The following is a 72,089-nucleotide window of genomic DNA, read 5'->3' as shown; positions in this document are numbered from 1 at the left end:
GCTGATGTAACTCAAACCAGATAGCATTTGCTAAACTTCAGAGGCTGTTTTGGTTTAAAGTATTATTAAGATTTGAACTATACAAGGTCCCTGAGAGGGCGATTATCCTTGATATAGAAGATCTACCAGTTAATCCACCAGTCTTAACAGCATACCTATGCAATGAAACCAAATGGCAAAGTTGTTTTCAAGTGTTGCTGTTTTAAAGCCAGTTCTGCACTCGTCACCTGCAGTGAATTTATTAGACTCCTCCATGGATGAGGTCAGTGTGTTTAAGGCAAGGGATATGCTGGGTATTTTACAAACTGAAATAAACACACACACACATGCAAGCACACACACTCTTACACTGACATTTTGGTCTTTGATAGAGTCTCATTAATCCGAGGTATTCATCTGACCCTCTAACCTCAAACCTAAAATGAAGTGTTAACCCTTAAACTGTCCTCTTTATCCAAACATACCTAAAACTCACACTGGATCTCACAAAGATAGAAATACACAGCGCACACACAGTATGACTAAGGCCAGCCAAATGTGTTTGCTGCCTTCTCAGCTCTCATCTGGAAACTCCAGACATGAGATAACGGGGATCCTATGCTGACTGTCTGTCTGACCAAAGGAAAATGACCCCCTGGGCTGAATCCTCTTTCCTACTTCACAGTGCACACACATGTGCGCACATGCAACTGACACAAAAACAGATGCATACAAACAACCCCCAGCCAGATCCATGGCATTGTCCAATCCCTAATCCCCAACAATTACATCAGGCGGTGTGCGGGTGATCTGTTGCATATGGTAGACAGGAAATTTACACACTCTATCCATTCATTTACTTAGCTGTTTATCAATGATTAATCAGGATACTACATCCTGTCACCCAACTGCAAAACAAGTCATACATCTGCAGGCTAATGGGTAGCCCTGTGTTGTGCAATGTTTAATGTCTGCTCCAACAGATGCATAGATAAAGGTTTTAAAACTGAAAGGCATAAGAAGCACACAGGAACCTTAGGCTATGAGTGCAGGAATAAAAGCCTTTCACTGTACAGCACTTAATAAAAAGCTATTTTTAATCAATGCACAAGAGAAAAAGCATGTAGGTATCCAGATAGAACTGCCTTAATTCTCCATGGCATAGCTTTAACAGCATGCTGCAAAAATTCCTCAAAGATTTTGGTGCTTGTTGACATGACAGCATCACACAGTTGTTGAAGATTTGTCAGCTGCGCATCAATGATGCAAAATCTGTCATCCACAAACCAGTTTGAGAGGACTTGAGCTTTGTGGCATGGTACGTTATCCATAGGAAGATGGATATCCAACAGTACTGATACGAGTTACGCTGCATACTTGCTTTCATGTCATTTATACCAAATTCTGCTGCTGCCATCTTCAAAGCATTTTTATAATCTTTTGCTGTCCAATTCTGGTGGGCCTGTGCAAAATTACTGCCTCAGTTTCCTGTTCTTAGCTGACAGGAGGTCCACCATGTGTGGTCATCTGCTGCTGTAACCCATCTGCTTTAAGGTTTGATAGAGATGCTCTTCTGCGTAGCTTCATTGAAATGTTGCTATTCTGTCAACTGAACATTTTTGCCCAGAGAACTACCGCTTACTGGATTTAATTTTTTTTTTGCTTTTTTTGTTTGGTTTCTTCTTTTCATTCCATTGTCTGTAAACCCCAGAAATGGTTTAGTAAGAAAATCAGCAAACTATGTTATGTTTAAAGTCACTTAATAACCTTTTTTTCTGGTTGATTTTCCATTAACTGCCTGCATGAGATCAATGGTAAATTAGGATTCAAATGTAAATAAGTATACATCATGCAGTTTATCCCATTTCAGCTACTCTGATAACCTCCCCCATCAAATACGTTCTTAAAGTTTTTTTCCGTTTTGCAGGAAATCACAATACAATTTTGTTGTTTGCAAATTTGTTCGTGCAGAGTAGGAAAATACCTGGAACTTTGCTAGAAAAGCTGTAAAAGCAATAAGGGGACATTTGACCAAGCTTTACACATCCAGTGACAGAGCAGTCAAGCCATTCTCTGATGGAGAGTTTTTGGTGGAGTCTCTGCACTAATGTGCCCTGAGATAAAGAAACATTTGAGAATGCGGCCTTTCCGAGTGAACTGTAATAAAACAGATTGATGACATTGAAGAAAATCTGGAACACAGCAGCCAATTTTGACTTTCTTCCCTTGGCTTGGAAGAGACCTGTGATGTCCATGACACCGCCCGGTTGCTCATCTTTGTATGTGGGATACAAAAAGCACTTGAGATCACAGAGATGCTGGCGGCAATGCGCTGAATGAAAAGGAGTGTGAATGATTTGTTGACAGAGGTAACTGCATGCTTGGATAATTGTATCATCTTCTCTTAACAGCAGAAGAGATCAAATTAAAACTGAGTGAGTTCAGCTTATTGATGCAGCCCTCCACAATAGTCCCAGTTTCTTCATGCGCCCCCTTGGGAAGATTAATTGCACGACCCATGATATGATGTAAGGCTCACGTTTTCCACCAATCACGCACTTACTATATAAATCCCACCTATAAGTATCCCATAACCGATATAGTGTATTCATGTTATTTTACTCCTGTGCTTCTTTCCAAATGCAACACAGTTTGGAAACTCAACATGGATCGTTTCCCATCATTGCTATAGTTGCCATTTTCATAGCATTACATTTTTCCAGAGTGGAGAACTTCTGTTTGTTTTTACTGCTACTGTCACACACACAGCTGCCCTGCAACCTGATTCATAGTGCTGAACCTGACAGAGCTCTTTGTATCATAAAATTGGCACACACACTTTACATTGCACACGCGTCGTGCCCGCGCACACACACACACACACATACCTTCAGCTGCCAGTTATGATAATGTATATTGCCATGCACTAATTACAGATAGCAAACACATCTATTCACAGACATGTGCGCGCGCAAACACACACCCAATTAAAGAGCACACGCTGCTGACAGTAAGTAGGTAAGTACGTTCCTTTACATCAGAGTTTCCCCCAGCCTGCCTTGTTGGGAAATAATAAGTAGCATTTAACAGTAAAAGAGAAACAGAGAGAAAGAGAGAGTGAAAAGGGAGAAGGAGAGAGGGAGAGCAGCCACCGTGTCCACTCACACAAAGAGTGTGTTTGAGTGCCAGCATTGCAGATGGAGCAAGTGAGTGCGCAATAACAAGGCTGATGACTGATATTTCTTTAACACTGGAGCCTATTCCTCCACATGGAAAAGAGCAGAAGAACAGGAGGGGTGGTGTCTGGCTAGCTAGAAAGGGAGAAAAAAAAAAAACAACAAAAAAACGTTGTATTCACCTGATGCCAGACCATAACATTATGACCCAATCCCTGTTATGTTTACTGGTGGGGAACACTCAGTGGTGCAGGAAGCAGCTATAACATTGTTTTTCCCTCCTGTTAAAAAGTCTGTGTTCTAGTAAAACTTTGGGGGGTTCAAACCCACAGCTCCCCTCATTCTGCTTCCAGGGGGAAAGCTGAGTCACCTGAGCCCTCCTCTGCCCTTTAAATCTCTCAATATATCTTTTCATCTTTCTTTCCTTTTTCCTCCGTTCTCCCCATCTCTTCTTTTTGCCGTTGGACTTACCATAAAGTAGAAGAAAGTCGTCCAAGAAGGAATGAGAACATTTTACTCCAAATGTACTAACTGTAAGAATCTGATTTCACGCACTGCACTGCATTAAGTGGGGATGGGATGTGTGTAGTAGATATATATTTATTGAAATACAGTCCAGCTCCTAATGTAATTTTGCCTGTTTGGTGGTATATGGTAGATGTTTTAAAGGTTTGGAGACTGGCGGAGAGTGGGTTAAAAAATAAACATAATAAAGTCCCTCTTTTGTGAGTCATTTAGTGGGTCATGGGTTGCCTTCTCAAGATGTCACCAACACAACAGAGAGATCTTTCACAGATACACACAAGCATAAACAAATATTATGTTACAGGAACAACAACTGAGAACAGAAGGGGAAAGGAGAACAAGAAAAAAAAACAGGCCATGATCATAACAAGGCCAAGGCAAGATGGATATGTTGTTGTCTGGGTGAGGACATTGCAGAGCGAACTTTTTAATTACAAATAGATTAGACCGCTGTGATGCTGTTGTGTGGTCTCTGTGTAAACTCCCTACTATTTGGACATGGATTCCTTCTCTTTCGTTTGTCTTCAGGAGACCTAGGAATCTCTCTCTATACCAATGTGTGTACAGGAAAGAGGGAAGGGGGTGGGCTAGCACTAAGGCCTGGGCTCACATGTATTCTAAACAGCTGCACGTTTGAGTCCTAAAACTGTTTCACTAACTGTACATTTGAGCTGCCAACAGCAGTTCCAGTCGCTTCAGAAGTGCATTATGTGTTGGACGGTACCAGCGGCCCGCAACATTAGCAGCATATCAGTTCTCCCTGGGCCTGCCTCTGCCTGAGGTCCAGATCTCGGGGTTGTGTGCTGATGTTGTTATTATTGTTTTTCGTGCTGAGAATTGGAGCCCCGGCCAAAATGTACTCTCGTTACAATAAAAAGACCTAGAGGGCCCCTGCTCTGCTCTACACTAGGCTTTATTGGTACAGGAGAGCACCATCAACAATGTCTGTACACAATCAACAAGCAATTTGCTAAGAGGTGGGATGAGAGATCAGCCAGAGAGTGTTCCTTTTCTTTGTCTCCTCAAATGGTGAATTTCTGTCACTGACAGCCAGCTTTTGTTCACTTCCTTTTGCGTGTCACCTATAACCACAAAAGGTCATTTGAAGATGTTTTAGATTATCTAACATGAACACAAGAACACTGTGGAGCACCTCAGATCCAACAATGAAAATGTGCAAGGGGCAAAACACAATGAGCAGACTAAACAGATGAGACAGACACACAAACACCATATGTGCATACTAAAAGTGCCCATGTATTTTACAGACTGTGGAGAGCTCATTTTCAGGCTTTACCATCTCAGGCTACATAGGCAGCATTAACCTTACATGATTGGCAGATTTTCTGGAGACAACCTCGTGCAGGTATGAGGAGAACACGCAAACTCACTTTTCCTTATAAATGGTTATTAATGGTGCGGTGTTCATTTGCCTAAAAAGCTCTCTTGTTCAATCCCAGGAGAAGACTCAAAGCCCTTCTGGAACCGCATCAGAAAGGGAATCAAATGCAAAAGTCTATCATAATCTGAATCCAACGTCAAATCAGACATGTGGAGTTACCAGCAGTGGTGAATAAGGTTAATACTTTATACGTATACAACTTAAAGTACGTTCATATGGAAGAACATATGAGTTCAACCATTTTTCTGTTTTTTATAAGATAACAGCAACACCAGTGGAATACCCAGTTAATAAGAGAATTATTTTCCGAATTTTTAACCTGCATCTGGATATCCAAACTATAACGTGGCTGCTAGCTATCACCATAAAGTGATATATATTAAATGGCGCAATGCTATATGTATTTTGCACTTTAGGATCAAAGCTATTTGGAGACCTTCAAAAGTTGTATAAAATTTCCAGTGCTGTAAAGGAAACACAGATATCAAGAGGTTCTTGAAGACACTTACCGGTCCTTGACACATGTATTTGTTGGCTGTGTACTGCTGGCTGGTATTTCATGAATGGATAACGCTTAGATAACTAGAAGAATACAACTGGGATACTGAAGCAGAGGGTGGGGACCAGGATGGCAGTGGAACCCCAGAGATACTCGGCCACCACATACTGGGGAAAGCCCAGTCATTCTATCAAAACTATTTTCATAACTTCGTGGAGAAAATTGGCCTCTAGGAGTTTTCCATGCACACCACACAGTAGAAACTCTGTTACAGTAATTGTCCTCTTACAAAAGCGGAGTGCATATACGGTACGGTATTTACAGAAAGAAAATAAAGACTGGTGGGATGGCGGGCAGGAGAGAGGAAAAAGGTAGAGAGAGGGAACGTGAAAGAGAGAGACGAGAGAAAGAAAACTGCTGATCAGGAAAGAGAGTGGGGTTCTACGGATATTCCCCCAACACAAACACATTCAGTGTTGATTTCTGGCATTTTCTTGGCTCTGTGAAGTACAGTAGTTGGCAGAACAGTAAGCGCTCTGATGGTTTGTATGACTCCTTATGGTCTTAGAGGTGGCTTCCTGCTGCCATGGTGTAAGCCCCTTCCCTCTCTTTTTGGTAATGTCTGTCAAAATGAGACAAATACAAACATGAACTCAGAGCGCTGGGTCAGAGACCCAGCCTGTGACAGAGCCCCCCCCCTCAAGGGCGGATTCCAGACGCCCAAAACCTCGAAAAACAAAACCAAAAACAACCCACCAAGGGCGGGCGGTGGGGGTCCAGGACGGAGGGCCAGAAACAAGGCCAAAAAAACCAAAATGTCCATCAAAATCACAGGAGCGCAGGGAACAGTTCATGACTCCTCAGGGGGCCGACCCGGAGGGTGACGGTCCAGAAAATCATAGTTCATGTGATCAGGGGGCCGGCCCGGAGGCCGACGGCACAGAAGTCCATGGTCGAACAGTTCCGGGGGCCGTCCGTGCGGACGGCAATGGTGGCGACATGGAAACCGTTCAGGGGGCCGACCGTGCGGACGGCAACGGCGTAGAAACAGTTCAGGTGGCCGACCTCGACGGCGGTGACGTCCAGCAGGTGGCCGAAGATTCCCAGGTGCAGAGCGAGGCTTGGGCGGCGGCATAACAGCCGTAGGACCAGGCAACGCTGAAGCAGAGGCTGGACCAGGCGTAGCAGAGGCCGGACCAGGCGAGGCAGAAGCAGAAGCCGAGGAAGACTCGGATGAGGCCAGACCAGGCGAGGCAGAAGCAGAAGCCGAGGAAGACTCGGATGAGGCCGAACCAGGCGAGGCAGAAGCTGAGGCCGGACCAGGTGAGGCAGAAGCAGGAGCAGAGGCCGAAGCCGGACCAGGCGTAGATGAAGACTCTGACGAAGCCGGACCAGGCGAAGATGAAGACTCTGACGAAGCCGGACCAGGCGAAGTTGAAGACTCTGACGAAGCCGGACCAGGCGAAGCACAGGCTGAAGCTGGACCAGGCGAAGCAGAAGCAGAAGGTGGCTGGACGAGCTCGGCTGAACCTCCAGCTGGCGCAATGGGGCGATCGTGGCTCAAGAGTTGGGAGTTCGCCTTGTAATCGGAAGGTTGCCGGTTCGAGCCCCGGCTTGGACAGTCTTGGTCATTGTGTCCTTGGGCAAGACACTTCACCCGTTGCCTACTGGTGGTGGTCAGAGGGCCCGGTGGCGCCAGTGTCCGGCAGCCTCGCCTCTGTCAGTGCGCCCCAGGGTGGCTGTGGCTACATTGTAGCTTGCCATCACCAGTGTGTGAATGTGTGGATGACAGGTTGTGTAAAGCGCTTTGGGGTCCTTAGGGACTAGAAAAGCGCTATATAAATACAGGCCATTTACCATCTCTTTTTGGTGACCCTTGCCTCTATTCTATCTACAAACTTTATCTTCTGGGGGGTGTTTTTTGCCCCATTTGACTGTATTTTTTCTCGTTCTTTCTCCTCAAAGCTAGTTTAAAAAGAATAAACCTGGACCCATTTGTACTGCTTGCACCTACTGCCCAGCTGGCATCCATTGTTTGCAATTAGTTCCAAAGTATGTGTTTGACAGCTTGCGCAGTTTACGTGCAAACTGGCTTGTACATTTTTGCAGGCATGCATTTGTGTCAGGGAGCAAATGTGTCCACACATCTAAATAATACACTTTTTTTTGTTCACAAATGTTAAGATCAGCAGAAAATCAGGCAGCCTGGGAAAACCAGGGAAAGACACAGGTCTGAGCAGGTCCAATTATTAAGAACAATCCATCAATATGCAGGCTAAGTCCTGAAGCAGGCTCAGCAAAAAAACATGGCGAAAAAAGTAAAAGCAGAAAAAATGTGGTTCGTACGAAGAGGGAAAGAAAAATCTGTCTTTACAATCCCCCTGTTTCGGCTTGCCAACTTTCTGCTGGCTGTTGGTAGTGCGGAAATGAGAGCGTGCTAGATTCTCCCCTCCCGAGAATAACACAAACCCCTCAAAGCTCAAATCAAACACACAATCCACGTCACAGGAAACCATTTTGAAGCGTAAAACCTCCCAATGGGAGCTCCATTTGAATGCTGCGGGTATGCGCTGCCTTGCTCGCCCCCTGCGCCTCCCACTCTCTCCCCTCCCGCTCTCTCAAGGCTTAAACCACAACCTAACCCGAACCACACAGCCTCTCAGACGACAAGTCTCCCTTTCTCTCACTCCCTGTCCATTACCCCCTTTATTCCTTCCTTTAACTTTTGTTGTTCTTCATCACTTCTCTCTATGGACTATTAACTGTAAAATCATCATTTGGTCAATAGATAGATAGATAGATAGATAGATAGATAGATAGATAGATAGATAGATAGATAGATAGATAGATAGATAGATAGATAGATAGATAGAAGAGGGGGAGCAGAGATTGTAATTGATGCCTACTTTATGCACATACACAAAATAATATTGTTTATAGATCTAAATTAAGGGTCCTGAACCAGAATTCTGCTGAATACTCAAGTGACCTCTCCCACTACCAAGAGCCACCTCAGCTCTAACCTCAATAACAACCTCTCAAAAACCACCTCTTTCCTTTCCCTTCACCCTGTTCCTCTTCTTTGCCTGGCAATTGAAACACTGAGGTCAGGAGGGCATATGGGAGGCAATCACAGTAGTTTGTTTTGGCTCCCTCTCCCCCACACCAAGTTCTCAGCTGTGCAGAAGCAATGCCGCCACCTTGCCTGCTCGCTGCCTGGGAAACAAACACATCCTCAATCACCGCGAGGCTCTGTATCCGCCAAGGCCACACCAGTTGAGCCCTGTCTGACAAGCTCAAGCCAGAAAAGTTGGACTCCATCTGATGAACTCAGGCCATGCAAGTCAAGCTCTGTCTACTGAACCCAGACCACATCAGTGGCAGCCAGACAGTCAAATTCAGGTCGCAATAGTTGAGTACCCCTTGTTGAAACAGTGCCAGCGAGGTCATCAAACTCATTGTCTGCTGAGCCCAAGCAACCGTAATCAGCTCCTGGTGGACAAACCTGGTAAGTCATACCCTGCTGTATGAATCCAGGCCACAAAAGTGCAAGCCATGCTGGCTGAAATCAAGCCAGAGGTCGCTGAGCCGTCTTTGGCTGCGGGAGCAGTTCTGTCATTATGTTGGCTAACGTAATAGCTAACAGTGGCATTTTCTGACGTAAGACCGACGCAGCTGGAAATGAAACAGTAGTGTAAGAAAGTGAAGATGTTGTAAATAAGAGCAAGTAGCCAACAGCCATTTAGACCAGAGATGTCTGACACAAATTCTCTTACGCCATGCATCCCTTCTAATCCCCCAAACCAAGACCAATAGCTTCTAAACCTCACTCTGTTTTTCTTCTTGTCCATCTGTCTCTCGACAGTTCACCTTCACAAATATTTTCCTAACCGCTCGTTGTAACCACACTTTTCACCCTCCTCTCATGTGTCTCTTCTACAATAGTTTCTGATCATTCTCAGACATATACATGGGTGCTGCAAGGAGTTTTTTGACTGCAGTCTAATTGTGCATCATGGGAAGATACCCCTGCTAATATGCATAGGATCTTATTGTCAGTAGAAACAAATCAATCCAATCTCCATGGCTCAATGTTCCTATGGTTTGTCCTCTCCTCTGCTCTCCTCTAAACTGGTGTTTCAGAATGACCTGCAGGCAGGCGCAAAGGAGTGATAGACTCCCTGATCTCCATTCAGCCCACTGTGCAGCCAAGCAGCAGCTGGAGCCGTGAGCAGGTATGAAGTGCTGAGACGAGTCGGGACTTCCAGGAAGTTCAGCATCAGGGATCAGGCTGTGTTATTGACTTGGCAAAGCCTCCAGCCAATATGATTCCACCAGCTAGGGGTTCACTGACCAGTGCACATGTGGGTATGTGTGCAAACCAGAGCTCAGTGCTCTGTACTCCAGATGGGTGGCCAGACCCCAGTTGATTTCTGTTGAACTGAACCTATTTGAACCCTTCTTTTTCTCATTGTTATGATTTTTGAAACACACGCATACCAGATGCATTGAACCAACTCCCTTATCTTCCATGGCTCTTCATATTTAGGCATCGCTATTTTTGCAAAGTTTAAAATCTAAATAAATGTGTTGAACAGTGGGCAGGAGCATGGACCATCCAGTCCAACTATCTTTACTATATAAGGCAATATTGCATATAATCAAAATATTAAAAAAAAAATCATAATCAAATATAATTGTAAATAAACAACAAAAAGGAGTTTCTTTTCGTGTACTTTTAACAAACCGCAAGTCTAAACTACCTAAAAGTATGGTACCAAACAACAAAAATTAAGCAGATATAAATAAATATTAATATGCATAATATAAATATGCATAAGCCTAGCAGATATGCTGCTAAGCTAACAATATCCAGTAAATAAATAAATCAAATTACTGTTAAACAAGGTCATTATCGTTAACGAAAACGAAATAACGAAAACTAGAAGTGAAAAAACATTTTCGTTAACGGAAATAAAAATAAAAACAAGACTTTGCAAAAACAGGAAAACTAACTAAAACTGTAATGAGTGTTCACAAAACTAACTAAAATTAACTGAATTCATTGAGTTTTCATTGACGTGTGTGTGTCATACAATAGTCTGGGGTGAAAATGGAGTGTAGTTTCCAGGTTTTTTTCTTGCTGTGTCTCATTATGCCAGCGGGTGGCAAGTACGTTAGTCGAGTCATGTGTGTCGCCGCTCCATCCACGCGTAGTGTCATGTCAGCAAAAGTCGGGAGAAATCACCAGGGTCCAATTTCGGATTACTTTGAATATGATTGTGTTTTAGATAAAGCAAGTGTCTTGTAACTAACCTAGCTTACCTTGAGAAGGTAAGGGAGCACGCCCAACCCTCATCCCCAGAAACAGAAGCTAACCCCAGGCAAGGCAGCGTGATGCATCCCAAGACAACTCCACGAAAAACATTAATGCAGTGCTTCCAACAGCGACCTGATGGCTACTGGTTTGTCAATTCACAGGAACATCACAAGCGAAAGGAAGCGTTGGCGAATATGTTTATTGAGACTGGGATATCTACACAACTATGTGAGCCAATTGCCTTAAAAAGTTTAGCAATTCACTTGAACTAAAATTATGAACACCCGGTGCTGCAAGAGTTAATAGTCTCATTGGGGCCAAGATTTATCTTTTATAGGTACCTGGTATCAGTGGTTGATAGGTTTCATAGGTTCCCCATAGGTGGGAATGTGAGTTGTCTGTCTCTGCGTGTTAGCCCTGCGACAGACTGGCGACCTGTCCAGGGTGCAGGGTATGGTAGCTGGAATAGCAACATACCCAAGGATATTTTGTTACACATAATTATTGCAAACACAAGTAAAACTATAACTGAAACTAATCAAAACTAAACTGAAACTAAGGATTTTCAAAAAATAAAAATAAAAACTAAACTAAACTAGCAAACAAATGGTAAAAACTAATTAAAAATGATATAAAATTGAAAATCTGAAGTCAAAACTAAATAAAAATAAAAACTAATGAAAATTGCAAAACTATTAAAACCCTGCTATTAAACTGCATTTCGGCAGAAAGAACAGCCACTACCTCATCTTGCCTTGTAACTTTATATGACTTATCAAAGTGGGAGGAAAAGATGTATGGAGAAGCCTTGTAACGACTGTGGAGAGTACCACATCACTTGTAAAACACAGTGGCGGCAGTGTGATGCATAGGCACTCATGATTTCCACTGGTAATGGATCACTCTTGTTTACTGGTGATTTGACAGAAGACAAAACTAGCCTGATGAAGTTATATTTTCTGCTCAGATTCGTTCAGTTGACTGGCCAGCACCTCACGGTAGCGATGGACAATGACATGTGAAAGCGACCCAAAAGTTTTTGAAGGTAAAGAAGTGGAGAGTCAGTGAGTCATATGACTATCACCCCACCAAGCTGTATTTCAGCTCAAACTAATGGGAGGTAGAGAGACCCACAAACAACTAAAGACATCTACAGTAAAGACCCAGCTTTATGGCTTTAGTGATGCCCAGATTTCAAGTAACCATCACCTGCAAAGGATGCTTGAAAAAGTAATAAAAATTGCTTTATCTTCATTTTATCCATGTCTATATTAATTATCTAGTGACATTTACATATGGGTAGAAACGGTACTCACCGTCATCTCATTTATCATCTCGTGGCAAATTTAGATTGTGAGTTCAAAGGAATTATAAGACGAATGATGGGAAAACACTACAAATCACTATTTTTTAGTATAACCAATATTTTGACAATGTGCTATTTTCAATTTTTAACTTGGTAAAAAAAATTGAGACTTTTCATTTAGGGTTTCCTAAACAAGCCCATCAACCAAAACCTCCTGATATTAGAAAATGTTATTAGAATATATGAGTTTAATGTTTTATACTTACTAAAAAGCAATCTAAACAACAATGAAGAGCCTGTTCTTTCTCCAGTGTATTCCTTAAATTGTTACTCATGGCACTAAGCCAACACGTGTATCAATGTGACTACAGTATGACTGTATATATACAGCGAGGGGCCATATCAGGGTACGTTTTCTGCATGTGAGGAGTTCACGAGGAGCCATGAACACAAGCATTAGGCGCCTATATTGACTGTGTGTGTCCTACATTCAAACGGAAGATGTTTTTTTATGTAAGCGTCTTATGGTTCATGGACTCGCACTGAAACAGACACACACACACACATAAGCCCACACTTATGGGGTGACAGAGTGCACTGGCTGAGCTCAGATGAACCAATGGCAACCTGGGGAAGGAGGAATGTGCATGGCGCTGGTCCAAGAGAGGCCGTCAGAATCCTCAGCAGGCAACCCCGGTTGTCTTAGCGAACACAAGTGTGAGTGTGTGAAAGTCTGTGCATCTGCACAAGAAGGTGGTAGGTGTAGTAACTGTAGAACTATATGAGTATGTATAATTTTACAGACAGTTTGGAATGGATTGCCTTTACATATGTATGGGAAAACACTTTCAGCTCAAAGTTTGTATTGTTTTTGTCAGTTTTGTCACATTACAGTATATGAGAAGTTCTTACTCACTGTCAATCAGCGCACGCAGTCAGGCACAGGCTCTCCTCACAAGACAACCCCAGTGACAACACACTGATGAGATAAAGTTATCTGCAGTGTTATTGTGGGATGCTTCATCTAAATTCCTTAGCATTTACAGGATGCAGTGAAGCATCTGCAGGCAAAGATTTCACTTGCAAATGGGCAGTTACTACAACCAGCAAGAAGGAGATCTAGGTCCCTAGAGAGGCTACAGAGTCAGAGAGGACACTCACTATACCACCACTCATGCCAAAAATACAGCATGATGTCATGCAGATTCCAATTGTGGACTGCAGTAGAAGAAACAGGGTCATGTGTGCACTTGACTAATGCACAACCGCACAAGAAAAAAGGAGAGAGGGGTAAGGAGGGAAAGGAAGAGAGTGATGTGCTGCTTAAAATATTCAATCCTCCTTCCATTAACTAACCGTGTAGGGATGGCAACACGACCTGCACTGTACATCTCGAGAGAGAGAGAGAGAGAGAGAGTGGAAGAGAGAGGGGAAAAAGAAGGAAGAGAGATGGTGCAATGTGGGATCAGACCTCTTTTATCCAGTTGCCTTTAAATCCAGCTCAGCATTTTCTTGATGATGTCATCTCTTTTTCACTCTCACTTTGCTTTCTCCTTCACCTCCATCTGCTCTCTCCCTCCACCCTTACTGAACTTTCCGTGTCTTGCGCACACATGTTCATCTTCCCTTCCTCCGCAATTACACAACGTGAGGTGCATTACAATACATAAAGCATCATGTTTAAGCACACCAAGATCCTTATAAATCTGGAGCTGCTTATAGTCATCCCAAGTTCAGCTGCACCCAAGTGCAGAGCTAGCTTGCCTGCACACTTCCATATTCCCCTTTCCTTACACCACAGCCACCTTGCGGCAGCTGACACACAACGAGAACACCAAACAAACAAACAAACAAGGGATAGCATAGACACAACCAGATGGGGGAACGCGTGTAGGTTTTTATTGCATGTGAAGTAGAAGGGTGAAAGGAGGGAGGTGGTGGTGGTAGGGTTATATACACACTGTATCTCAGGCACCAAAAGGTGAAGGAAGTGTCTATTTACAATACAGATGTATGTAGCTATGAATTTTTTTTTTTATAGATACTCTGTGGTGTCTGTAATGCAGCAATGTGGGTGCCATACAGATATTCATTTTCAATTGTAGTGTGCTTGCATTGTAGTGCTAAATACATTACCAACCTAGGGTACATATTTACTCAGCAGCAATAGTGAAGCTGCAACTGCACAAATTGTGCATATGAGACCAGGTGAGCAAAGGTTTTATGCACGTGTTTCTGTCTCTCCGCTGACTGAGAATCTATGTCTTTGATGTAACGGAAAACTCTTAAATGCTAGTTAGAAATTGCTGGCAACCATGTGGACAAATGTTTGCAATCCCCAAACGTGTCAGCTCAGGGGAACCATGCAGAAGAGACCTGCTTTATATCAAACTATTCAACCGTAGAACCTGAAATCTAACAGCTGACCTGCAGGACGTGCGGAAGAACAAAAATCATCATTTACCATCAGATCCTGATCCGACCGTGCGTGAGTGGATTTGCTGTCACTGTGCCATGCACGTAAATGCACTCATCAATTTTATTTTCTAAATCCCATTTCAGTTTGAACCACTCTTTATATTGTGGACCACTATAAACATTTTGCTCACTTCTAAAATTTAATTGTGATACCCAATAAAAGAGGCATCCTTATATGTATATCTGTCTCTGTTGCTCCACCTGGATATCAATTCAGGTCTGCTCTCTTTCATCAAAGCATTATTGAGAAGTAGAAATATGTGGAGCTCGGCTCTAAACGTGCGGTGTGAGGTGACGAGCCACAGGAGAGGGCTACAGCTTTGGCACTATGCTTACACCTTTGAGCGATCCATGCACACTAATTATGCATTTGTTTCAAACGAAGGAACACTCTTAGTGTCACAGAATCACAAATTGAAGCGTGCTTCTTTCAGTGTTAAATATAGTGGAATTTTGCATTAAACTGCCTGCAGAAAAATGTGTGCACTCTGAAACGTAAACTACAAACAGGCCCACATATGCAATAAGCCCAGTATAAAAAAATAACTGTCAGTGTTTTCAGTTACAAAATTGACAGACCTCTTTAGGAAATATGACATAGGGTTTTGCCCTCAGGAAATCTGGCCCTAAAAATGTAAGTCATGGTGGAACTGTTCAGAGGACGCTACATCAATAACCCACTCCTTCTAGCATATGACTTTGTCTTTTTCTGTTTATCAGTTAATGAGTTGTTCCTGTTTACTTGTCTTTTTTAAAGAGCTGAAATGACTCAGAGACATTTAAGTGTGTGAGCAAGAGATGAGCTCATTAACCGAGTGTGTCTCAATGTCCACAAGGCTGCAGGCCCTGATGGCATCCCCGGGCGTGTTCTCAGAGCGTGTTCTGGGGAGCTTGCAGGAGTGCTCACAGACATATTCAATCTGTCCTTGGCCCACGCTGTGGTACCGGCCTGCTTCAAATCCACCTCCATCGTCCCGATACCCAAAAACTCCAACCCATCTTGCCTCAATGATTACCGCCCAGTAGCACTCACCCCCATCATCACTAAGTGCTTAGAGCGACTGGTCCTAGCACACTTCAAATCCTGTCTCCCCCCCACCCTGGACCCCCACCAATTCGCATACCGCCGGAACAGGAGCACAGAGGATGCAGTCTCCATCGCAATGCACTCTGTCCTCTCACACCTGGACAACAACAACACCTACGCCAGAATGCTGTTTATAGACTTCAGTTCAGCATTCAATACAATCCACCCCTCACAACTCATCAGGAAACTGACAGACCTGGGTATCAGTTCCCTCATCTGCAAATGGTTACTGGACTTCCTGACCAACCGCCCCCAACATGTCCGGCTGGATAACCGCTGCTCATCTACCATTTCTGTAATATACTCACATATCTATATTATTGCTAATATATATTGTAATATATCTATATCACTAAAGCACTTCTGGATGGATGCAAACTGCATTTCGTTGCCCTGTACCTGTGCATGTGCAATGACAATAAAGTTGAATTCTATTCTATTCTATTCTATTCTAATGTGCAATGTCTCTGCAGTTAAAAAAATAAAAATGTATCCCCAACACTACATAACCACCACTGTCAGCAGGCCTTAAACAGAGATTTAATGTTAGCGGCTCACTGTCAGATTATTGTTGACAGTTGCTGTTAATGTACCAATGCATGTATGTGACTTTAGAACAAACAGGGCTTCCCCGTGACAAAGAACAAGAGGACAACAGGAACAGATAATTACTTGGAAAACACCACAACTTGATTTCCCAACTTTCATGTGGGGTCTGTTCAGGCCAGGGGGAGAGCGAGAAAAGGAATTTGGACTCTCTCTCAGTTGGTTAAGCAGCTGTTTCTCTGGAGGTTCAGGTTGGGCAACAAGAGAGCAGAGTAAAGAAAGAAGAAAATAAAGTGAAAAAGTGAGAACAAGGGAAAGAGTGAGAAACGGAGGGGCTGTGTAACTGGAGGCTTGTTTCATTCCAAATCAGATTGCTTTATAGTAACACAGGGGGTGAGTGGTTCCAGGCAGCAGACAAAGGGCCAACAGGATCAATATTGACATTCTCCTTAGTGATAGATGAGTTGGCTGGGTGAGGTCAGGGACTGGACCTTTGTATTAGCCAGAGAGCATTAGTGGTCACGGCTGGGGGACACTTACAGTAACCTTGGCCTTTCAGTATAATGGAGGGTCTGAGGGTGCCCAGGAGAAGTCCCTCCCTTTTATGGGCTTTATTACCGTAACGGAGCTCCATCCTCCACTGGCCCGATTCAAACACAGATCATTACTTTGTCAAAACAGCTACCAGACCACATTGGCACTTGCGCAGGCAAACTTGTGCAGCAAACAGAATCTCAAGGTGGCTGTTTTTCAACACAGCAGTCGTGGGAGATGAAGAAAGGACAACACAAGACAAAGCAGAGCAAGTGACTGTTTATTAGGTCTTATTCCAACAGCATGTACAATAGGACAGATTCACTGGTAAGTCTTGCGCGGTAGGCAAAGATACACACACAGAGTACAATCTTTTTCCAGAGTTACGGCAAGATGGGCTACCACAAAATGCTGCAATATAACCCTCCTGTAATTTCCATGTGCTCGCTTTGCTCAAACATTTTAATTGTTGTTTACCTTAAGTGGTCAATTAATCCAAGGCAAACTCATAAAAGAGAGAAGGCTGTGGGCTGCCCAGATAGTCAGATCCAACTAGCCTAAGAATAATGGCTACTAGGGACATCACAGTCATTGGTGGGAAAGAAGAAGATCATAGTGGAGGGATGAGCATAATAGGAAAAACACAGTAGGGGTGCAGGGAGAAAACCTCTGAAACAAAAAAAAAGAGAGAGAGAAACAAAGCGAGGAGGTGCAATTACACTGTTGCCAAAGAGATGGTGGTAAAAAGGAGAGGAGGTGGGAAAAGTAGAGTGTGAGGAGGAAGAGAAGAGGTCATCTGAGGTGATAGAAATTTGGTGAGTTGGGTTCATCAAAGATGGAGCTTGGCCACTCTCCTCCTCCTCGGATTCTGTTCTAGCTCGGGTTACTCAGTTGACGCCTCGCAAACACAAACACAAACACACACACACGAAACACATGGCTGCAGTCTCCCACGCACATGCTCGTTCTTCTTTCATGCACACTTATAAGTGTTTCTTACAGAAACAGAAGTATCATCAAAATATTGTAAGTCAATGCATGTTGATCCCTATGAAATGCACACATACACGCATAGTCTGTCAGTCTGTCTCAGAGTCCAAACCACTCGGTGACCCCTCCTCTCCTGGGGTCGAGTTTCTGCCTCTGCTTTTCGTCCTCCATGAACTTCTCCTGCATCTCCTCCATAGAGCCCTCAGCCGGTGCCCGCTCTTTTTCTGGGAAGATGTCAGGAAAAGTAAATGTCTGGCCCAGCGCCTGATGAGGAGGCAAAGACAGAAAGCACAGAGAAAATTTTTAGCTTAAAAAACACTGTGTTCTTACTTAATGAGAGAAATCTGTTGTTTGTTAAGACTCAAAAACCATCAATCTTGTAAATCACTTTCTGTGTAACAAATATGTCAAACTGCACCTTCCTAAAATAAATCACAGTTCTTTGCAAAAATGAAGGCGAGTGTGTCACCATTCTTGCTCTGTTACTCTTCATATGACACAGATGCTCACTCACTCTCTTGTCTTTAGTTTTTTTAGCTCTCCTCTCCTGTCCATTTCTCTGGTCTTGATTTATTCAGAGGGAAAAGATGGTATCCATTATTTATTCCATACTAACCCATTTCTAGCCATAACTAATGCATCTCTGGCAAAATGTAGCCTGTGTCATGTTGACATAGAGTACAGTACAGACAGCACACATATGCATGCATGCACACTCACTTGCACACAAGTGCGTTCACACACAGAGACAGGTCATGCATGCAGACATGCAAACATATCTACAGCCTGTCTCTCTGAGCGTCCCTCGTGGACACCTGGCAACAAGAATTCAGTTGAGACTGATAACAATAGAGTCAAAGGATCAAATGAGGGGAAAATGCAAGAACATGTCATTTTTATCACAGGGCATTTACATGTTAAGCAAAGTGCTATAACTTAGTAGTTTCCCCAACAACAGTAGAACATCTACCAGAGAAATATAAAAACCCAATCCTCAATATATTTGTCAATACATCTAAAACACTAAAAGAACCTACATGATCAATTCTCTCATAGAATCAAATTACAGTGAATCACAGAGAAAATAACCTTCACCCACAAGAGTTATACATCTGTGCTTAGTTACATCTGAAACCCATTCTTAACTCTTCTTAGTTGAACCCAGACACCTCGGGCTAAGGCCACACCACTACAGTCGACCCCCGGAATTCGCGGGGATTAGGGACCACAACTGCCCACGAATTGCTGAAATCTGCAAATACCTCTAAAAATGCCTATTTTAATTTTCCCGTGAGCTTTGTGTTAGGAATCTGCGCGTTGTTTGGCAAATCTTTTTTAAGAAAAAAAACAAAACAAAACAATTTACTGATATTTTGGTGTTTTTACATTAATGTTAATATTTGAAAATTAGTCAATTTTTTTTAATCATAAGAAATGTATTTAGTCACTAAAATAAAATGAAAATAAAAAATATTTTAGCGCTATAGAAATCCGCGAATCCACAAATACTGAACCGCGAATAGGCAGGTGGTTGACTGTATTGCCACTGCTGTAACTACAATTGATAAAAAAATAATTAAAATCTACCGAAAAGGTGCTTTTCACTAACCTCAAACAGTGCATACAAACCTAAATTATAGGTTAGAACATGACTACAGTACATACCAGGGCTGCCACGATTAGTCGACTAGTCATGATTACATCGACTATCAAAATCGTCGACGACTAATTTAATAGTCGACGCAGGAATAAGTAGTAGGATTTAAGAGTGTAATAACGGACTGAAACAGAAGATGGCAGCACTGCATGTACAAGGATGCCAGCTGCCGTTAAACCCCGAAGAAGAAGAAGAAGCTGTGTCCCAGAATTCATAGCGCAGCCCAGCTCAGTTGCCAACAATGGCGGCAGCTAGTTAGTTTTAATGTTACTCTTATTATTCTTTCTGGGTCACAAAATAAACGTTTAACATATTTTCAGGCGAGAATGTAGCTGTGTAAACCTCAAATATCTGCTCAGTTTATCAAGACACCACATATTTTCAAAAGCGCTCCGACATTTTCGGAGACGTCTGTTACCCACTAGCTCGATAGCTAGCCGGGGGCAAGGCTCACTAGAGCCCGTGAGAACACCGGACTCCCGGCAAATTGTTTTCAAACCCACCGCCGTCTTTCGCTACTCAGGTTAAATATATATAAGTCACTTAGATAACTTAAAAATTTTATTTTTGGCTTTTTTTAGTATTTTATTTGTTCCTGAGTAAATCGGTTTGGCTGAGATTAAAGTTATAGTTTTCACATTTCTGATTATCAGAAGTGTGAGATGCTCGAGAATATACTCGAGTGTCCTGTTATATTTTAGATAGCAAGGAGTTTATTAAATTTCACCGAAACAATCGGCAAATTTCATAAACTATCATCTTGTCTCTATTTTTAGTTAGCACATACCTTAAACACTTAAAGCTGTAAGCTAATGATAGTTATATAAGAGCAGATGCATGCTTGTGCAATAAGCTGTACGTTTTATGTCCAATGGATGCATGATCTGATTAGTTGACTAATCGCAAAAATAATCGGTGACTAGTCGACTATCAAAATAATCGTTTGTGGCAGCCCTAGTACATACAGATCAAACTAAATGTTTGATCTGGGAGCACTGTGACAGTTCTGTTTTAAAGCTAGCCAGAAACAGCAGAAAACCATGGTGGTAGAGATGATGCCGTCTGGGTGAAGCAGGAGCATTTCTTCATAAAGACAATTTCCCAGGAAAGGCATTTCTACTCTACCTGAGCCCTCAAAGCTTTAAACAACTTACCTCATTCACCCATTCATACAAGCACTTTTTTGTGCTTTTTCTAAGCAAGTGCCTTTCTATCTAACATTCACAGACATTCATACGGCAATATTGAAGCAGCAACCTGTGTAAATGACCTGCTCTACCTCCTGAGCTACAGCCAGCACTGTACCCACCCCTGCATCCGGGCAAGAAGACACGATACCTGGATGCAGCTCGTCTGTGCCAATTACTCAAATTCTTGTTTTGTCTGAAACTCACTCATCCATTTCTTAATAACCGTTCGACATTATATACGTTTTAAAACTTTAAAAACGTAGTAGAACTTAGAGCTGCACGTCATCGGCATAGCAGTGGAATGTAATATTGTCTCCCTGTCTAATGTGACACAGCGGCCACACACACAAAAAGACAGGTCCCAGTATAGACCCCTGGGGGATTCCACAGTTCAGTGCACAGTATTGAGAGCTGTGGTCACCAATGAAAACAAAAAATGTGTTTGGCACAACGATACATTCAGACAATGGTTCTGCTTGCCAAAACTGCTGCAGAGGAGTGATAAAACAAAACACTGTATCAACTGCTGCACTGAGTAGTACTAGAACAGAACATTCACTACTATCAGCAGTTAAGATATCATTTGTAATCCTAATAAGCACGACATCACTTCTTTGATGCTACATAAAACCTAACCTTTTCAAAGATACTGTTATGATGTAATGCTTCAACAAGCTGTAGACAGACGATCTTAAAGTGTTTTGCTATAAAAGGTCATTTGTTATCCAACTACTCTGTGGTAGCCCAAACCTGTGGATAGCTTTGAGGGAGCTAGGAGGTGGCTGAGAAATCAAGTTTTTGGTTGTGGCTCCAGAGGAAGGATAGCAGTTTGGGTAAAAACCAAAAGGCAGCTATAGGGGATGGCAAGGAAACATCACCTATATGTCCTCCTGCCTCCAGCTGATGACCCTGCAACTGACATTCTAGGAGTGGCGGAGGTGTGACAGGATTAGTGCCAAAGCAGGAGAAACATCTCAGCCATACAAGAATTTACTACTCCTGCCACCACTGCTATTACTGTGTTTACTACTTTAATTACTGGTACTATCCATCACTATTGCTACTGTGACTGCAGCTGCTGTTGTCATCAAATTAACCAAATCTACTTGCACATAAAAGCTGAGCAAGTGTGACAGTAAAACAGTGAAACAAACTGTTTAATTGGATCCAGTTAAAAAAAATTTTGCAGAAATCTACATTACCACTTGCCGTCTACCTTTTTTCCCCACCTGATGTATATTATTCTTCCATATTTGCTCTTTTAACACCATGAAATTATGAAGAAAATCATGTAATTATACAGATAACATTGTTGTCCCATCTTTACAAGTGCTTATTTCTAGATGACCACAGAGCACGCACACCAAACCCAGGCAGAGTTTATGCACACTTGTAAATATTTATACTAATAGATTATTCTGTAAGTCTCATGTATCTTTATGATATGCTGTTTGGGGTTTCCAAAAAAATGAAAATAAGGATCATTAAAACTGTAGTTTACACTATCAGCTTCCTCTTCATAATAAAATCCACTTAAATGACTCCGATTGATCAATTATTATGTGTAGAGGCCTGCTACAATAAAAATAAATTGTTTCAATGAACACAATTGTCAATCAACTAAATATGTGAAACATTCTGTATGGGGTCAGTGTGTAGGCGTTAAGGAATGGTCTGGCTCTGATGTGAATGTTACTTTGTCTGTCTCCAACCCCCAAAATACCAAGAGAAACATGCATATAATTGCTGCAAAGTAGGGCTGCTCAATTAATCGAATTTTAATCACGATTACGATCTGGGCTTTCAACGATCATTAAAAATGACTGAGCCGATTATTAGCCCCTCCCTCATGCTTTACTCTCGCGCTGCTCCGTGTGGCAAATCAAGCGCACTGCTCTGCATTTCGAACACGCGTCACAACAATTAAGAGGACCCGAGGGAAGCTCGGAAAGCTAAGCAGAAGTTATTTGGAGAGGAGTGGACTGCCGTTGGTTGAAAAGAGAGGTAAAAAAAAAACAAAAAACTTCAGTGGTGTGGAAACATTATGGCTTCGCGGAGTCAGACGTGGATCAAGTAGACACAGTGTGTAAACTTTGCTATGGTGTCGTAGCTGCACCACAGAGCAACACTGCAAAGTTTACATTTTTCATTTATTTCTTTTATTGCAAACATTTGCACTGTTATCAGTATTTGCACACTATTTTATATTATTTTTTAAAGTCATTATTCAATACATTGTTATTGTTAACCCTTTAAAGCCGGTCAGAGCAGCATGCTCGTTTTGTATAACTATTTTTAAATCCCTGTAGAACCTGAACCGCTAAGCTAGCACAATAAATTTTTTTCCATATGAAACCAGAGGAGTTGTACTTACATCTTATGCCATCAGCTTGTCCTAGGTCACGGTTTCCTTCCACATATAGCTTTGCAAAAATTGCATAAAAAGCGCTTGCAGGAACAAAAACATAATATTCCAGAAACACGCTTTGCCGATCCGATCAGCTGTTCTTAACACTTCCCACATTGAAAAAGACGTCAACGCGAACTATCGCAAGTGACGTCATTTTCGCGGAAAATGTAGTTTTTTACTTGTAGGCCTTAGAACTCGAATTGCACTGCTGGAAATAGTTTATTTTGATGCACATGCACATTCTTTGCAAATTTGCATCATAGGATTGTTTTTTTGTTTTTCCTGCAGTGTATATAAAAATTGCTGTATCTCCAAAAATAAAACTATGAAGACACTCAAAATAAATTTCCTGTTGTTGTAAACTATTTTTTGCAACTTTTTTGTATTTAAAGTTTTGAGGGATAAACCTCTTAAATTTCTCCAAGTAGAAATATATGTAAAAAAAACAAAAACGATTTTCAATTTTTTTGTAGTTTATTGCACTTTTTTGCAATTAATGTAGTTACTATGGACTTAATACATACACATTTTTAAAATATGGGCTATAACAGTTGTATTGATGTATAGCAACTTGAAATGCTCCCACAAATGGCACTACAGCATGTAAAAAAAATATTATAAGCTCTGGCGGACTTGGTTCTATGGTAGATCTTAAAGGGTTAAATAAATATCGTCAAATAATCGTGATCTCAATTTCAGTGAAAATAATCGTGATTATCATTTTTGCCATAATCGAGCAGCCCTACTGCAAAGCATAGTTTAATTCCCAGAGGGAGAGGCAACATGAAGCTAAAGATGCAGAATGAATCAGACTGTGTCTACTGTAAAAATAGCTGCGAATAAGGACAGCCTATAGCATTTTGGGCAATATGCTAAAATTTGACATAGTCCAGCAACTGGTAACTGCTGATAGATCTCAGAGTCTGCACAGTGGTGTGAAAAACTAGCAACAAACAACAAGCTTACCAAGTACAAGCTCCAGTAAGTTTATTAGTTCATAATACTGTTGGACATGAGAATAGACCCTCCACAATGGTCTTTGTTCTGCTGCACTCGACTTGGACTGTATCAGTGGTTCCCAAACTTTTTTCGTTAGGCCCCCTTCTGTTTTACAAGAAAAATCTTCGCACCCCCCCAACCGCACAAACACATCCTCCAACCACACACACACACCCATATTTTGTTTTCAAACTCTATTGTGGTTTATTTCACACCTCAAACATTTAGTAGACAACTACATGAATAAACTGCAATAAATTTACAGGTAGCAATGAAATAAACGACTAACTCTTTTACGCTACGTCCACACCTACGCGGGTATATTTGAAAATGCAACTGTTTCTATGCGTTTGGGCCTTTCATCCACACATAAACGGCGTTTCGAAACACCGAAAAGGGAGGATTTTTTAAAACTCCGTATTTGCGTTTACGTGTGGACGAGGAATACAGAGTTCGTCACGCAACGTCAAAGCTATGTGCCTTTTTTCACGTCACGCTGTGCGCCACGTTATTGTCAAAGTCAAAGTCAAAGTCAACTTTATTTGTCGATTCTGCCACATGTACAGGACATACAGAGAATAGAAATTGCGTTACTCTCAATCCCTAGATAAATAGCAAATGAACATTTAAATATATTTAAATATAAAAGTGATTAAAAATGCAAGTAAAATAATTAAAAAGTAAAAATTTAAATAAATACAATTTTACATATAACAAGAAAGCTATACAATATACAATATAATGGGTAAGTGACATTGAGTGTAAACCAGGCAGAGTAGTGCAAATAGGCAAATAGTGCAAATGGAGAGTTAGTAATGTACGGTAAGAGAAAGTGTAACAACAAAGTCTTATGAGGTAATGGCAGTCCAATGCTCCACAAAGTGACTGGTAACTGGTGCAGGCCAGTGAGTGAGTCAGAGAGTGTGTGTGTTTGTGTGTGTGTGACAGAGTTCAGTGAGACCGTGGAGGAGAGAGGGGAGAGGGGGCAGAATCGGGAGGGAGTTAAGCTTCCTGACAGCCTGATGGATGAAGCTGTCCTTCAGCCTGCTGGTCCTGGCCTGGAGACTCCGCAGTCTCCTCCCCGACGGCAGCAGCTTGGAGAAGCTTTGCATTGGGTGCGTGGGATCAGCCGCTATGCAAAGGGCTTTTTTAGTGAGACGGGTGCTGTAAATGTCCTGGAGGGAGGGGAGAGAGACACCAATGATCCTCTCTGCAGCTCTCACTATGCGTTGGAGGGTTCTATGACAGGACGCATTGCAGGCTCCAAACCACACAGTGATGCAGCTCGACAGGATGCTCTCGATGGTGCCTCTGTAGAAAGTGTACATGATGGGGGCTGGTGCTCCTGCTCTTCTTAGTTTGCGGAGAAAGAAGAGACGCTGCTGTGATTTCTTGGCCAGTGCTGTGGTGTTGTACGTCCAGGAGAGATCCTCTGTGATGTGCACACCCAAGAACTTGGTGCTGCTCACTCTCTCCACAGACGCTCCGTCAATGGTCAGAGGAGCATGTTGGGTGTGCATTCTCCTGAAGTCCACAACAATCTCCTTCGTCTTCTCCACATTCAGAGAGAGATTGTTGTCAGCACACCACGTGGCCAGGCGTCTCACCTCACTTCTGTAGTCGGTCTCATCCCTGTTGCTAATGAGACCCACCACCGTTGTGTCGTCCGCAAACTTGATGAAGAGGTTGGAGCTGTATGATGGAGTGCAGTCATGGGTCAGCAGAGTGAAGAGGAGGGGGCTCAGCACACATCCCTGCGGGGCCCCTGTGTTTAAAATGATGGTGCTGGATGTATTACTGCCAACCCGTACTGCTTGAGGTCTTCCGGTGAGGAAATCCAACAGCCAGTTGCACAGTGAGGTGTTGAGCCCCAGCTGGACCAGTTTTTGAATGAGCTGTTGGGGGATTATAGTGTTGAATGCTGAACTGAAATCTATGAACAGCATTCGAACATATGAGTCTTTTTTGTCCAGGTGTGTGAGTGCCGAGTGGAGTGCAGTGGAGATGGCATCATCGGTTGAGCGGTTGGGCCGATACGCAAACTGGAAGGGATCCAGGGAGGGGGGCAGGACAGTCTTGATGTGTTGCATGACTAGTCGTTCGAAGCACTTCATCAGGATGGGAGTAAGTGCAACAGGACGGTAGTCATTAAAGCAGGAGGGAGATGACTTTTTTGGAACCGGAATGATTGTGGTGGCTTTAAAACATGTGGGGACGACAGCCTGGATGAGTGATATGTTGAAGATGTCTGTGAAGACATCAGTGAGTTCCACTGCACAGTCTCTCAGTACACGACCAGGAATGTTGTCAGGACCCGGAGCTTTACGTGCATTGATCCTGCTGAGGGATCTCCTCACGCTGTCCGGTGACAGAGTCATCACCTGGTCACCAGGAGGGGGTGGGGTCTTCTGTGCAGTGGTGCTGTTTTGGACTTCAAAGCGAGCAAAGAAAGTGTTCAGCTCGTTCAGCAGGGGGATAGTGCTATCACAGGTCTGTGGTGGGGGCTTGTAATCTGTGATGGTCTGAATGCCCCGCCACAGGCTCCGTGAGTCTCTGCTGTCTTTGAAGTGATGAGATATTTTCCTGGAGTACTGTCTCTTAGCCTCTCTGATGCCACGGGAAAGGTTGGCCCTAGCTGTCCTCAGGCTCGCCTCGTCTCCATCTCTGAAGGCAACATTCCGAGCTTACAGCAGCCTGTAGACCTCTCCTGTCATCCATGGTTTTTGATTGGCCCGGACAGTTATGGTTTTCGTGACTGTTACATCCTCAATACACTTGTTGATGTAGGCAGTAACAGTCTCTGCGTACTCCTGGAGGTCAGTGGTGTTGTTATAGGTGGCAGCCTGCTTAAACATGTTCCAGTCTGTAGTATTAAAGCAGTCCTGTAGAGCCTCTGAAGACCCCTCTGGCCACACTTGTATCCGCTTACGAACCGGTTTGGTCACTTTAACGAGCGGTCTGTAAGCAGGCATTAGCATGACAGTGATATGGTCTGAGGCGCCGAGGTAGGGGAGGGGAAAAGCTTTGTAAGCTCCTCTCTGGGTGGTGTAAACAAAGTCCAGTGTGTTATTTCCCCTTGTTGGAAAGTCTATGTGTTGTTGTATTTTTGGAAACACGCACTTTAAGTCTGCATGATTGAAATCCCCAGCCAGGATGAGAAAAGCATCAGGATGGGCTGTCTGCTGCTCACTGATGTGCTGGTACAGTTCATTCAGTGCCTCATTCCTGTTGTTGACATTGGAGGAGGGAGGGATGTACACAGCGCACAGGAGTATGGCTGTATATTCCCTCGGTAGATAGAATGGCCGGCACTTAATAACCATTAACTCCAGCACTGGTGAGCAGTGTTTGCAGACCGCAACAGCATCGCGACACCAGGCATCATTGATGTAAACACAAAGTCCTCCCCCGCGGGTCTTACCTCCCGCGACGATGACTCTGTCAGCACGGTAGCATGTTAGCTGGTCGAGCTGAATGGCGCGGTCCGGGACACTGTCGCTGAGCCATGTTTCCGTGAACACAAAAGCACAGCAGTCCTTTACATTCCTTTGAGATGAACGTAGCAGTCGGATGTGGTCCAGTTTATTTTCTAGCGAGCGTACGTTGGCCAGAACGATAGAGGGGATGGCGGGTTTGTGTGGGCTAGCCGCTAGCCTAGCTCGGATGCCACCGCGCTTACCCCTCTTCTGCTTCCTCTCACACCGCTTGAGGCGCATCCATTGTGGGCGAAGTGCGGGAGTGGGGGTCGGTGATTGAGTAGGCCTTCGGAGCAGACCCAGATCTTTCAGCTTCTCGGTGTCCACAGAGTTTAACTTAAAAAGTTTGTTTCTGCCGATGTCGAGAAGAAGTGTTCGGGCATATCCTCGCTTGCACACAGATAGACGCGACAAAGACTTACAAAAACACTGCAACTTACAGGACGAAAAACACGAAAAAGTAGTTTGTTTGGGAGAGAGAGAAGCCGCTGCGTGTGCACGCGCCGCCATGTTGGATCAACATTACATGAGATGAATTTCTATAATGGCAGATAGATTAACAGTATTTTGTCTCTATCTGCAGGGGAAAGTAATTCTGTCGCAGAGACCTACCTTGGCACTTGTGCAGGTGAAGCCAAAGGGAAGATATGCTTCACCATATTTTATAGTCTTTGGCTTGGAAGGAAGTTGGTTTGGAAACATATTTGGCGATGCTTCATCTCCTGCTTTGCGTTTGTGTGGGAATCCCGCCAAAAACCTGTCAATTATGCTAGCAGTGTCCAAGCATTCTTTTTTTTTTCCTTTTCATATGTGCCCCCCAGCAATGGTTCTGCGCCCCCCCTAGGGGGCGGGCCCCACACTTTGGGAACCTGTGGAGTTCTCCGTGGCATTACCTGACAAAACCCTGGATTTCCAAGTGTCCGTGTACAACTCCTTACACTGCTTAATTCAATTCAATTTTATTTAGATAGTGCCAAATCACAATAACAGTCGCCTCAAGGTGCTTTATAATGTACAGTAGATCGTACAATAATAGATACAAACTTATGATGCTTAACGCAACAAAAAGTAAAGCGGTACCAACAATTCTGTATTAAATGAATTGTTTTAATGAGTCAGACTAGTAAATCAAAAACGATTTCAACTGCAGAACACTGGACATAAAAAATTACCAAATTTGTTCAAATTCCTGCATCTTGAGTTTGCAGTGATTGTGTTATGTGTAGAGTTACAGCTGAAACAGCAAAAGCACAGCTGTGGTCTTTCTTTGTGTATATGGTAATTTTGTCAGTGTCACAAGATTAAATTCTGGCGTGTCTTGCCCAAGTCATTACCCCTGTTTTTGATTAACACTCAGGCACCAAACCCCAGAAAATGGTATTTGGAAAAGCCTGAGTAACTCCATCCAACTATCCAAAACACATTATGGAAACTGCTATTTTGGTAGGATACTTCACACAGGCCTGAATTCATGTTACTCTCAACATGTGGCCAGTTGGGTCTGAATTCTGATACCAGATTTGAGGAGTGCCTGGAGAAAAACATGCACAACCTTCAGTCAAAAGCTACCCTGTTCTTCTGTTTCAATTTCAAACTACAGGAGGTTTTCTAGTGAGTGCAGTATAACAGTAAGAGATGACTGTGCAAAATAAGTCAGGCACAGGCAGAGAACTGCCAAACACCAGAGAAACACCTGGAAAACGCCAAGGTCTTCAGTGTCTCGCTGCACTCTCGCACACTGCCATCGAGGAATCCAGAATCCAGAACGCAAACACTGGATGAGGCCAGGAGTAAGAGAAGGAGAAAGGAGGTCAAAGGGAGAAAAATGGGGCTAGAGTATGCGAGGAAGTAAACGTGACAGGAAAAAGATGAAAGTAGGAGGTGACGAAGGAAGGGGTCTACCCCAGTCCTATAAACACAAGAGCTCACAACAACATGAACAATGAAGCAGTGAATGAAACAAGACTTCACCCGACCTGAACCAAACATTGTCGCATGACAATTCCCAGTTATACAGAGCAGTTCTGGGTACCTTATGTATACAGACAGTGAAGATTAATACCAGCCTCGGAGAGCGCGATTCACAAAAACAACAAAGCAGCAAGACTGAAATCAACAAAGAGCTGAGACTCGTTAAACAAGTCTTATTGTTGGCAGCAGGCCGCGCCCTGAGTGTGTGCGTGCATGTATGTCAACCGTCTGCTGGACACATTTTCGCAGTGAGAGAAAGTGTTGGCAGAGAGGATTCATACTTTTGTTTGAAATGTATACATCGCACCACAGCAGAGGCAAACCCCAGTCTCATCCATCTCCTGGCGCTGAGCTACAATGATCTGTCCTGGGTGTCTGTCTGACTTTCTGTGTATCTGAGTGAGAGAGGGAGTGTGTGTATGACTGCATATTGAGTGATTTATGGTGATGACCCAGTCCTGGCCAAAAAGGACAAAAGTGGAGAAAGAGGCAATATTATTATGTGTATTTCTCTTCCACATTTGTTCCTCTAAGGCTTTTATTTCTGGTACTCGTTTTGTTCCTAGATGACAAACTGAAGGAGGCGTATTTTCCCTCTCCCTACATCTTTGCCATCTTCAACGTGCTCCCAGTTGACTCAAGCTGCCATCCAGGAATATTGGGAAGCGATCCCGTACTGCCATGCAATGTAAACATACTCCTCTTACGCACATGAACAATCCATTACAACACAGTTTTCCTCTCAATGGGGAAAAGAAAGAAATGGGTGGTGGGGGGGTAAATGTTGTCATTGACTCATTACCACACCGTTTCACTTTTCCCATCTGTAGGTACATGTATACTTCTTTATTAAGCTCTAATTCAGTGCCTTGTTTTGCCCCAGGAAATGTGCATTTAGACTGTCAGTCTGGCCAGTGTCACATTTCGGGACCACTGTCAGAGATTTAACCAGTTGGTGGGGGCAGCTGTCAAATTAGGAAAACAACTGGTGTGAACATGTTTTCTTAACCGCTACATTGAGGAGGAACTGAACTGCTTGCATGTAGTTCGTGTAAGCCTCCCAGGCAACACTGTACTCGAGTGAAATGACCCCATCTGAAACCTGAGTTTGTTGAATCCATATGTGTGCTCGTACACATACACAAAGTCATGCACACGACCTAAGTAACCCTCTTTGCTGACCCCAGAGATGGGAAAACAGAAGACTAGGCGAGAGACAAAAAGAAACTCATAAAGGACAATTATTCAGTTCGATCGACCTTTCCCACTGATCTATGACAAACTGAGCATGCAGTCATAGCTTAAAAACAGCTCTAAGAATTTTTTTTGTTTTTAAAATTGACTCCTTATGGGTGCATTATTAAAACAGTTGGAGTAAGTGTCCTGTAAGAAGAGGGGGAGAAAAAAACTAAAATTAATTCAAGAAAAAACGATGGCTGTTATATTTAACTATAAAATATGAAAGTCACAGTTGCTCTGGGTGGATATGTTCAAGTGTCTGATGAAAACAGGAAAGTGCCAGGTCAGTAAAGTGACACTTTACCAGCCTGGAGCTGAATAGAACATTATGGCACAGTCGCACACTGAAGGCAGCGAAGGCTAATTCAACCTGCTTCTCTGGACTGTGACCAGACTTCATGATGTGAAAGATGATATATTAAGATCTAGATCCCGCTGACTGCTAAGGATAGAATAAGAACTATTCCAAGACTAATAATAATAATAATAATAATAATAAAAAAGAGGTTTGATTACTAAACTCCATTGAGGTAAGTTTGATTTCATTTTCCAATATCACAAATCCACAAAATAGCCTTTTTCATATCACATTTTATGTCCTCTGAAATGAAAGAAGCATGGAGCAACATTTTATTACTTTAAAGACTGTTTAACAGCTGTAAAACTACTCTCCAGGTCAAATAGTGACTTCCATTCAGATAATCTCAATAAAATCCATGTGAAAAGACCTTCTAACCACTCTTTTACAGCCTGAGATCAGCATTTCTTTTGTGCTCTCTCAAAACATCAAGCACCAAGAGTTATTATGGAGCTAAATAAGTTGTGACTGCGAGGTGGGGGTCAAGTACACCAACTTCTTGGATGACCACACTTGACCGAGTTAAAGAAAAAGGAGTTCTTCAGGTGGTTATACAGCCTCAGAGGGCTTTAAATGGTCTGAAAATCGAAACTGAGCCATTAACGCCAGCTCTTATACACTGCCAGAAAAACAATCCCCTCATTTGATAGGGGACACAAAGATAAACCGATAAGCTACAAAATCACTTACAAGTGAAAAGAATAACATGGATCATCTAATTACAATGCTGAGAAACCCTAGACCAGGGCATGTCGCTTTTATGTTGCCATGTACCACAGATGCAATTTAATGTTGCAGCTTGTTGATATTGAGCTAATCAAAAATCAAACACATGTAGACAGATGCTAATAAAGTGAGAGAGAAATCTGGGCCATGAAGAGGCGGAGAGGTGCTGACAACACGGTGAGAGGCAGTGGCTTATGTGGCTAGAAAACAATGTGGTGATGTGAGGTAAACCACATACCATGATGAGGTAAACTGTAGCAAAGGACAGACATCTCTAATAGTTGTGTGTGTACATGTGCGCAGAAGGCGTTTAAGAGACACTATCCAAACAGGCTGACAGTGATTTTTAAGGTGGAATTTAAGAGTTGTGAGCCTGTTTTCTTTCATCTTAAATACAGCCGATATAATTCCCACTTCATAAATACAAGTGAAAAGGGGCTTTTAAACAAAATTTAGACTAAGTAAAAAAAGTATAATTGATAATAATTATAGTTTAATTTCTGACTATGGAAAAAACAAACAATACTGTCACTATTGAAATGAGATACCAGCAGAAGCATTATACTGTAGTATTAGCGACATATCCACTGCCACAGTGTTAACCACCTAAAAGTAAAGGTATACCATGACTGCTGTTTAATGATTTCTTGATATCATCAAATAATGAAACGGAAAAAATATTTTCTACTTGTGAAGTTGTATCTTTGGTAAGACTTTTCAACCAGCTGCTTAAAGTCATTGCATCAGTAATGAATAACATGCACCATTTGCTCTTCCTGTCATATGGAGTGCAGCTAGCAATGCTCGGTGGAGTCATCTGTTTACATTTGGGTTGCAGATCACCAGCTGTTAGAATCTCCTCCTTTGAAGCCTGGTTGAAGTCATTGGTGGGGTTTTTATTTTTTATTTTTTACCTCAAGTGCTTTGTTGTTTCCAGCTTTTTGAAAAGTACTCTGCTTTGTTAGAGGGAGTTGAAATAGGTCCATTTTTGCCAAATGGTCATTTGAGGCCATCACATGGCTCTTGCTTTTAGACATGCCTGGACATGTGTCCTTGGGAATGTAAATACCGTATTTCCCGGACTACAAAGCGCACCTGAATATTAGCCGCACAAGCTAAAATGTGGTGATCATGGACTTTTCCACGCTGTCAATTCCACCGGTGGAGTTGAGTATAACTTGCTTTTCGCAAGTTTATCGCCGCTCGTCATCCACGACTCCCGCTGAACGCATAGCGCTACTTTGAAGTTTGTTTTTCGCGCTACTTGTACAGCACTATGTTGCCTGGCGGATGGACATGTGACAAACATACCACTCTTGAACCCCGATACTGTGTGTCTGATCACATGCCCTTCCGCCAGGCAACGTAGTGCCGTACAACAGCGGAACAAACAAAACAAATCGTCTTACGATATGACAAAAATCATGGACAATCCATAGAAAAGCCGCACCTGACTAAAAGCCGCAGGGTTCAAAGCTTGTGCAAAAAGTAGCGGCTTATAGCCCGACAATTACGGTACCTGGAATTTACATTCTGTGCTATCATAGATATGGTAGCATGGTGGTTATCACTGTTGCCTCACATTAAGAAGGTCCAGGGTTTGAATGTGTCCGGCGCCTCCCCATGCATGTATGGGTTCTTTCCAGGTACTCTCAGCTTAGGTTAATTAGAGATTCTAGATTGCCCGTGTCTGTCTATGCATTAGCTCTGCGAAAGACTGGCAACCTGTCCTGGGTGTACCAATTTTCGCCGTGTGGTAGCTGGTATAGGTTCTAGCTGCCCTGCGACCCTGAACTTGATAAGCGGAAGACGATGGATGGATGATCGCAGATGATATGATTTGACATAGCCCTTCTCATAATAACGCTTCATACTTTTCCTATTGTTTTATATAAAAGAACAACACTGTCAGGTTGTAAAAACCAAACAAACAAAAAACCCCACACACTTAAAACGAAACTCATTTGTAATAGACCAACAGTAATGACACCAACTTGGAAAGCCTTCAAGACATCTATAGTGTTGCAAATATTTTCTTTGTGTTTGGCTGTGCCTAAATACAGTAGGTCGGTCTATAGTAGGTCAATGTGTTATCTAAGTATGTTTTCCCACGTGCACAGTATGGTTTAAATGGTTCAACTGTTAGTGTTTTAGTGCAACGTCCAAGGCAGCATCATTAGCATAAAAAGCATTTCTACTAAGATGAACAGGGGAAATCACCTGAAGTACTAGTTACAATACCTTTCAATACCAAAATCGCCAAAAAAATGTTGTCTCTCTCTTGTTGTTGTTTTCTTTAATACCACAGGTGAAAAACTACACATGGTAAATACAACTAGTGCAATAAAGGCATATTTTGGGTTATGGTGACATGACTTTTTTTTTTTTTTTTCGACAATTGGCACTGTCATTGTGAAATCAGCTATGCTCTAAGAGATAAAATGTTTGCAACAGCTAATGTAAAAATAGATACTTTAGACGTTGTGGCAATGTTAATGAGATATTCTGCAACCACCCTAACATTTTCTGTGTCTTTAACTTGTGAAAATATAATGTTATCATTCCAAATAAACAGTCTGCCACCATCATGGTATCAATTTGGGTATCAAGAATATCACAGTTCTACTGGTATATTTCTTCTACATGTAAGAAATGGCAACTTCAAACATTTCGGACATAATTCCACAGTTCATGTATAAAACACAAGATGAACAGTGCATTTTCATCTGCAATTACAGAGAGTAAATGGTCAAAGCAAACTAGGCGAGGCAGGAAAGGCAATGGAACAGGGCAGGAGAAGAGATGTAGCCAGATGATTGTAAATGGCTCCTGCTGCCTGGCTCCTGGGTGTGCCACACATTCACTCTCACTTTATCTCATTGACACACACACACACACACACGCGCGCACACACACACGCGCGCACATACACACTCTTCTGTCCAAATGTCTTGGCAATGAACAGTTCCAGGAACAGTAATATTAAGTAAGGAGAGTGGGGATGTAAAAGAAGTACGTATTAAAAGACAAATTAAATAGCACCCAGGAAAGACAGCGAAATTAAAATGATTTTGTGTGAAAACATACAAACAAAATTAAGTTAAAAAACAGATGAAGTGTAGAAACCAAGAGTACTTTGCTATGGCTTAATTTAGGGTTATGACCCTCAGCCTCCCTCCAATTACAATAACATCTCCTCCACAGCCCTGTAATGGCCAAATAACTTGGTCAGCTTTGGCAAGCAGTAGTATATGTCCTTGCGTGCCTCATTGTCAGTCCTACTAATATTATGTCCTACCTCTACTGCCTACAATGCTGACAGATACAGTTATGCACACGCAAGGATGCAAGACTGTTAAAGTCAGTGTGCCCCAGGGTGGCTGTGGTTACAATGTAGGCACTATATAAATACAGGCCATTTACCATTTACCATTTAATTCAACCATACAGAAAATGTCAAATTCATTTGTTGGATAAGAAGAGATCTAAAACCCTTGTGTATACTTGACTTTGTGGACCAGGAGTAAAGAACGTTGGTGAACATCGCCTCTAGTGTCCAACTGAAAATACTTTAAGATTTATCGCTGAAACCCTCTGACATACTAGTGTAGGACATCCAGTAATACATAAGCACATACTTCTGCCCAGAGACAAATGGAGGGCGTGAGTGAGAAAGTGCATGTGTGCACGTGCGCATGCATGATAGGTTTCATGCCTGGGCATGTCTGCTCCCAGCCTGCTACTGGAGACATTGGAGCCTGGTAACAGAGCTCTCAGGAAAATATCATCACTACCTAAATACACATCCAGCCACCCACAAAGACGTTCACATCAATCTGATCTCAAACTGGACACTCAGATGATAATAGCAGAAGTAGCAGCAACAACCGTGCGCTCACACACACACACACACACACACACACACACACACACACACACACACACACACACACACACACAAATATATCTGTCCATTATTAACAATAATGACCAACAACTGAGTTCGATTTCTTCAGTTTTTCCACCATCCTCCATCATACCTTAAAGCCATATTACGCCTAAAGTTTGCCTATCTCTACTGTTCCCCATTACAGACACGCAGAAGCATATGCATAAACAGCTGTTCACCATCATTATCCCCTGCATGTATGTCAGTCACCCCCACAACCCCCTACAATGTACCCCATTTCGATTGCCAATACTTGTAAACAACCCCACCACACACACACACCCCTTCTCAAGCATCCCTTCCACCTACTCCACACCCTCCCAGCCCTAGACCAAACTATCTAGGCTACCAAACACAAACACAGCTAGACCCTTGCACAAAAAACAACACACTCACCCCTACATGCACATGAACATAAACATCCCGGCGTTGCCCCTGCCCCCCTCCCTCACTCTGAGGAATGTGGGGACCAGCTGGTGGAGAAAAAAAAATAAAAATGAAGAAGCATACCAAAACAGGAAATACATCAGCACAGGCCTATCAGAACATGTTATCAAGCCGGTGGCAGCACCGCTGAGAACACGGGTGGCGCCGCGTGCTGATTGGCGGATCAAAGTGGCAGCTGTGTCATTACAGGTCTAGAGGTCAGGGGTAATCAAGAAAAGGTTACGAGCATGCGCGCTTGTGTATGGGTCAGTGTGTATGTCTGTGTTGCCATGGCTATCTAAATAAGGGGAAACTGGAGAGAATGTGGAAGGAAATGAGGGTGAGGAGAGAAGATGCTGCAGAGAGAGATAAAGCAAAAGTAAATAGAAAACAACAAAAGAAAAGACAGGAGACAGAGAGGCTGTAAGAGCCCTGAAGACTATTCATATAGTTCAAGTGAGCCGTTGATTTGTTGTGAGATTTGTTTGTCACACCAAATTACTATAGCACTGTGCTTTTGAGAGTTTCCATTGTGTTTTCGTGATAATAATTAAACCTGCCCTATGCAAATCCATCTACAGCACAGTCACTGCATTAACACTTAAAGCATCTAAAATGAATTGGACATAAGAGTCAAACATGTGAAGGCACAACTAAGAGCCTCCACTACGGTCAATAAAATTAAAAAGTAAAAAAGAAAAGGTTTGCGTGTGAGATTCCTAGACCCTGCTCTGCTCTCTATAATTCATGTTCTCTCTCTACTGAGCTCTTATGAAACCTGCACACACACACACACACAGCCACACACTCTCGCACAAGATTTTGCTTAGGGGTAGAATTTTCCAAATCAAGACATACAGGGAGATGGGGGGGCCTTAAAGAGAAGCCTGATTGCCAAGAAAAGCTTCTGCTTTCATAATGCTCACCACCAGCATACACACATGTCTGTGCACACATATATATGTAAACACACTAATTAGTGGATAAGCTTATGCCTTCCTTTAGATGATTTATGTGCCTACAATGCTGATAGATACAGTTATGCACACGCAAGGATGCAAGACTGTAGATAAATTGAAAATTAATTTATCGCGTTTGTTTTTAATTATTATAAAGACTTAAAAAAAAGCCTCTGTTATAGCTCAGTGCACTCTTGCGATACACTAAAAATATTAGATATATCTGACATTCTCGATTCAATCTTTCAGACGGTCGATTCCTTTATGTTTTGAATAATTGCGCAGATCTGTGCTTCATATGTAGGAATATGACAAAAGTCCTAGTGGCACTGTATATGACTCACTGTGAGCTTTTCATTTAAACCCTCAATGCCATTCTAAATAAGTGTGGACAAATCCTTGGACAAATCCGGTTTCTTATTTCAGCTGTCAATCGGAGAATTAATGGTCAACTCTCCTCAGAAAGGTGAAAAAATGAATAGCCCATTAAAAAAATAAATAAAATACAATTCTTTAAATTGAATATTTGGTAAGAAACCATGATTCAGTATAGCACCTAAGGCCTCGGTATGCGTTTAAAGTTAACTTCTGTGCTCCATGGCCTATCATAAAGGAGAAAATTCTCACAAGAATTACTGGAGGTACAAACTGAATTGAAATTGCATTTTTGATAAATCATCCCACCCAAAGGGGGAAGATGAGACCGCCTCGGGAGGGAAAAGTGCAGAAGTTAAAAATGTTAATTGGCGTGATAAGCAAGGGTGAGGCCGTACAGAGAAGGGAAGGAAGCAAAGCGGCAGACGGGCAAGGCTGTGTGAGGAAAGCCTGTGTTTGCGTGACAAGGTGAAAAGGAGGAAGAGGGAGGGAAGGTGAATGGGAGCTATCATGATCCAAATAGTTGAAAATAATAAAATTCCACACAGATAAGCAATATTTCCCTCAGCTTCACTGCCTGATTCAGCACCTCCAGTCCCATAGAACAGGGCTTCACTCAGAGTGGAGAACAGGAGGGGAGGGGCTGGGGGTCAGAGGGGTTTGCAGCAACCCATCCTGTACCCCCCCTCCATCACCACCCTTTATCCTAGCCAGATACACACAGTTGCACATATATGCACAACCATACTGTGTCTATTATTAAGCAACAAGGAGTCAATAACAGATACAAGAAAAAAGGGAGACTAGTAAGAGAAGCTATACAGCAAAACGTTGCCATCTAGTGTCAGTCAAACAGAGAAGAGAGCCATACTTGGCCATAGCTTCCTTCACATAATCGCTCTGAATACAGCTGTTTTTCCTCTTCTCTTCTTGTTCCTTTTTTTCCAGCTGTGTCACAACTCCTCCATAGTTGCTACTCAGTCTAACTCAGTTTGTTTGTGTCTCTCCCTGCGCTTTTTCACTTTGAGAGATGCCTTCCATGTGGATTGAGCGGGGTGGAGAACGCGACTGAAAGAAACATGGGAAATGAGCAATTTCGATTTCAAGGAAGCTACCACTTACTCTACAAGTGCTGGTCCAACCCCGTATCTTGTTTTGTTCTGTGGTCGTCGGGTCAGGACAGTGTTTTGGGGGACAGAGTGAATGTGACTGGGGCATGTGGTTTGCTCCAATGCTGTCAGCGACTGGGGCCAAGGAGAGAAACTTTGACAGCTTATTTACTACTTTAAAGAGATCTTGGCCAGCAGCCACATAAACAATAGTAGAGACCTTTCACCTGTTAAATGAGATGACTGTATGGGTTAAAGATATCTGCCTTTAACTTTTACAAAAATGTGCATGTGTGTAAGTGAATCTTTCAGATGGAAAATTACACTGACACTACTATGCTAACAGTGAAATCACTGGCTTATGTGTAAACAAAACAAGCTGCTCATTTCATGACGACTAAAGGCCGGCATCGTGAGAATACCTTGTACCATCTGTGTTCCTGCTCTCCCTTCTGCTGCAAAGTTTTTGCTCATCACCTACTTTCACTACTCTCAGCCTTATGCAGACCATCTCTGACTGTATGAAGTGAGCTTTTGTCTACAGATAAAACTCTGAGCTTGAGTGGGATTTGCACAATCATACCCAACAAAAACATGAACTTACATCAACACTTAGATCCTGCCAGTGAGTCTGGATGACTGTTAATGCACATGGATATGCCATCTTTGATTCTATCAGGTTACAATGACTGGAAAACAGCAGAGACTGGCTAGACCACTCCATGACCTTAATGTGCATTTTCTTTAGCCACTCCTTTGTTCTCTTAGCAATATTGCTTTGGGTCATTGTCATGCTGGAAGACCCATCCGCAATCTCACTTCCGTGTTCTGGCTGAGAGGAAGTACTCATCCACGATTTTATGGTACATGCCCCTTCCATTGAGCCCTCAGTGCAGTGTACACTTAACAGGAAAACAACCCAAAGCATAATGTTTCCATGTCCGTGCTTGATTGTAGGGATGGTCTTCTTTGCGTCATACTCAGCATTTCTCTTTCTCCAAACACAGCAGGTCAAGTTGATGCCAGACAGCTTGATTTTGGTTACATCTGACCACATTACTTTCCCCTAAGCCTTCTGTAAATAATTTAGATGTTCCCTGGCAAACTTAAGATGGGCCTGTACATGTGCCTTCTTGAGCAGGAGGACACTGTGGGTGATGCAATTCTTCAAACCATTATGACATAGTGTGCTAAGAAATGGTGTTCTTAGAGACTGTGGTCCCAACTGCCTTCAGTTCATTTAATAATTCTTTCTGTGCAGTGTTGAGCTGATCCGTACCTTCCTGTAATCATTCTCACCAGAAACGGCCCTAACCAATCTGGCGCCCTAGGCAAGATTTTAGGTGGCGCCCCCCCTACATCAGCAGTGTAGTGTAATGTTGTAACAAATAATATTTCTATTAAATAAGCTTTACTTTGCATTTTAATTAACGTGGGATTATTTTTTGTATTTAGAAATAATAGTACCAACTTTTTTTTTTTTTTCAACATTTGTGGCACTGGCGTGGCGCCCCCTGATGGACGGCGCCCTTAGCATTTGCCTATACGGCCTATGCCACGGGCCGGCCCTGATTCTCACCCCACCAGGCATGATCAAGCGCAATTAATAAATAAATAAATATATATATATATATATATATATATATATATATATATATATATATATATATATATATATATATTAGGGGTGCAACGATATTCGTATCGATATTGAACCGTTCGATACAGTGCTTTCGGTTCGGTACGCATATGTATCGAACAATACAACATTTGTAATTTATTTTATCAATTTTCCTTCTGACGATGCTGTCTGTGTTGAGCGCTCAGTGAATCTGTGTTCGACTACTCCGCCTAGGCTGCACTGTCCAGCGCAGATCCACTGAGCGCTCAACACAGACAGCATAGTCAGAAGGAAGAGCGCAGGGCAAGCTAGCGAGACAGAAGTTAAGCTCTCCTTGCAACAGGCAAATTGAACCTCATTCAGATCTGGCGTTTGGAATTATTTTGGTTTTCATGTGACGTATGACCCTGAAGGTAAGCGCGTCATGGACTAAAGTAAAACAGTATGTTGGATGTGCCATGCAATGCTCAATTACATTGGTGGGAGCTAGTGTGTTAGCGCAGTTAGCTCGTTAACGTGTTGACACCGTCCAGCCCCACGCACGGGGCGATCCGCGGTAGCTCGTTAACGGAGATTTGCCGTGTTGTGGCGTTAACGTCATTTCAACGAGATTAACCTGAAAGCACTAGTGGGAACACAATGAATATGACTGCACATTTACTCTGACAGCATCCTAGTGCAAAGTGGAAGCAGACAAAAACAACAAGCACGCATGCTACAAACTTTACCCGAGTCATTTAGACAGCCGTTAGCCCATGATTCTCCTTATGTGTTTAATATGCTGCTGAGAATATAGCCCAGAAGAAGGGTATAGTATAGCTTTTATTTTGGAAAGTGACATTTCTCTGTAATAAACTCTCTTTTCCAAAGATGAGTGATTTCTCGATCAGATAGATTTATTTTTTATTACTTTTTTCAGCAACATTAAATTTAAAAACTGTATTTTTGAGTTAAAAAATATATTTATAATTTTAATAAATGACAAACTAAAAAGGCATGAACATTTTTTTGGTATCGAAAAAATATCGAACCGTGACACCAAAGTATCGAACCGAACCGTGAATTTTGTGTATCGTTGCACGCCTAATATATCAATTAAAAAGAAACTACCATAAAAATTCAAGACTGTTAATTTCTTTGTAAGTGAGCAAACTTCAAAATTCAGCATGGGATCAAAGAATTATTTCCTCTCCTGTATAAGAGATGCAATCAAACAACTATGAACATAAAAATTAATTAATTTTTTTTTCCCCAAATCTCTGTAAGCATTATACATGACTCATGTAAGTGAAATATAATAATTTGTACTTGCATTTCTTGTTAACCTCTGCCTTTGGCATCCAGGAAGAGTGAAGCAATGCAGAGAAAAGCTAAAGAACTAAAACAGTTCTCTCAAGAATTTCAACAGCAATTTCAACATTTAGCCTCAGTTGCATTTTTTTCCAGGCACTACTGTGCAGCCACGTAGCAGAGTACTTCCTGCTGTGTATCACTTGTAAGAAAGGTCAAGTGTTATTTCCCCGAAACCATCTGAAGATTTTGTGTGAAAACAACTAAATTTACAACCACTCAGTACAAATTGAAGAGAGAATAACATTTCCTAAAAAGCTGGCAAGATGCATCTTGTATGACAAGTAAGTGACTTAAAGAGTTATTCACCAAAACACTATAAATGTCACTATAATGTTAACTAAATACCAACTTTGAGGATTGTAATCTGACTCAGAGACAAAAAATATGTTTGTTAATATGGTGTTGTTATTGAAAACACTCAATAAAATCTACATCTGTTTTTTTATAAATCTCAATCAATCTGCATGTTTTCATTTCCACCCCCATAATTATCCATAAATTGACATTGACACTATTACAGACAACTGTTAACACATCATTTATAGCATCTGTACCAGTAATTCTTAACAGGTACCTGTAAACTATCACTGTAATATCCAAATCATGACCAATGCTTTAGCTACAGATGACTTATTTTAAGAAACTTCACAAAGTGATTTACAATCCAGTGGAAAGATGAATAGGAGTTAGGAAGGCAAATGCAAATCAAAAAAATGACAGCATTCATCACTAAATCACTAAACACCTCGAAACTAAATGTCTAAATAAATCTCTAAGAAACATTTTACAGAATACAATCTAGGCTGGAAAATAACAGCACAGATGAACTATTAAAATGGTTACAGTGAATTTTCTAAATGGACAAGTGAAACGCAAAATTTCAAAGAACAAGTTTCATGTTAATGCAATGCAATTGCATTTGTCCCTAACCACCAGAAACCTCACGTTAAATTTCATCGAGTGGAAAAAGTTAGCGTTCATCCTTCAGCTTCACTGCGCTAATCTTATGCTAACGTAGCTGTTTTGATAGCAATCACGTAGGACATCATTATATACAAGCAAGTCCAACTTCAGTAACCCTGCAAACGTCACTGCTGTTTAGTTTTCTCTCTTCGTTTATGTTGGAAGTGATAGCAGAGCTGTACGTTTGTATTTTTTTCAGAAATCTCTCAGTCAGAACATGCTATATCATGTTTAGGTGAAAATTAGCGAGCTAACTTCCTGCTAACTTCTAACTCCGTTGAATTTAATAAATTCTGTTTTCATGGATGCCTGGATGTTAAACTTAATTGTTACACCTGGTAAAGCAGCAACACTGATCATTTTATTAAAGATGAAAGAATTTAGACAGTTTTTAACTCTCAGTGATGCCGCAGTGTTTGTTTGACTTTGGGACCTGAAGCAGACAGAGTTTTGGACTCATTTTACTCCGCGAGGCTCCTGACTGCGGCAGCTGTAATGCTCCGGCAATTCATCAAGCGGTGTGCTTTCATAGCTTACCAAAGTCGTACTAAAACATTTTTGACAGATTTCTGCGCGCCGTGTACTACATAAAATCGGTTCGAGGTCAGTAAGCACAACCAGAATTCATACATAAGGCACACTGTCGATTTTTGAGAAAATTAAAGGATTTTAAGTGTGCCTTATAGTGTGTAAAATACGTTATACAGAAGAAAAGAATATATCGCGATATATATCATTACCACACATGCTTCAAATTATACCGTGATATGGATTTTAGGCCATATCGCCCAGCCCTACCCTGAGCACATCGGCTTGAGTTAGCCTTCAACTGGGCCAAGTGGTGCATAAAAGCAGTCTGATTTTAAACACATTAGTCCCACTGAAAGCCAGTCAGGCTTAAAAGCAATCTGATTTACTGAAGATTTGTACCGCTGTTTTTGTCACCTCACCACCAGCACCCACCACCCAGTTTCACACACATAGAGCCTCTTTCCCCTCCCCCTGATTGCTCTGCCCAGTCTCTGGACCTCCCTGTTCTGGCACGGCTCCATCATGGCCTTGGTCACCTCCCTAGCTCACCCTTAAAGCCCCTCATACTTGTACACACTTTCCCACACACAATGCACATTTCACACATGCAGAAACAGCCCCCCCCCCCAGTACTGGGGTGCCCCCTAAGCCTAAGGAAAATGGCCGTCACGGAACCCTGCAAAACGGGAGGCCTCCCCTCAACCACAAACCTAGAGTAAGGAATGAGAGAGGGGGCAAACGTATTACTGCTGCAATATTAGCTGATGTGCAGGGGGAGGAGGGGGGAGCCAAGGATGAGGGTAGTAGAACGGGGGTACCACAGTGTGAGCATCTACCCACAGAAAACTCTTCCACATGTGGAGTCAATTAGGCACAATCTTGTTTTCTACCAACTGCTGCAAAAGAAACAAGAGTTTTCTGGGCCTTTGTGTTTGAGAGTGTGTGAACGTGTGCGTACGTGTATACTTAAGAAAGTTAAGTACTATAGGAAAGGGTGAGGAGAAAGCATGTTTTTTACAAAAATCAGCCAGAGAATTTAGACAGGGTTTTGGTTTTTATATCTAGCCATTTAGCAGCAAAGAGACAGCAAATCTTCATTTCTGCATGCAGTTAAGTGTGCACGACTTGACAAACCTGCAACATGAATGTGACTAGGGAGCAAATGACACTCAAAGAAAAACATCTATCCTCTAGGGCTCATTATGCATGAATGATGCACATGTCACAGGTGTGTGTACCCAAGTGTGCGCAGTGTTCTGCATCCTCCTACCTACAATGGTGGTGCATGTCTGGTGAGACAGAAGCGTCACTACTAACTGTGCTGGGAATTCCTGCCACACACAAAATCACAAGCCACTGCCTTAGTGTTAGACAAGAGGAAGTCTCCCCTTTAAAAGATTCATGGCTGCTTCAATTATGTATCCTCTTTTTCATCCTCTTTTGTCATGTTTAGACAGTTTTCATTATTCATCCATTTCAAGATTGATGGCACCCGGTCGGGTGGGCGGTGCAGTATATACAAGTGTCTACCCCAGTGTTGATTTACCTGGGCAAGATCAAAACAGCAGTCACAAAACAAAAATTGCACAAAACTTGCTTTTCATACAGATCAAAGGGCCATTAATAAGGTGACTTTAGTGATGTTTTATTTTGCAAGTGGTGGGTGAGGGATGTACAAATACTAACAGACTTTAAGCTTTAGTGAAATGATCAAGAATACTCACGTAAAGGTCTGGAGGCAACAGCTTTCTAAGTGAACATGACTGCTCCATCCAACCATATCTCAATATTTGTTGTAAAAAGTCTCATATGAAACCAAAGAGACTGTCTTGCGCTTAACTTTTACCCCAACCCATTTTTCAAGAAGGCTGCCCGAGCGTGTGAGCCGTACGGGTGGGAGCTGTAGCTGATGTAGCTGTTCAAGGATGTTTGTGATAATACCGTAAATTTAATCTGCGATAACAACTTGCAATCCATCCTTTTGGAATGAGCTACCATCATTGATAACATGACAAAGCACAAATCAAAAGCAAGCACAAAAGTAGCATAGATCGTTTTTTTTCATTGGACATTGCAAATAAACGTATAACATGATGGCTTAACATTTTAGTCTAACAATAACTAAAGTAACTTCATCTTGTAACTCTTCAAGAGGCTGCACAACATTATCACATAATAAAACGGAAATTAAAAATTATTTCCTAACTAAAATGTTGCCACTTGGGTCAAGCTTTTTGCCCAGCTGCTTAAATCCCTCCTTGTCCACCTGATGCACCAACTGCATCAGTAATTTTCATCCACCGTCTGCTCTTCCTGTCACATGGAGCACAATCAGCGAGTGTTCCCCTGATGCTCGGTTGACTCATTTGTTTACTTCACCAGCTGCTAGTATCTCCCCCTCACATGCCATCATAGCTTCATCTACTCAATGGTGTGCTTCTGCCTCAAAAATTATTATAAGTTTGTTATTTCTACAGTTTTCTTGCATATTTTGCAAAGCCCCTTGCTTTGATTGAGGCTTGACCTCTTGCGGCCAAATGGCTTCCATACTCCTGAAGTATCTCTCCTTTCAGGTAGTAAATTTTCTTCAAAAAAATGACATGCTGCTCTCGCTCTCAGACATATCTGGCCTTGCTCTGTTTTGCGCGCTCTTCACGGTTCATGGTGTAGCTTTATAATTTAAATTACACTTATTTCAATCACGTAAACATTTATTCCAGGATTACCATGTACAGTAGGATATGGCAAAGCCCTGGTGAGGTGCACAGGAAAAAGATTCAAATTATAGATATGAGATAATATGATGCGCGTGGTTTATTCTCAAGAACAAAGGAAGAATGTCAGGTAAAGAAACTGTACTTCTCAAGCATGTGTATAAGGAAGAGTGAATTAAGGATGTAGCCTTCAAAGCCAACTGCAGGACAATGCAACATACCCATCTCAACCAACCCCAGTTCTTCCCTTAAAAAAAGCCCACAAGAAAAAAAGATTAAAGTTCAATGCCCCCAAAATGCCCCCACAGTAAGAAACACACACACACACACACACACACGAGCGCGCACACACACACACACAGCTGGCCGTCCAAGAAAAAAAAGAGAGCGTTATTGTGGTGAGGTCTCTGCCTTGCACTGTGTACTGGGTAGGAGTCTGTGAGCTATAGCTACACTACACACTAACCAGAAGAGATAGGAGTAGAAGGATAAGTGTGTGTGTTTATGTTTTCTCACCAGCTGAACGTAGGCTACTTTATAATCTGGTTGCTTAACCTTCTGGTTTAGATGATTTCTTTTCTTGTTGGACCCTGAAAAAGAGAAAGAGCAGCAGGTATTACTTTTGAAGGTAAACTAGAAAGAGAACATAGGGACAAAGTGATGATATTTATGAATATAGTGAGAGCATGACTAAGCAAAAATAACAGTATAATGTTAAAAGAAATGAATATCATTATGGCTTATCAGTTACAGACTTATAGTCTCTAGTATGGTACCAGTATTATTCTCTGTGGGCAGTGTTGCAACATTTTTAGCTGTACTACGAGTCAGTCAACAAAACGTGTAAAGCACTAATTATCTGCCCAGAAATTACAACAGTGTGCTCCATTCCTTTCTGAACAACACTAAGGAGTCTAGTGAGTGTTTTTCTTTTTTTGGTTTTTTTTTTTAAGCAAGAAGCTCTAGCTACATCAAACAACAAGGGACGAGCACAGGGTGACAAAAGCCCAGGAAGCAGTGGACTTGAGCTTAATTTGTGCTACCACAAATATGTCCATTTGCGTATGCATTTCCCTAGGGAGTGGTATGGAGAGGGGTTTTAAACAAAGCAAACGTACTCCCCATGCAGTCCTCAAAAATCCCAACTGCACGTTGCTGGACGAGGATGACAACATGTGTCAGCTGAACACTAATTGGTTGACAAGTGAGCCAGAACGGCGAAAGCAGTGACAGTGAAGTTCACCACAAAAAGGAGATGGGGGGAAAAAAAATGAGCTTTTTGTATATTTTCAGCAGCTGGCTGACTGACCAACAACAGTACAAGCAAGAGTTTCCCACAGACTAGTTTTACCACATACTTTGTACGCTGTCCCTATCGACAACAGACACTCTCTACAGGTAGATGAGCTGTCCATGGACTGCCAGGAGACTTCCAGTGCATTACCACTGCTGATCCTTAACTTCAGCATTACACAATTTCAAGTCATTGAAAGAACAAAATAATTTTATGTGTTCTTTCAATTTCTCTGGATGGATCTTTGCTATAATTAATTATTTAAATTAATTAAATAATTTCCCCCAGGGATCAATAAAGTATTCTGATTCTGATTCTATCCAAAGGTTCCCTTTCTGGAATCTTGGCTTCAGATAAACTAAAGTGGTTTGTCTGAACTTTGAAAACGAGGTGAAAGTGAACTATTGCAAAAAACGAACAAAGGGTTATCTTCTCTTCATAGTGGCTAAAAGCCAAAGTTATAATTGAAAATGTGTGGAAAAGGACAAACCAATCTTGTTTACCATGTAGTGCTGGTTAACCTCTTTCACAACTGCAGGTGATGATGACATCATCCTCATTCCTTTCAGACCTCTCTGGGTTTGAAAGTCAGGGAACCGGGTAACTGCTGAGTGCGTGCATGTGTAGGGATACCACATGTGTGTGGAGGCAGGCTAGGGACTTAACTTCAAATAAATCAAAGAGATTTTTTGAGGCCCTAGATACAGGTATACACATCTTTACATTACAACAAAAACTACAATGATGACGGATACTAACCAGCGCATCAAATGGTCCATCTCTCCCATAGAACTCTAATCTCAATAAGACCCCAGTGGTCAAGTCAACAGGCCCTCTGAGTAACTGCCATTTCCATGGGAACAGTTTATGACATTCAAAAACAAGGGAAACATTCCCCTGTAGTGAGTCATTCGTGAGTGTGTGTCCATGCCTATGTGTGTGTGGTACGTGTAGCTAGTAATCACTAGCCGGGCAGCCCACTGCTCAGGGCTTTCCCTGAGCAGGGTTGTAAAACACACCCCACCACCACCTCCACCACGCTGGCTAAGTGGAGGCCCCTAAGTGGGTGGGAGATGAAGGTAAAAAAAAAAAGTGTGTGTGTGTGTGTGTGTGTGTGTGTGTGTGTGTGTGTGTGTGTGTGTGTGTGTGTGTGTGTATATATATGTTTGCCATTAGGTTGCTGAGGAAATCCACAGGGAAATGCTACAACCTTTGAAATAGCAAGGTACGACCCTGACCAGTTCTGTCATAAAACATCGAAAGGTCTTTGAAAACCCACAAACAAGTGCATAATACCTCGAAAAGATATAAAAGAAAGTATATTTCCCTTGGTTTCCTTTCCCAACGTATACAGACACACAGACAGACCTTTCATACAACACTCGCAAACGCAAGCACAATTCCTCCCTCTTTGAGATTGCGGTTTGGCAGCCAGCTATCACGTTACAAATCCCAGACCAGAGGAGTAACCATGGCAACTCCTTCCAAAATACCCCTGCCGCATATGGAGGGAAGAAAGGGTTGTTTTGCGCCCCTTACTCTCCTCAGCTTGCTCCCGTCTTTACACTGCAAATGGAGTGGAACGCCTGACGCAGACAGGGATACCTTCTCTGACGTACCTAAGGATAACCGGGGCCCTCAGCTAGTCTTACTTCTCTGACCGACTCTATCCCCCAAAATCTCCCTTCTTTCCTTCTTCTCAACCAAGGAGCTTTTCTCTTAGCTTCTAATGACACAACTCAAATAAACAGTTCTAATTGGTTCCTCAGACTGCAGGCTAGGCTAAGCTTGGCACCTCTCTCTGCCAGAAGTGGAGGGGTGTTCTCCTCTTGGACCTTCAGAGCTAGCAAAGAAGGGTCTTAGCATCTCTCCATCTTCAAGCAATTCAATTCTCCTTTTCCTCTGTTCTATCATGAACTTGCAGATTCCTAGAATTATACTGAGCCCCTAAAAACTTAAGCCATTAACTCACCCATAAAAAGCCAATAGGATTACTAAATCAATGATAAAACTGGTTTTGGCTCTGAAATTATCCCTGACAGGGGCGCAGGACTCAGGGATTCGAGGTTGGGATGAGGAGGGGACGAAGCAGCAAGTTTATAAGTGAATAGCATGTGTTTATGTGGAGGGAGCATGGGGTGTCCTGGGACAGCTGGAGTGCTGCAGCAGCAGATCGTCAGATAAGCAGCTGTGTGTGTTAAGGAGAAAGGAGAGCCAGGCACGCTAACCACCACCGCAACTAGCCGCTGGAAAACACTCCCGCTGCTGCATGTCAGTGGAAGGCCGTCTACATTGTAAGCTTAAATTGCTAATCACCGCTAACCACTGCTGACAGTCTCCAAAAATGAACCAATTAGACTTTATGTTTCCTAAAACCCTGCTTCTGTGAACCTCAGTGCTATATAAAAAAAACAATTAAAACAATTCTCACAATAGAGAATTAGAATTATCATGGGGGAAAAGAAGAGTAACAATATAACCTCATGATTACAAATAATTTCCAGTAAAACCAGCACAAGTCAGAAACAGTTTTAAAAGATTTATATTATGGTTTTTAGCTCCTTTGAAAAGTTTTGCAAACTCTTGAGGCTTTTATTGTGAATTAAATAAAAAAAATAAATTAAACAAAAATGAATCGCTGCCAAGTTAAATTTTTAGACGTTTGATAAATTATTTAAAGAAATGTAGACGTGTTTAAATACTTTATAGAAATATTTTTTGCCTACCCTGTAGGACGTAATGAGCTAGTAACATCATGTCACAAGTACCAGCATGTCACAAGTCTGCTATGAATATGCTCAGTTATTTGAGCAATTTGGGTGGGGGGGGTAATCTCTGAAGAATAACTTCCAGTGAACATCAAAGTACCGTATTTCCCAGACTACAAAGCGCACCTGAATATTAGCCGCACAAGCTAAAATCAGGGGAAAATCCTGTTTTGTACATACATTAGCCGCACCTGACTAAAAGCCGCAGGTGTTTCAATGTTGACTTATCATATGTAAGAGAATATGCACATAGGGAATTGTCAGGAAAGAGATGGCTGTTTGGAGACACACCCCTTTTATTAATATTTTGAAAAACAAGTTATGGGTACACATTTGCATAACTTTTTAGGTATATGTACAAGTAGCGGTAATTACAAGTACGAAACATGTACTGTGCTTCATAAATGAGTAACAAATGTAGTACATAACAATAACCTGCAGCACACCAGAAAAATAGATCCGGACTACCTTTTAGGCTCAGGTGCAGTGACACGGCTTTAACAAGAAGAAAAGTCAGTCATTCACCACCATCTTTCTGCGCACTAAAACCACCAAAGTCCTCTTCTCCAGTGTCGGATACGAACAGGCTCAGGATGGCTACGTCTACACTCTCAGCTCCTTTCCTTTGTTGTCACTTTCAAAACCAAAGAAATCCTCATTGTCAGTGTCAGAGTCGAACACCCTCAGAAGGGCCGTGGCAGAGTCCTCCTCTCCATCATGCAGCAGTCCAGCCCTTCGAAATCCGTTGGTGATCATGGATGTTTTCACACTTTTCCACGCTGTCAGATTCCACCGGTGGAGTTGAGCATAACTTGCTTTTCGCAAGTTTATCGCCGCTCGTCATCCACGACTCCCACTGAACGCATAGCGCTACTTTGAAGTTTGTTTTTCGCGCTACTTGTACGGCACTATTTTGTCTGGCGGATGGACATGTGACCAACATACCACTCTTGAACCCCGATACTGTGTGTCTGATCACATGCCCTTCCGCCAGGCAACGTAGTGCCGTACAACAGCGGAACAAACAAAACAAATCGTCTTACGATATGACAAAAATCATGGACAATCCATAGAAAAGCCGCACCTGACTAAAAGCCGCAGGGTTCAAAGCTTGTGCAAAAAGTAGCGGCTTATAGCCCGACAATTACGGTATATGTTTTTGAAATGCTTGTCCCTATTAAAAATTATGAAATTACATTTACATAATTTAATTAAGTAAATGCATTACATTTTTAATATGGCAGTAATTTGGTATAACATTAAGCACTACACCAGATAACCAAATATGGGGCCGTACAGATAGATAGCACCAGGCAGAAAGTACACAGAAGTAGTTTTGCAAGTTTCAATCAATGCTTTGATCAAACATCCTGCTAGTTACAGACAAGACTTGTTTATACATTGCAAGCAACACTGAAAACATAAGAACTCAATGGGAAAAATCATGTTGATATCTACACTGATATGGACTGGGTAATGTGTTAGGAACAAAAGACAAGTGAATAGTTTAATGAAAATCATCAACCTAGAGAGGGTTGAATTCAAAGACACCACAAAAATCCAAATAAATAAAATGCCGTGGGCGTCTCCATTTTGCCGAAATTTCAGTGCAACAAGTCAAAATGCTTCACAGGAATTTGTGTGGCCCCAAGTGCTTTTATGCATGCCTGACAACATCAGAGCATGCTGCTAATGAGACGACGGGTGCTGTCCTGGGATCTGGCCCAGGGCATCACTGAGCAGTTACACAGTCTAAAGTGCAACATGGTAGCGTCAGTGCCTGTCTACTTTCCCTATATGGGACCGGGCATTGTCATGCACCAAGAGGAACCCAAGACCCACTGCACCAGTGTAGAGTCTGACAATAGTTCCAAGGATTTCATCCTGATACCTACTGGCAGTCTGGGTGCTGTTGGCTACCCTGTAGGGTTCTGTGCATGCCTCCATGGATATGCCTCTCCACCACCAAATCGGTTACGGTGAACAACATTAGTGGCAGGCATTCTCCACAGCTTCTGCAGACCCTTTCACATCTGTCACATGTGCTCAGGGTGAATCTGCTCTGTGAAAAGAACAGGGCGCCAGTGGTAGACCTATCAGTTCTGGTATTGTATGTTCAATGCCAATCGAGCTCTACAGTGCTGGACAGTGAGCACACGGCACACTAGAGGATGTCAGAGTCTCATGAAGTCTGATCGCTTGGTCAGACACATTCACAACAGTGGCCTGCTGAAGGTCATTTTGTAGGGCTTTAACACTGCTCACTCTGTCCCCCTTGCACAAAAGGACCAAATGCCAGTCCTGCTGACAGGTTAAGGACCTACGGTTATGTCCAACTGTCAGAAAAGACCAAGAGGTAAAAAAATGTCAGTGACCTCCACCTGTAAAACCATTCCTTGTTTTGGGGGTTGATTACCAACTCCCTGTGGTACTTAACTGATCAGATCATATTTCCAGACGTTTAACTGACTTGATGCTATACTCTGATTAAAAACTGTTACTTTATTTTTTTGAACAGTCCATTTCGGTACATCTTCACTGTAAGGGTGAACTGTGTTTAGTGTGTAACAAGATTTGTGTACCGAGTTACACATCACAAAAAAAAAGTTTCATATTTAGTTTGCACATAGTCCATTACTTATATGCAAATCTTTTATGTTGTACTTAAGTCATGCATTCGGTTTGAAATCAAAATATTTATACCACGTATGCATGTGTGCGTGTGTGTGTGCGAGCGCATCTACCCCACTGACTCAGAACAGCTGCATTACAACTTTAGGATTTTAATTTGGATGAAATATTTGTGGCTTGGTATTGCATACCAGGAATCAAGTGTTTTCACCACCCTCTCCCAATGTTTTGGACTGACTAAGCCTTTAGACGCATGCAAAGTCATGATGTTTGTATGTTTTTCCACCACTGGCATCAACTGTGTTGGTGTTGCCCGTACAACATCATATTTATGATGCACTAGTGTCATTATAGAAACTGATTAAAATGTGATGAGGGAAAAGAAAGCCAATTATAAACTCAAAATAAATACTTTATTCATCCAAAAAGACTGGGAAATGACTGAGTTACAGCACCAAGCACTTGAAAAACAACTTAGCTCAATAAAAAAAATACAATAACACTGAAGAAAATAGCTCATAAAGGTAAATGATTACATTAAATGATGAGCGTAATTAAATGGTTTAATAAATAAAGCGAATAAATATAACATGAATATAAAAAATAAAATAAAAAATCAGTACACACACACACACACACACACATACATACATACATACATACATATATATATATATATATATATATATATATATATATATATATATATACACATATATATATATATATATATATATATATATATATATATATAAAGAAGGAGCCCATTTTAGCACTATAGTACTTGAGGCTCAAACACCAAATGTAAGGAACATCCCAATCAAAAACTTTTTTCCATTTAAATTAGCTGTCATGGCCGCATTTATCAGAAGAAAAGCAGAAGATTACAATGAAGATGAAAATAAGAAAGAGTAGAAACACCCAAAAAAACGATGGTGCTTGTATCCCATTTAGAGCTGAGCAAACACACTTTCATCCCAAACAACAAAAACAAAGAGATAAGGCCAACCCTGGCAATAACATGATGATATTTTGCGAAACAGTACAATCACTCCAAATTCTGAAAAAGTTACAGGCCCTCTGTGCTTGAGTGCAAAGAAATGAGAAGACTCACCAAACTGTATCCTGGTGCGGACAACTCCCACAGGGATATTATAGATCTTCTCCAAGTAGTTCTTTATATCGTACTTGGTCATTCTGTCCAGATATACCCAGAAAAATAGAAAACAGAACAGAGGTTATGGAGGCTTCCAAGAATAAGGCGTTGCATATGATAAGGATTAATCTGGACGTGTGTTTGGAGACACAACAGGCCGAGAAAAAATCTTTGCGGTTAAAGTCGAGCCCTTGCAGGCTTACATACTGGATCACTGTTGATCATATAATGCCACATTCACTTAACTGACACCTACATAGAAATGATGCAGCTCATTTCCACATTGCATTCCCATAAACTTTGTTGTTATATTATCAAATGTAACGGACAGGACACTCTCGTACAAACCCATATTCAGCTTTTATTCTATGGACCGTAAAGTGGAGAGGAGAAATGTGAGTGTCAGTGTTCATCCAATTAGCTGTCTGCAAGTATTGATCGCGTCCTGTGAAACCCTACACAGGAAGTGGGCCTGGCACCAACTGATCCGGCAGGCCAGCCTAGCTAAAGCTAGCCTGCTGGGCAGCATTTGAAGCAGATTCCTCTGACTAGGGAAAGAAAGGCTTTTAACTGCTAATCAATCAAGCCAATTGGATTAGCCTGGTAGAAAGCACTTCCCAAATGCGTCTGACAAAGTGCTTAATAGCGACGTTGTGGTCTGACATGAGTGCCTCGGATATGGCATCTTCTATCACCTCATACGTTTCTTTAATAGAACAGGATAATGTAATATTCACCGCTTTTCCAAGGTGACGGCCCGATACCTTGAGTTGTTGTAACAATATTAGCTGAGGCAAACATTTGCATGAGAAAACCCCATCTGTGAATACAAAGACTCTTTGTACTTAAGAGTGATGTAATATATGTTCCCATGCTATACAAACAATTGCCTTTTCCCCCTATAATAGACTAAAGTTTGGCAAACCTGACATTGGTGCAGAAGTAAAACCTTCTCTTTGACCCTCTAAGATTTGTGCATTGAGGCCTTGCTCTTTTTGATACTTGAATAAGAATTTCCACATTCAAATCCACCATTTAATCAAAATATATGGCTTGATATAGTGATTTGACCATCACAGGGTTTCTACTAAACATCAACTTCAGAGAGTTGCCCAGCTATGAAAAGTGAGAACCAACTTGGCAGTGAGTTTCATCCTCTCAACATTCAATCGTGGTCCTGGTCCACTAGGGGCATTAGTGTGAAGAGGCTTCTGCTTTACTGTGACAAAAAAGGATCTCGTTGAGAGCATTTCTAGATGCATTTGTCTCTACTGTCAAGAGGAAAAAGATGTGGCATGCAAATCCGTCTTCTGCTCCATTTACGCTCCCCCCCTCCACCATAACTACTGTCTCACAGTGTGTGTGCCAGAGGGCAGTGAAGCACAGCAAAGTGACCAGGGGTACGTCAGATCAGGAGGGGAAGAAAGACTGATTACACAGTCGGGTTTTCCTAGAAAGCAGTTGCGTGGAACTGGAAGAGAAGAAAGTGGCTTAGAGGCCACTGAGGTCTCTTCTGGATCATTAGCACAGTGAACTGATCCTGATTAATGAGGAGAATATTTCTAAATCCCAACTGCTTTTACAACTAAAATTATCCCGCCACCACAAACACAGCAATGGCATCCACCATAGAAAAAAAGAATTCTATTACCAGGTTATATAAATTTCTGTTTTTGGGGGGGTAGAGCTAAAGTTTCTGCTGCTGGATACAAGAGCTTCTAGTGTATATTTACAAACCGCGATTCATGTTTGTATTATGTTATGTACTTTGCAACAACTGTCTTCCAAACTATAACTCTTTGCAAAAAAGTTGTGATACATGTAAAATGGAAATATTAAAAATAAAAAAAATTTGCAATGACTCGAAAATCATTCAAATTGAATATTTAATTAAAACTAGTGCAAAGACAACATGTAAAATCGTGAAACGGTGGATATTTTTCCGTTTACTTTTTATACACTACCATTTCTTTTCTTTTTTAATAATCACATCTTTAATTTGACCTCAGTTGCTTTGTGTGTTGTATCACCTTTTGCTAACTGTAACCATTCATACACAAATTGCTGTGATTAGTGTAAACAAATGGTTGTCCCACCATGTGTTTGGGCCATCTCTTATTATTTTTTTCTGTGTTTGCTTCTTAAAGCCCAAAATGCTTTAACTGGCCATTGTGGAAAAGAGCAAATGAACAGAACCTAAATTGAAACCGAAGCTCGCTGTGAAACAGCCATGCTGAAGTAATGAGGGTACCTGTTTATGTGGACTGATCGGCAGAAATGTGACAAGCACCAACATGAGTTTGTTTATTTGACATTAGTCACTTCATGTACCAAAACAAACAAACAAACAAACAAACAAACAAACAAACAAACAAACAAACAGAAAAACTGTTATCCAAGTTTTTGGCACTCATTTGTAACCACAAGCAGACAAAAACTGATGAGGTTGTGTTTTTTCTGTTCATTGTGTATTGTGTGGAGTTAACTGATAAATAAAATCACTTTATGGCATTAGTTGTATATCTAACTGCTTTGCATTTTTATACAGTACTCTAAATTCATACACACACTTGACAGGGGTTGCATGAGATAGCTGTTTTTCCTGTGACCTGAGTCAATACATAACTCCCATCTCAGCTACAAACCAGGACCCAATCTGAAAGAAAGCCTTGGGCTGAAAGCTGAGGAGAAAATGTCAAGTTAAGTGTGCACATAAACAAGGCTAAACTTAGACAAAGGGCGTGGCGTCTCCAGCAGCGATGCAGGCAGCATCTGATCATCATCCCAGTATAAACACCCATCTGACTCCACAAGCTAACCTTTCGCACTTCTGCCTCTCAGGAAGAATGAAAACCTGTCTCCAGCAACTGCTAAGGCTAACGGCATCGTTCCTCAGCAACTGGTATATATTTATACGCAAACACTCATGCTACAAAGATTCCTCAGCCAAGACGATGAAAGAACTCCAAACACAAAACCTAGAAGGGCATCAGATGACGCAGACGATGGATTAGGTTCAATTATGGTCCGTTGTTGCCAAGCAGGTTTAATTCAGGAACACTAGCTTCATTGTCAGAAAACAGTTTAAAAAAGTTATATTGTTCTGCATTGTTAAAGGGGGAGTGTAAAGGGAGACAAGGGACCTTGATCTAATATCATGCAGTGTTAAAGAAAGAAGGGCTGGAAGCAGGATGACATAAACGAGGTAAAGCTTTTGAAGCTTTTGCTCTGTCTGGCTGTGACACGATTGTTTATGTGCGACAATAAAGCAGATTCATCAATCTGCAGATTAACCTACTTGCAGTTGCTTTCAGATGTAATCTCTCACTTGCAAAGAATCTACAAGCTTCTGGATCGTTCCTATTCTGAAATGTGGGCTAACTCGCATAGAGCCAAAAAGATTATCAGTATCACATCCACTGGTTTTAGGTAGTCAATTTACACCTGTGCTCTGAAAGCATGAAAGAAGTAGGTGAAAGGACACATTTGAAAAAGAGCAAGAGGTGGCTTTGACAGTGTATGACAATACTGAAAAACTCCCATTAGAACTGCTATCCTTAATGTGTCAACAAAATCTCAATTTTCTGTAATAAGCTATGACAACCTGGTACCCAAGTTGAATTCAATTCAGTTCTACTTATATAGCATCAATTCACAATAAGAGTCCCTTCAATTTGCCTTTATATTGAAGGGTCATGGTTAGGGATGGGTATCGTTTAGGTTTTATCCGGTACCGGTGCCAAACCGGTACTTTTGAAACGGTGCCGGTGCTTAAACGGTGCTCAAACCGGTGCTTAAAGAATGGAGAACACAAAATTGGTCCAAAAACCTCTCATGTTCAGCTGTTTTTTTTGTAAAAAGATAACAATGTTAGCCTTTTCTGCAGCTATGGGGCATATATGGTATCACTCTTGGCTGGACGCAGTGCTTAAACAATGGAAAAAACACAAACTTTGTCCAAAAACCTCTCATGTTTAACTGTTTTCCACTTTTTCTTTGGTCATTTTAGCCTTTTTGGCCAGGGTGAAGGGAGTATCTGCCATCAAACAAGAAGACAGCCGCATGTAACTATGACGGTGTTTGCTAGTTCACCTTACATGCATTAATTTAATAACGTGGTTAGTCTACTCAACGTAAATTACACACGAACAACATTAAGCTACTCACGCAGAGAAGAACGGCTGCTGCTGCATCATCATCCGTCATCATTTCTGCTACACTGGCAGGGCTAGGGGCCAGGACTCTCCTCTTCGGGTTTTTGGGGGATGTTGCTAACTGCGGGTCCGATAACAGGCACCACACCCGCAGTAGATGCGCTCGGTGTGAGGTCTCGCAGCAAGCTATCAAATATGGCGCATTTTTCGGCTTTAAAAAAAACGCTATGCGTCGCCAGGTGTTTCATCGGATTCGAGGTGTTACCTCCTTTGACAGTATCACAGTATCAGCTTAAAGCACTTGTTGCAGGCTGCTGAGTTTGCATATTTTGCTGTGAAGTACAGCCAGACTTTTGACCACTTCGCCTGTGTGTATCACATCTCAGGGAAAAAAAGCACCGAAATGTGCGCTGTTTTTCGGTCTGGTTACTACCGTTTATGTCAGAATCGGTGCCATCATGGCACCAGATACCGGTACTAGGGCTGCTCGATTATGGCAAAAATGATAATCACGATTATTTTCACTGAAATTGAGATCTCGATTATTTGACGATATTTAACCCTTTAAGACCTACTATAGAACCAAGTCCGCCAGAGCTTATATTATTTTTTTACATGTTGTAGTGCCATTTGTGGGAGCATTTCAAGTTGCTATACATCAATACAACTGTTATAGCCCATATTTTAATAATATGTATTCATTAAGTCCACAGTAACTACATTAATTGCAAAAAAGTGCAATAAACTACAAAAAAATGTAAAATCATTTTGGTTTTGTTTACATATATTTCTACTTGGAGAAATTTAAGAGGTTTATCCCTCAAAACTTTAAATACAAAAAAGTTGCAAAAAATAGTTTACAACAGCAGGAAATTTATTTTGAGTGTCTTCATAGTTTTATTTTGGAGATATAGCAATTTTTATATACTGCAGGAAAAACAAAAAAAACAATCCTATGATGCAAAGAAAACAGCATGTGCATCAAAATAAACTATTTCCAGCAGTGCAATTCGAGTTCTAAGCATCCCAGAAACTATTCAGAAAAGTCAAACATGACTTATAAAAACACCAGTATAGGCTTTTAAGGCCTACAAGTAAAAAACTAAATTTTCCGCGAAATGACGTCACTTCCTGTTTCGGGCAGGAAGTGACGTGCGATAGTTTGCGCTGACGTCTGTTTCACTGTGGGAAGTGTTACGAACAGCTGATCGGATCGGCAAAGCGTGTTTCTGGAATATTATGTTTTTGTTCCTGCAAACGCTTTTTATGGAAGGAAACCGTGACCGAGGACAAGCTGATGGCATGAGATGTAAGTTTCATATGCAAAATAATTATTGCGCTAGCTTACATGGTTCAGGTTCTACAGGGATTTAAACATAGTTACACAAAATGGAGCGTGCTGCTCTGACAGGCTTTAAAGGGTTAACAATAACAATGTATTGAATAATGACTTTAAAAAATTATAATATGTTTGCAATATAAAAAATAAATGAAAAATGTAAACATCTAAGTTTAGTGAACTTTGCAGTGTTGCTCTGTGGTGCAGCTACGACACCGTAGCAAAGTTTACAAACTATGTCTACTTGACACATCTGACTCCGCGAACCCATAATGTTTCCACACCACTGAAGTTTTTTTTTACCTCTCTTTTCAACCAACGGCAGTCACTCTCCTCTCCAAATAACTTCTGCTTAGCTTTCCGAGCTTCCCTCGGGTCCTCTTAATTGTTGTGACGCTGTTCGAAATGCGGAGAGGTGCGCTCGATTTGCCACACGGAGCAGCGCGAGAGTAAAGCACGAGGGAGGTGCTAATAATCGGCTCAGTCATTTTTAATGATCGTTGAAAGCCCAGATCGTAATCATGATTAAAATTCGATTAATTGAGCAGCCCTAACCGGTACCCATCCCTAGTCATGGTGATTCATATGTCAAGTATTAAGTTCCACTATAGTACCGTGCAATAGTTTTCCAGGCTTTCCCAAAGTCTTTCAAAGTGTTTTTCTGGACATTGGCTGCTTTTTCACTCCAGTACTTTATTTTTTTCAGAGGAATATTCGTTGTTTGTTAAGCTACTTAATACTTACATATGAATCACTCAATCGCAAAAGAGGCACCTTAGTCAGGGATGGGCCAGTGTTGGGTCTACACAGACAACTTAGCAAACTTAGCAACTTATACTCTGTCTACAGCAGATGAACGGCCTTTCCATTGATCCGCAACCTGTTAATTTAAGTAATAATAGATGCATTATCATCATAGTCTAAATGGAAGGGTGACTGTCAAGAAGCCATTCTAAAGGATATCAAAACAGGTCGAAAAGTCTGAAGCATGCCAAATTATCTTTAAAAAAACAAAAACAAATCAATGCCTGAAAGTCTTACAGAACGATGAATCCAAAATAAAAATTTGTGGCTCAAATGATCGTCATCCGTAAGACAAAGTGTAGTTGGGGATCTTGTCAAAATTGATGGAATTATGAACACAAAAATGTACCAACTGATTTTGATTCCACTCTAAAAACATTACATTGTAAGAATATGGCATTGCTCTTGGCTCAAGAGGAAGAGTAGGTCATCTGCTAATCTGGAGGTCTGTGATTGAGACCAAACCCAAATGTCTAGGAGCAAAGCGCTGTGTGAAGGGTTGAATTAGGCTTGTGGCCTACAAAGGTTAGAGTAGGAAAGTATATTATAGTGCTTTATTTCCTTTTTTTTAAGATAAACATCACTTTGTATAAGCTTGATTTTGCTGTCACAACCATAGAAAGATTACTTTGTTCAGAAACTACTAAAAGACATTTAATTGGCCCCTTGTTTGACGAAGAAAAAAGAAAAAAAGAGCTGCATTAAATATTTGGCTGCTCATAGTCTTTTTGGTTTACAGCTTACAAGTAACAGACACACATTACAGTTTAAAAATTGCCCTTCCTTTATGATCTCATCAGGAGCCATTAGGCTTTTTATGATCACATATAACCCTCTCGACCCCGATGTGGCACCCAGTGTAGAACCAGTTCATGTATTTCATCATTATTTTTATTCACCAAGAACAAAACAAAACAAACAAAAAAAGAAGACTGGTGGTAGTAAAAACAAAGCTACCACAGAGACATTATTCGAACCACTGACGTTAATGGTTCTGGGAGGGGTTACATCAAGAAAGTCACTAATGACCAGCCGATACAGCCCACAGACTCCATCCACCATGACTTGATAATATCCGAGCTTTACATAGTAAAACTATTAAACGTTCAGTCCAGAGGATCAGAATCAAGGAGAACTGGTTCTGCACCAGAACCCAATGGAAAGAATTATTGACGAGTTAGGGAAAGAAATCTCAGGCACTGGTTGTTTGCTGTCTGAATTGCTCTTGCATCAACTGTGAATCTAACAGGTTTTTTTTTTTTTTTTGGTTTTTTTTTGGGGGGGGTGGTGGTCTTACAAGAAATAATACATGGATTATACACTGAAGAAAAATGCCTTAATAAAGACAAACAGCACACTTTTATGGTGAATGTCAGGGAAACATTAAACTAGCTTAAATTAATAAGGCCTTTATATACACACACAATAGTTTAAACATCGAAGGTACACTACACAGCCCATACATACTCATACATGCACACATGAACATCAAAGTGCACTGCGTCAAAATGGTTTAGCGGTGAGAATGAAACAGGAGAGTATCTTTTGCACAGATGAAAGGCAAATGAAAGCCGCTCCACATTGTTGACCTGCCCATTGTCAATTTTAGGTTGAGATACGTACAGTCTCTACTTTAACCCTCCCATCTTCAGAGACAATACACACACACATAAAGTGCTAAACACTAAGTATCAAGATCATAGTAGCCGACTTTGTTTAGAGGGAAAGCTGCCAAGGAACCCGAGACTTGAGGAGAAAAGAGACAGTTGAGAAGTTGAGAGCATAAAAGCAGCATGTGAAGGATTAGAGTTTTTTTATTTGCCCTGCAGCCTGACAATAGAACAAAAATAGATCAAAGAGCCGGTCATTGAAAGTCACAAAAGTTCTTACCGAGAAACAGGTCAATAGAGTTTACATCACAAATCTACAGGCTAAATGACTTAATATGACATTAACTTGGGTTTACAAGCATGAAAAAAAAAAATGGCACAGTTTCAAACGTGTGCTTATTACGTTGAAGAGGTGACCAGATATATTGGTGACTCCAACGCTGTTAGGTCCAGGAACTGAACCATTGGCAAAAGAAATCGTGAGGTGCAGTACTACAGGGTCAGTTCGCTCAAGTCTGATTAGAGTGAGAAACCACAGCATGGTCTGGTTTCATAGTTATTAGTCTGCATAGCATGAAATGTGACTGTGTAGCAGACTCAACTGAAAGTTCAATGGCATGCTCTTTTCTTTGTGTGCATGTGTGTGAGAGAGAGTGTACTGGCCTCTCGCCATGCCAGGTGAGGTACAAGAAGGTGTGCGTGGGTGTGAGCCTAGAAATTTGATGATGTTATAGAACAGAGGGGAAATACTTACATAGCACAAAAGGTTTGAGAACAATCAAAAAGACCAACAAATACCTCCCTCTGGCAGGTAGAAAGAGAATTTCCAGAGAACACAGCCCAGGTGTCTCAAAAAACAAGTGTCAAAGGAGGATTGATTTTGGACACATAGCAAAGTGCTTAAGAAAAGCACAATAAACAGCAGGCCCAGGGTGGGACAGAGGGAAAGGATGGAGGAAGACATGCCAGAAAGTGAGTGATACTGCCAAAAAGTACGAAAACTAGAGAAAAGCAAAAGAGAGCAAGACAAACAACTATGGATATCTAGCTCCCAGGTGTCAGCAAGATAAAGGCCACCTTGTGTTATTCTCTTGAGAACGCCAACAGTTACCAGTTCTCATTAACAGCTGCTCGGCTCTAAAATTTACCCACGCTTACACCGCCTACACTTGAGAATCATAACTACAACAGCTTTCACTGCCACAGTGACTCAGACTTATCAATAAACTGGGAGTGGGAGTGACATTTGTCATTGTCTCTCTGTGTGGGTCCATTTACTACGATGTTGTTAAGAAAAGTGAAAAAAATAACAGTGTTTCCAAGCACACACTGAGGCCCCAGCAGCATATCAATCAGCCATGCACCTCTCGCAAGCATCAAAGACTGTGAGGAAAAAAACAGAACACCTTACACACCCTTATAAACACACACGCACCCTGCACTTACCCAGTTTTGTGCATATATACACAAAGAAACACACCATTCGCACAAACGGACTCACACTTACAAGTATATACAGAAAAACACACACACACACACACACACACACACACACACACACACACACACACACACAATTACATAAGCACCCTAGGAGTTTGGCAGAGAAGAGGCAAGAATCAGAGTGGGAGGCCAGGCACCTGGATGAACAGATTATGGTCTAAACCCCACCAGAGACACATAGATGATCTGCCTCAAACTTCAATTTTTCTCCCCAGTGTGGGTTCTGGGCTTCTCATTGCCTCAGGAGTGCTGGTAACCTCAGTGACCTTGGCTTGTAGCGGTAGTCAAAATCAGCTTGTCACTATTAAGTGATGACTGGACCTCCTGTCACGTTTAGTGACGCAGTAGATACAGCAGAAACTTGACAAAATAAGAACATCGTATCTACACAGACAAGATTAGTTTTGCCTTCCCTTTCTGTCTCACTGTTGATGCAGCTTCTCTGAGAGACTAATGGTGAAGACTCGATGTGTACAAACTGATTCAAATGCCCCAGTTCAAAGCCAAATAAAAGTACTTTTGACCTCACCTCATGCGTCACTCTCCATGTGAGAGTGAAATGACGGCCTGTCACAAGTCATTGTTGCAACTAAGCTCATTAGAGGATAATCATGAGGTGGTACACACTATCTACACTGTGGAAGACTGAGGCCTCCGTTTTCTGTTTTTGAGCCTGTCACACCACCTGGTGGCCACAATATCAAACATCAGGGACATATTACTGGTCCCGCAAGACCGTTACTGTGGCAGTAAAAATAAATTACTGCAGACTAAATGCAAAACATATGTTCATTGTACCATACGTTCAACTGAAACTACTATAGTCTAAACTCTAAAATAAATTTACAGCCTATACAGGGCAAAAAATGATTGGGTCTTTTTAAAGTTTATTTTATGTTCATTATATCTTTTTTAAGTTTAGTGTAGTTTTGTTTTGTTCTCTTCTTGGATTAGTCACTTGACCACTCTTACTCATTTGTTTTGTGTTCATTATCAATCGCATATGGAGAAAGAAAAAAAAGAAAAAAGGATCCTCAATCCAAGGAAATCTGCTCTAGAGCTGAACAGCTTGTACTTAAACAGAGAGAGATAGATAGAGTGAATGCTTACAAAGGGCCAGTATGTACAAGTAAGCATTTGTGATTTTTGATTAATGTGTGTACAAATTTACAACTGGAACAATACGCAGACTTCAAACGATAAGCACCTGCATTTATGGGCAACGGCAGCCTGAAAGGACTAAACAAATGGACTAGTATGTAATTTATGGCGCCGTGGAAAAAGACAGGAAAAAAAAACACTGTGGCAATAAAACTATAAATGAAATATTCCACTGACGTAAAAGTATTTTAGATCAGAGGCATTATATCTGATATATAAGTTATAATAATTATGTACAACAAGCTCTATCGTGAGATCTGTTAAATTAATATGTTAGGAAATACTCAAATCTCTCCCAAAAGACTTTTTCAAGACTTTTCATTTACAGTTCAGAAAGAGGTGATTAGAGGCCAGTGCTGGTGATTATAAAAGACAATTTGCTTGAAAAAGTAACTATGCATTTAAATAAAGTAGTATTAACAGGAAGTTAAGCGTGGGATTTACTGGCTGTTTTACACATTGAGTCATATTAGCAGTGTTTCCCTGAGTCTCACACGGAGCTGAAATGAATCAAGTATGCATGCAGTAAGTGAATGACAAATAAAATATTGAGTTTTGTTGATTTTTTTTTTAGGGCTGGGGGAAAGGGGGGTGTGAGCTGAGACATTGTGAGGTCTTTGTTATTTACATCAGGGAAAAGAGTAGCATAATACCTAAATGTAAACTAAAAGACAATTTTCAGCCTCAGTGAACTGATGTTGGGTCACAAACACATTTAACCTCCTAAGACCTGAACTCTTCCATGGCATGCATTTTTAAGTTCTCTTTGATATTTGGGAATATTGGGGCCCGATGAATGTAAAAAACAAAGAATTACCAGATTTTTTTTTTTTTACCTTATTTTTGTTTTTAAGAAAAATAAGAGCCACATATCAGGAAATTCGTTTAAAATTTTGATAGGACAGTAGCAGTTTAATGTCCTCGTAAGTGGATATCAGGCCCTGTAGAGCAAAATTTAGTATTTTGGTCTAAATATCCCAAAATAGTGGACGCCAGGTCCTAGGAGGTTAAAATAGAGAAGAATATAACACACGAGAGACTGTAATTTAGTTTTCCAGCAATCACCTTTATGTTTTCCTACTCAAAGAATAATAGGCATCCATTAGCTTAAACAAAAAATGGACTGCAAACCACACTTTTATATTTTATGGACAAATAACCATGTCTAAACTTGAGGCAACCTTGAGAATAAATACAGACTCACTAATCCGTGCATAGTAAAAGTTTCTCCAAGTATTATGTGCTGCAAAATCAATTTACCTGAGAACGGTGTGATAAATAAAGGTGTATGGTAATGAACTCATACATATTAACGTTTATAATCAAAGACTTACTCCATTGGGATGCGAAACTGGACAGTGTCTTGAGGCTGCTCTTTTCCCGGCCTCACCAGGGTCAGAAACCAGCTAGGTCTGAAGATCCTCAGCTGGGGATTGCCCAGCTGGTAGAGAGGATATCTGAGGAGATATGCACAGGCTGGCTCTTATTATCCTTGATATCGTTCCCATAAATCCTATAATATTGTCTAAAAGAAAAGCACAATAACTGCTACCTAGATAATCAAGTAAAATTATGTCTTTAATCTTTGTTTGATTTAAGATAAGCAGCTGAGGTCAGTCCAGCACCAAGAGGGTTCCCTTTTCTACTAAAAATATCTGGAACAGTTCCTTAAACTTTCAGCTCACACAAATGCGTAGAACGGAATTTCTTTGGAGATTTTACTCACTGCCATATAAGCAGGTAGCGCATCTTTCCTTTTACTTAGTTAAGACAAATTGAAAAAACAAATAGAAATAAGGATGGGCAAGAATAACTTTGTCTGAAATCAAGAGCATTGAACTACAGAGGTCTTGACCGGGGATGTCAAATATATTTTACATCGAGGGCCACATAAGGTCCACTTTGATCTTAAGCTGGCCGAATAAAACTCAGTTTATTATCAGTGTAAACAGATTTCCCTACACATTTAATCCCTGAGATATCTTAATATAAAATAAAGAAGTGCATTTTCGACAGCACATTGCAGTTTTTCTACATGAAAAATGTGAAAGATTACAGAAAAGTTCTGGCAGCTCACTGCCCAAACTGTCCCTATTTATAAAACTTAAAAAAGTACTGTCGATGTTTGAAATTTTCTTGTTTTAACGGAGCTTTTCTGTCATTTAACTGTTTTATTGCTTACATTGATTCGGTATAGTATGAATGGCTATGGGGGAGGTTGTCATCAGCAGGAAAAGCTGTAAAACTTATAAAAATACAGTTAATCCAGCAGCCAGGATCGGGGCTTTATGTTTAGCACTCCTGGTCTATACCTAAGGATGTGAGGTCAAAGATGTGTCTTCCTCCAGACACAAACAAATGCAGCCGGTAAATGGGGGAGACTCAAAGGAATATGAGACACTGAAACAATCTTTTATTAAATACACACACAGAGTTTGTTTTGCACTGCCACGCTTTATAATAACTTCTCCATGAAACTTGGAAAAACAGACAAATCCAAGTCTCCAAACCTAAATGATCAAATATTAGCAGTGTAGCATTTTATTGGATCTTGAGCAAATAGAAAAAATGTGTTTATGATGTTTCTGTTTAGCGGTGGTCCCCCATTAGGCAAGATCGTTTGTATTTACGTAGCTCAGCAATACAAGCTACACATTTCCCGTGCAATGTCTACGGTGCACTAATAACAGCACCCTGTATTAATAAGCGTGGGTTAAACCTCGTAAACAGTCACATTACCCCTACGATGATTTAATATTGCGGCAGATTAGTTGCTGCAATTTCACCAACCTGCAAAGTGACTGCACAACAACTCCAACATCATGTTATGCCGTTTGTTTTTAGCATAGCAGGCTAGCGCCCGCTAAGTTCTTGTTGCTTAGTTATCTGAAATTCACAGTGAGCACATAACTTGCAGTCTAAAATACACTGACAGTTATTGACAGCAACGTGGACTAATCCGACTGCATTCAGGACAGAGTGCATACAGGTCAGCTGGGAGACATGCTAGCAATAGCTTGCTTTCTTAGGTTAAACTGCCAGAAAAGATGACAAGCAATGTATCCACGAGTAAAACTGAGGCTTCTTATTTAAACAAAACACTTGATACTCACAGCAGTCGTGTTACTGGCATCCCTAGAAATTCTTACTGACAGACATACGCTGATAGTTACTTTATAGTTTTTCAAGGTTGTCAAATCCTACACGTGCAGGGATGTGCTTCCGGGAACACTGGCAATGCGCAAGCGCATTGGATATACTACCTTCCTGTGATGCTAGGGTGTTAGTGAGCTGTATGATATGTGTGCTCCTTGTTTCAGCTTATTGAATAATAAACTAAAAGATCCCCATGTTATACCGGACTGTTATGCAGCTAAAAAAAAAAAAAAAGCACTGAAAAGATTCAATTACTTTGTCACGCATTCGGTTTCATTTTTGAGAATGTCATTGTTGTGAGCATATTGAGAAATTAGTATATCAGAGAAACAGTCGGGTTGAGCAGTTTGGACAGAAAGGAAAGAAAGACAAAGCCTGCAATGGTTTGTTCATGTGCAAAAAATGACTGTTCTGGCGACCCCTAAAGGGAGCAGTTGATAGAAGAAGAAGAAGATTTTGAGTATATTCTCAGGACATATATGATTAGGCATCAGCAGAGGGAGACCTCCTCCCATCTCTGCATCTTCTTATCTTTGCTTCAGACTCCACATTTGTTGTCTCTTCTTACAACACGATGTGCCTGCACCAAGGGTAAAGATGATTGAAGACCCCCTGAGTGGAACATGAGTCTGTGGCTCAGCTGGTTCAGACCTGGCAGGAAATGGACCTCACTGACAATCCACACTGTGCTTGGGAGGGGAGATTCCATCAGTTAAGATGTCATGGAGTGGATGTGTGTGTGTGTGTGTCTGTGTGTGTGTGGAAGGCTTTTATTATTATAGAGTTGCGTCAGTGTATGAGGCATTTTGTTGCACTATTTCAGAGCGTCCTATAATGCCACTAGATGTCCAGTTTCATTTTGTTTTTTTTCTGTAAGAAATGTAAATAATTGCTGCTGCTGAGTTCATTGCTTGTTTACTTGTTTGTTTCTTTGGAACTGGTTCATCTGACAGCTGATACGACGCTGTAGCAGGGAGCCATTATGCTGATGAGCCTGAGGTGCGACGGTTGCTTTAAAAACATAAGCTTGAATGCCAGAATGCAGTGGCTGCTGCTTATTGTGCATAACGACACTGGATTGTTCATTAAAATAGGTTAAATTCTATAAGCTCTAAAATTCATGATTCAACTAATAATAGATTGATACATTCAGGACCGGCCCTAACCAATCTGGCGCCCTAGGCAAGATTTTAGGTGGCGCCCCCCTACATCGGCAGTGTAGTGTATGTACTCACAAGAAACCGAATAGCTTTGTCTTTGACCTTTTTTTTTTTTACTTAAAGAAAGCAAATTCACAATCAGAATAATTAACAAGATAAAAAAATATATGAATAAATAAATGAATACAAAAAATAAAAAATGAATATATGAAATACAATAAATTTCATTTCATTTCATTTATTTTTTTTTTTCACACTTGGTACAACAGATCAAACAAACCAACCACACTTTCTATCAATAAAGCACTACAACCATGTGTGAAAAGGAGCAGGAAGAACAAAATATTCTTATTAAACACCGCCCCCTATCTACATTCCAACTTATATTACAAGTGGGCACCAAAAATCAGGGAACAAACTAATATTAACATTTCTCTCCGGTCCTAACCCAAATCAAACAACAAATATACCACTCCACATAGTAACAAGGAGAAAAATAAAATTAAATAAATAAAACAAAAAATTATAATGGATCCATTTTCAATGAACTCCAATTTCATTCACATTCTTCATATTGAGTTATCGTTTTAAGAATGTAACACTTTTTAAAACAATGTAAACTTATACAATTCTTTAAATTATAATGAAGAGAGTTCCACAGTCGTATACCCCTAACCGTTGGACTCATTAATCTTTGTGCAGTCCTAGCTAGCTGATGCTTAAAATAAAATTTCCTTCTGCTATCTTCTCCCCCTGAACACATTAAAAATACTCTTTGTAACTTAAAGGGCAAAATATTATTTTTAGCCTTAAACATAATTAATAGTGTCCGTAATTTCACTAAATCTCCTAATTTTAATAATTTTGATTTTATAAATAATTTATTTGTATGTTCTCTATATTTAACGTTATGAATCATTCGTATCACTTTCTTCTGTAATAAGTTTAGAGGTTTTATAGTATTCTCATATGTATTCCCCCAAACTTCAACACAGTAACTAAAATATGAGAAAAACAATGAAAAATATAAAATGCGCATTGTTTTATGATCTAATAAATCTCTTAAATTTCCCAAAATATAAATGCTTTTGACCATCTTCTTTCTAATATACTCAATATGAGATTTCCACGTCAAATTTTCATCTACTATTACACCCAAAAAACGAAATTTCTCCTCCTCTTCTTTTCTCTTTTTTCTTCCCTGGGCACCTGACAGTTTTGGCCGTTTTGACACCTTGTGTTGATTTTTTGATGTGGTGACGTCCAAAAGGAACCATGATACGGGAAGGGAGGGGGCGCACCGTGCGGGGAGGGTGGGGGGGGGGCGTAATGTTGTAACAAATAATATTTCTATTAAATAAGCTTTACTTTACATTTTAATTAACGTGGGATTATTTTTTGTATTTAGAAATAATAGTACCAACTTTTTTTTTTTTGGATGGCGCCCTTAGCATTTGCCTATACGGCCTATGCCACGGGCCGGCCCTGGATACATTCACACAGAGCTTATCAGAGTGCAGGTAACCTACAAATTCATTTAGTAGTTGTTTTATTATTTATACACAGCAGTATTTCTACTGAAAGTAAATAACAGATTGTTTCAATCTCAATGCATCACTTGGATATCTGAAGAATAAAAAAGATGACAGACATTAACTAGGAGGAAGTATTCATCAAACAGCCACACCATATCACTGAAAATCCTTCTTATGCCAGGCTCACTCACCTCTGGGGATCTCGTGTTTGGCATCTGGGTGTTGGCAGCGCATCCTTTTGGTCCTTCAAAGTAGCATTCACATAAATGGGCCAATGACCAAATGGGCGCTAGCCATTGCTTTATAAACGCAATGCAAATATCACCTGGGCAGTGAATCCTAATGCCATGTGATAACTATTTTCAGTAATTATATCATAATTTTATTAATCATCAGTGTTAATACACTTTGGACTAAGAGTATTTTGCAGAAAAATCAAAACTTATGCATATTTATAGCAATTGTTGAATTTAAAATCACTGTAACGAATGTGGAGAAGGATGCGGTTATCTTATCTTATCTTTATTTGATATGCCACTAGTCGGTATTTGTTTGTTTGTATTTTGTGGGTGTTTTTATATTAAATATCATTATCTATATCCTGCATTTTACTTTTTTCACATCAATATCACTGAGATTTCCTAATAAAATTCAGATAAATTAAATTAAATAAACAATTCAGGTCAACACAGTGGATCAGCGTTAAGCATTGTTGCCTCATAGCAACATGACCCCCATGCAATCCTGAATTTGATAATCATAAGAAAATGGCTGGTTAGATATTTCATACCAGATATGTTTACAGTGATTCCTGCATATTTTTCTGCCATTGTAGCTGAAAGCAGAGAACATTTCACAGTAGTCTTGTGGCTCAATCCTGCATCTGTGTTCTAGCTTTGTGAAAAATATTCCTGACAGCGGGTCTGAGAATCCAATAGCAGTAAGGGTACCATTAGCTGGCACATGGAGGTCTGTGTGACCCTCCAAAGATATGCCTCCTCAGACCATTACTAACCCACTGCCAAACTGGCCATGCTGAATGATGATGTTCCAGGCATCTTAACATTCGCTGCAGTGTTTCCAGATTCTTTCACTTCTGTCATGTGCTAGTTCTCAACTTTGAAGATGCCAGTGCTAGTGCCAGTGGTGGCCCTGAAAGTTCTGGTGTTCTCTGGAGAAAGATAATCTGCACCGTGCTGTGTCGTGAGCACAGTTCCCACTAAAGGGCAATGAGCTCTCGTACCATCTTCATGGAGACAGCAGCTTCCTGGAGGCAGTTTTGTAGGATTCTGGCATTGCTGCTCCAGTCTTCACCAAAAAGAGCAGAAATCAGTCATGCTCCTGGGTTAATGGCCATCCGCACCTTTGTCCAGATCACCTCCTGCTATAGGCCATCTTCTAGTATCTTCTTTACACTCCTGAGCCTGTGCAGTCAGGGGAGATAAAGACAGAGCAGTAGCTTTTGACCATGACCAACTGCAAAACCACTCCCGTTTTGACTGTTGTCTCTTTGTTGCATCCCCAATGCATCTATGCTTTTATTTGCACCAGAGCAGTTGAAATGGATTCATAGTCAGTTATGCTTCCTAAGTGGACAGATTGACATGCTTGAGTTTAATTGATTTTGTGTTCTACTGCGATGATCGAGTGGTCCCTTAATTTTATGAGCAGTGCTCATTAACTAATTTCACTGGCTGCTGTAAGAACACAAACTGAAATATTGTTTTTTTTATTGCTTTTTTAATACAGAGTTTGGGATATCACAACTGTTCTCATCACTGTTTAAAATTGGCTCTTTGGGAAAATAGATGTAGCTGATTATGCTTATCATTCAATTTTAAATAAGTCATGATTTGGTCGGTGGCTGCTTGTCTGTCTTGCATTTTTAGCTACAGTAGACACACCCACACACGCAAAAGCACTCATACACAAACCCTATCACATTTGTAT

The 72,089-nt window shown here is 41.2% G+C and overlaps 1 protein-coding gene across 1 annotated transcript; it reads right to left on the bottom strand.

Moving 5' to 3' along the window:
• Positions 1 to 17,115: 17,115 nt before the first annotated feature.
• On the bottom strand, positions 17,116 to 67,537 carry mrpl23 (mitochondrial ribosomal protein L23). The gene is made up of 5 exons (XM_082540022.1): positions 67,402 to 67,537; positions 65,623 to 65,745; positions 53,676 to 53,758; positions 46,385 to 46,458; positions 17,116 to 18,106 (listed from the first exon to the last, which is right to left on the bottom strand). The coding sequence occupies exons 1-5, from the start codon at positions 67,419 to 67,421 to the stop codon at positions 17,942 to 17,944; spliced, it is 465 nt and encodes a 154-aa protein (XP_082396148.1). The 5' UTR covers positions 67,422 to 67,537; the 3' UTR covers positions 17,116 to 17,941.
• Between the last annotated feature and the right edge of the window lie 4,552 nt (positions 67,538 to 72,089).

Source organism: Aulonocara stuartgranti, assembly GCF_965226115.1.
Source record: "Aulonocara stuartgranti genome assembly, chromosome: 7".
Taxonomy (NCBI): Eukaryota; Metazoa; Chordata; class Actinopteri; order Cichliformes; family Cichlidae; genus Aulonocara; species Aulonocara stuartgranti.
The sequence above is the reverse complement of the archived record's forward strand: the minus strand, read 5'-3'. Positions and strand labels throughout refer to the sequence as shown.

Coding starts and splice junctions, on each gene's coding strand:
- mrpl23 (XM_082540022.1), bottom strand. CDS start 67,421: ATGCCAGTAACACGACTGCT. Junction 53,759..65,622: donor CAGTTTCGCATCCCAATGGA/GTAAGTCTTTGA, acceptor ATATCTGGACAG/AATGACCAAGTACGATATAA. Junction 18,107..46,384: donor AAGTAGCCTACGTTCAGCTG/GTGAGAAAACAT, acceptor CCTCCTCATCAG/GCGCTGGGCCAGACATTTAC.